The sequence below is a fragment of the Rattus rattus genome, chromosome 6 (assembly GCF_011064425.1).
Source record: "Rattus rattus isolate New Zealand chromosome 6, Rrattus_CSIRO_v1, whole genome shotgun sequence".
In the NCBI taxonomy this organism is placed as follows: Eukaryota; Metazoa; Chordata; class Mammalia; order Rodentia; family Muridae; genus Rattus; species Rattus rattus.
In genome coordinates this window covers 86,567,557-86,629,699 of record NC_046159.1, presented here as the reverse complement: position 1 = coordinate 86,629,699, position 62,143 = coordinate 86,567,557, and the positions used below count along the sequence as shown (strand labels likewise).

Sequence of the window (62,143 nt, the reverse complement as noted above, 5' to 3'; positions counted from 1 at the left end):
TATAAAAGCTTTCGGATATCTGGCTTTTTAAATATCTTAAGCATTTTGAATAAACTTCAGAACAAAATAAAAAAAAAAACCTGTTTAATGGTTGAAGAGAGCAAAAAGCATCAGAGAGCTTGTTGGTGCAGCCCGTGACGTCCTGGGGCTCGGTATTCTTAACTGTCAGGCTCTAAAAAGTACCTCTCTGGAAAGTCATTTAATGATTATATCTGTCAAGGGGGGAGAAAAGCTTCCACAGCCCTAAAGCATACACACAAAAATATCCTTTAATCCCAAACTTTGGAAAATTATGCCCTGTGATTTCAGCAAGGCTGAATCCCAGGGGTACCTAATTGCTCCCCAGTTCCTTGGGACAAAGCCAGGTAAAAAAAAACAAGGGCACGAGGGAGAGACAAAAGAATTATTCTTGCCCTGTGGGCTCTCATTCCTTTCATGGCCTGAAAAGCATTTTTAAATCTTTGCAAACCAAGCAACACGAGCTGGTTGGTTAATGAAAGATGTGGTACAGCTGAGCTGACGGTGTGAACCCCCTTTACGGAGACCTCCTGCCAAGATCAGCTAAATCAGCCTCGGCGTTCAGCTGTATGCAATAGCCTGTCTCCTCATTCTGCGATCGATAATAAATGCCGAGTTTCCCGGCTGCTGGCGGGACACTTCCATCGGAGCAGACAGGACACCCGATCCCAGCTTTTCTGTGCTTGTGTCTGTGTCCTTATTTTATCTCCTCATCACAGTCAGACCAAGTCTGAAGCTGTAACAATTGTGGCCTATACCAATGTAAGCCAGGGCAGCCCTGCTCTTTGTGAAGGATTGTTATGGGAACTGTGACTAGCTTGTCTCAAAGTCTGCACCATGTAAAGAGAAATACCAGTGTTCGCTGTGTTACAGTATCATGTTGCTTGTTGGTTTTGCCTCTGTAGCAGTGAAGAAGTATATATGTGCAGGCACACACACACACACACACACACACACACACACACACACACACGGGGTGGGGGGGTGTGTGCAAAGAAATAAAGCCATTAGAAACAGAACTGTATTTGTAGAACCTTGCCAGAAGCTCTGTGTATCACAAACACCAGGTAGAAAGTCTATTCAGGAAGACTGCCCTGAAGACAGCTATGCAGAAATGCAATAAGGGAAAAGCGAGGAAAGGGATAGCTGACATATTAGAAAGACACGGGAAGATGAGAGCGCCCTCGTAAGCCTTGCTTAAGGCTGGCTCCTGTGTGAGGCTGAGCGTGCCACATTAAGCGGTCGGATGTCATTCTGTGTATGAAGATGGTGTTTGTTCAGAACACATTAAAACTGATAAAACCGAAGGTTAGTGATGAAGGAGTCATTGGGAAATTGCTTTAGAATGAGGGAGGTGTGGGGGGGTGGTGTGAGAGAGACTGTGCAAGTACTTAAATATTCCCTTTCTGTGGAGAGTGGAGAGTAAATTCCATCAGTCTTATCACCAAATTAGAATCTCTCTGCTTCTCTCACTGCCTGCACTAGCCCAGGCTCGCCTCCTGTGAGCGCTCAGTGGCTGACTGGACAATCAGATGAGCTGAGGAAGTAGGGAAAGACTGGAGATGTCTACAAACGCAGGTGTCAACAAGACCTGCATCAGCTGTGTACAAAACACATCCATGTTAACAACAATCCCTTTTCTCTTTTGCAGACCAGAAACTATTCTCTTGGAGCCATTCGTAAGCAAGAGGCGCCAACACTGTGTGACATATGCCGGTGCCACCACTGCCACCCCCACCTCTTCCTCCACCCCCTCCACCTCTGGGGGCTCCTCCCCCTCCACCCCCACCAGGGCCCCCGGTAAGGCCAGTTTGTTTTGTCTCTCTGTTTGGCTGTGCTTTGTGCACAGGCCTTTGAATGGTCTTGAAAAGGAGCTTGATGTTTGGTGCAGCTGCCACAGGTGCCCAGGTGACAGGCACCCCTTGGGATGTTGTCTCCAGGTTTGGGCTCTGATTCCTAACCAGTCTGGACTAAATGTTCCTCTCCCCTACCCCTGTGCATATCATTGCACCTTACTTCAGTCTCCGTGAGGTCCCTGTCAAGTGCCACCGCACGGCGCAGGCTTTCCCAGTCTCCCTGAGTGACTTTCCATCTCACTGGGCAGTCTAGTGAGAGGCCCGTGCTGAAGCCAGGCCTGTGAGACACTGAGAAGTCAAGTTGCATGTGGGTTATGAATCAGAAGATGATGGTACCCTGGCCTCAGCCCCAGTCGTATGTCCAGCAAGTTCCATGTTAGGTGAAAGCCCCGTGGAAATGGGATTCACTGATAGAAGCTTCCAGTGTCTTACAGACCTTTTGCTTATCTATTATGGCTTCTGAATTTGTTTTGTATGGATTTTCTGTGTTGCAGATGTGTGTGTGTGTGTGTGTGTGTGTGTGTGTGTGTGTGTGTGTGTGTGTCAGCGTCTCCGTGAGTGTTTCATGTGTTTTTGGCTCTTCTTCTATTATTTGTTTGTTTGCTTGTTTTTCCATTCTGCTTCTTAAATCCTATTATTATTTAGATGCCTGTTTGTATTTAATGAGAGAAAGGGAAGAAAGAGAGGAGGGGGGAGAGGGAGGGAAAGAGAGAGAGGGAGGAAGGGTGTGGATTTGAGTGGGTGAAATGCAAAGGATCTGGAAGGAGTTTGAGAAGGGGAAACCATAATCAGAATGCATTATATGGGAAAAATCTATTTTGAATTTAAAAAAATAAAATAATGCAATTGTAAAAATAGTAAATGTTTCTGTTATTCTGGAAAAAGAATATACAGCTATATGATATGAATAAATGGATTGCTTATAATGGTAACTAAAAAACAGAAACAAAAACAAAAACAAAAACAAAAAAAACCCCCCAAAAACCTAAATTCTAATCACAAGAGAGTCAAAACGTAAACTGTTTCCCAGTGTACAAAGCAGCATGCTAGGTCATCATTAAAAACCAGACTTCGATTTGCATCTGATTTCCAATGTACACCTGACTCAGAAAGATCACTCAGGAAAGCTGCAGGCACCAGGTAAAGAGTTGAGGGGGTCAACAAGATGGTCCAGTGGGTAAAGGGATCCTTGGACCCACAGAACTGACTCCCCAAAGTTGTTCTGTCACACACACACACACACACACACACACACACACACACACACACAATGGTAAGTAATTTGCAAGTTGTGTATGAATCACACAGCGATTATTTTTTTCTTCCAGGTCGGGGATTGACGTATGGCCCCACCCATTGTAAACAATGTCTCTGTCCCTGAGCAGCACCCCCACAGAACCCTTTCTTATGTGCACTTAATTACTCAGGGAACTGTGCCTCTAAAACGGATCCTCTCGCTAGGATGACCTTATATCACAAGCCATCTGCTGCCGCGCAGCGAGAGACACACTCAAGAGCCGCCTAAGCCAGCGCTCACACACGGAGAACATGGGCAGAGCCGCTGGGAGCTTAGCATGCTACAGCCTGCAGCCCAAACACAATCTGTGACCAGATAGCTAGGGCAAAGGATCGAAGGGAAAATAGTTCCTGAGACGCGAAAATGCTCGCTTGTCATCAGTGGCTGTGTCTCTGCTATAGAGCTGCCATACCGACCAAGGAAAATGTTATTCTACCAAAAAGAACTCCCTTCCCACTTGTGGACCTGTGTTCTAATAATTGGTTTCATTCTTACTACTACAGTTTTAGTTCGGGCGATAACTATCTTGTGGAAATCATTTCCCATTTTCTACAGACCACCTTTGCTACACACGCTATCTCTCACTTGTCCCTGTGGCCCACCATCCCTGAAATATTTACTTGCTGGCCCTTTCCAGGGACAAGTCACCAATCTCTGCCTCCCGTGTATCGCCAGTGATCTCCGAACACTCACAGAATGTCACTCTCCTCTCCTTCCCCTCTTAGGGACTTCCCTTGACCTCAATAGGGCTCACCCCAGCTTTCACAATTTGGAGTCTGCCTCCCTCTCCAACTCCTCCTGATCCCCTCTCCCAGGGAATGCTCCACCATGGCTTTTATATATCTGTTCCTTCTGTCTGGAAGGAACGTTCTACTAAAATCAAAGTAGAGGCCCTGTCCACTGACCCAACAGCTTTTTAAAGCCCTCCTTCAATGCAGCCATTGCTTCTAACTATGGTTTTGTTTTATTAGTGTCTGCATTTAATCTTATATTTTTTGTGTGTGTCTGGTTTGAAATAGACATTCATCTTATGAAGGAAGGAGGAGAGAGGGACGGAGAGAAAGAGGTGGAGAAGAGGGAAGGAGACAGGAAGGAAAGAAGGAAGTGAATGAATGAATGAATGAATGAATGAGGCAGGAAATTAATGACTGTGTAAACAGGGTTGAGAAACAGATTTTTTTTTTCATAAGTAGTGGTCATGGCTCTAAGCACTTGTTAAAGTCCAATAAACAAAATATTATTCAGGACCCTAGGGATGGTGGGCAGTGAGAGACCAGACTCACCTCTGAATACAGCATGGGGAATGGGAACCTGGAAAGATGGGTGGTAGATGAAGAATTCCTAAGAGAAAACATAGTGGCTGGGGATGGGGTGGGGTGCTCCAGAACACTCTGGATAAATCTCTCTGCTGTTGTTTATCTGTTGTAGTAACCTGGAACCCTATGCATGCTTGGCAAGCACTTTACTAGTTAGCCACATCTCTAGCTGACCAACCCTGATCTGGTATGGTAGAGTTTCACCTTGATCAAAATCCTGACAATCAGATATCTAGAGTTCAGGCCCGTTTTTGTTGTTGTTGTTGTTGTTGTGGTGGTGGTGGTGGTTTGGTTTGGTTTGGTTTGGTTGTTGTTGTTGGTGGTGGTAGTTTTGTTGGTGGTGGTGGTGGTGGTGATGGTGGTGGTGGTTTGGTGGTTGTTGTTGTTGGTGGTGGTTTGGTGGTTGTTATTGGTGGTGGTGGTGGTTTGGTTGTTAATTTTTGAGACATGGTTTCTCCATATAGCCTTGGCAATCCTAGAACTAGCTCTCTAGACCAAGCTTGCCTCGGACTCACGGAGATCTGCCTGCCTCTTCAGTGCTGAGATTAAAGACTTGCTGCCACCACCCAGCCGAGTTCAGGGTTCTTAATAAACTTATTCAACAAGGTTCTTTTTCAAAACTGGATTCTTTTATAAGAAAGTGCACATATGGGCCTAGATGTTTCTGATGCCTAACCAGAATTTGATTGATTGCAAAGGCTTTCCCCTCTCTTCTTTCACCCCCAACACCTGAAACTCCAACCCCATCCCCAACTCTAGACACGTGCATCTCTGATGTGGCTGAAGGGTGGAGGACACTTCAGGGGCTTCTGCTCAGCCAGGGAGCTCTGCCTCTCACCTTTTCCTGAAACCCCTCCCTCCATCTTTTTGGCTATCCTCCTTTCTCTCCCTCCCTCTAACATCCATAAGCCATGTACCCTACCTGTGGCATGCGTGTGTTGGCTCACTTATAGGTAAATTATTATTGTTTGGTTCATGGAATGTGATTTTTGGATATCTGTGGGTTTTTTTTAATCTACAATGGGTTTGGGTTGGAGCAGCAGAATTGTGCTGAGCTTTGGTACTGTATCTTTGTATCTAACTATATCAGATATAACGAGAGAGGAAACTTCCTGAAGGGGCATGGATTTCATCTGACTGCCATGGTCCCTCACAGAGTGAAATGTGGGCATCACTGACCAGCTGGGAACAGTCATGGTTGTCCTCTGTGTTCATTCATCAAATAGATCTAAGGGCTTTCTGGACATTCATAAATGTTGCCATTCAAACTAAAACATCCTCCAAGGAAACAGTTGCTCCAGAGCTGGCTGTGCCTTGTTATTTAATATCAAGGAGGAACCGACTTGGCTGTCATTGTCGTACAATGAGAGGCGACAGACGGATGCAGAAGATGCCACGGTGCCAGGCATTTCGCCTACCTGTTCTGAAGACTGTTTATTAACTCCTGCAGAACGGAAAGTAGAGTGCGCCCTCGCTCTTCTGTTCCCGCCTTTCTGTTTGTCAAGCCATTTCCTTGGGGAACTCAGTGCTATCGGTTTTCTCCTGTGGACTGAGGAGTGCATGACTCATGGGCCAAGTACTCATCCTTGTCAGCATGGCCCTGTCAGCTGTGACTTACCTGGGGCGAGTTTCTCATCGTCTCTGGCCTGCAAAGGCTTCTGATAAGAAAAGAAGAGCAGAAAATGCAGTGCTCTCTGAAGTCCCGTGAGATGTTTTGAGTCTTAGGCTTGATGTGATTTGGGAAGCGGTGGGGGTGGGGAGAACTGGGTGAAAGGATGCTTGGTAGAACCGAGTATTGTATACGCTCTGGAGAGACTAATTTGCATGTTCACTAGTGCACAGCGATAATGAAAGGCTTACAGATTCCTAAATACTAAATGTCACTCATGTGTGTTCTCCTGACAAGCTAGTGCTTTGATTGGTGCTGCTGACGGGGACTGGGGTGTCCCCGGGTCCCAGTGATCCTGAAGGAGGCTTTTGCACTGCACCATTCTATGCTGATTTTACTAAGCTGGCATTCTTCCTGCTTAGCAATCCACAAAATGTCACCTTTGCCCGCTAGTGATTTTAAATCTCATTCCCCTTCTTTGAGGATTTGCACAGAGAGCAGAAACTACAGGTCTGTGAAAACCAAGCTGGTTTTGATTGGGGGCGGGGGGTGTTTTGTTTCTTGGTTTTTGTTTGTTTGTTTGTTTGTTGTGGGGATTTTTTGGCATCAGATTTCCTGTCTGCACCAGAGAGGTGTGTCTGGTCCTGCCACTCACACTTGCAAAGGGCCATTCAGGATGACATTCAAATGTGTTTGTTCTGTCGCCGCCGTGAGGTGGGTGGGTGGCAGGCACAGAAAGAAGCCTGCACAGTACACAGTTATGCACACATGATGCCCAGGAGCCACCACAAACCAGAAAGGCCTTCATCATATGGACCTGTCCTGAGTAGGAGCCACCCTGTGAAATATCTAAGGGAATGTAAAGGGAAATTGCACTATGCCAAGATTCAATGCCTGATCTAGCCAGGGACTGAAGCCAGAGCCTCCTTGCCTGAGCCTTAGCCACACTGCGGACTGCTGGCTTTGGCCTTGGGAAGCCTGAAATCCCACCATCACTATCCATTCCTAGAAAACCACAAGCCAGCCATTTCTCCCTCCCAGGTCTGTCTTCATCTAAGCCAGGTGACTAGAAGGGACACCTGGCTGACATCCTAGAGCCTTTGTGGCCACCTATCCCTTGTCCCAACTGCTGTCATAAAAGAAAAAAAGGAAATCTTTCCAAGTTCATGTGAGAGACACCCAGCCTGACCAAATGTGAAAGCCTGAAGCACGGTTCCAGCTCTGCGAAGAAGACTCAGGGGCAAGCCTTCTGGGGACTCCCACAGACAGTCTTTAATAAAAGGCTGAGCATGAAGTAACGCCTCGGCAGAGTGGACCCTGTTTATGTAAATGAAAGCATGCTGGCCCATGAGCACACAGACAAAGCATGAGGAGAGCCACCAGTGTCACCTGTCATTGCTGGGTTTTCAGGCAGGGCAGGAACAGGCCTTGATAGTTTCTACCTAGTTTTGAATGGTTCCCCACCCTCTCACACATCCACATGAGGTGTTTCTTATTTCCTTGCAGTATTACAGATGGACCTGTAGAGCATCTGGCAAGAGATTGATCTGTATTCCCAGCCCCATTCTTATGGTTATAATTCCAAGAAATGTGCCTTTAAAATGTAAAGGATGACCAATGGCTTACCAGTGGGCTGAGGGAAACTGTTTAAAGATGACGGTGTGAGACCGTAGTGCCAGGCACCTCCTGAGCAGCTGCCAGGCCTGGGAACTATGCCAAGCACCCAATGTGGGTGACTTGCAGTTACAGTTAGAATTCAGTAGGGGCAGCGCTGGTTGGGCCAGGTGAGGAAGCTGGGGCTCAGAGAGAAGTGCTGACAGATCCAGTGTCCCAAACCCACTTAGTGCTGGAGGCTTCTTCTACAGCAACGGGGTGTGTACTAGTACATTCTGCCTTGCACACTCAAATACCAGTTATGGGGCCACTGCCAAGAAGCTGCGAGTGATGCTCTGCTCTGCCTCATACTCATCCGGTATCATGATACTCATCTTCATGATAGCTCCACCGTGGCGGAAATATTCTTTTCCAAAGATTTATTTCTTTGTGAGTATAAGTGTTTGGTCTGCATGTATGTCTCCGGAGCACATATGTGTGCAGCAACATAGGAGACCAGAAGAGTTACAGACTGTTGTTAGCCACCGAGGGGGTGCTGGGAATCAAACCCAGCTCTTCAAAAGCAACAAGTGCTATTAACCAATAAGCCTTCTTTTCAGTTCCAGGTGATATTAGTCTTAGTTTTACGAAGCACAGAGAAGGTCAGAACTTATGCAGGGGTGCACAGCTACCAATCTGATAGGGTTGAACTCTGACAGAATGACCACCAGCCCTCATCTCTAGTGTGAAACCAGTTGCCATTTGCAAGCGATCAGGAAGCTACTTATCCTTTGCCATCTGCAAGCTAGAAATTGATCCATCACCTTCTCCAAGACAGAGCATCCAAGGCTCCTCTCCATCCCACACTGCTTCCAGAGTTACTCATTTTCTCCCATTCTTCTTTTCTTTGTGGTGCAATTGTTTCTCCACTGCTCTGTTAGTTTCTTCCTTTAAATAGAAAACAAAGTATCAGTTGAGCCTCCGAACAAAACCACATGTAGCAGCAGAGAGTCCCACGGAGGAGGGGGGTGGGCAAGGCAGAGGAACTGAGCTCTGCCTATAGGGGACTGCCTCCTGGGGATGAGCTCACATGGGGGGGGGTGTCTCTGCTGCCAGCAATGATTGGCACACACTAGGGACAGTAAGTGCCTGATAAGCTCAGTTCCTACCCATGACCATCTTGTGAAGAATTAAGTTCAGGCTGACAGAGCTGCTAGGTCTCTGCCTTAGAGGACTGTAGATTACTGAATCCAGAGCATAGCACATCCCCGCTCAGACAGAAATGGGGAGTGTTGAACTGGCTTCCTATTCCCAGATCAACGGTGTGATGGTAGGACAGCAGGGATCATGGCTCCCTTCCTATTCCCAGATCAGAAGTTTGAGTAATATGTTGCTTCTTCATCATTTCCTACCTTCCGACTCCTTAAAGTGTCACTTTCAAAGAGCCCTCTTGCTCCCTAAGAGTCGCTCTCTCCTTCCCCACCTTCTTCCTCCCTTCATTTGAGCATTTTCCTGATCAGAATGGGCTGAGGAATGAGAGGGTCTCAGGGCCAGTGAGCATGCAGCAGTAGTGAGTGACTCGGAGACAGACGCCTATGCCAAGGCCAAGGCTGGAAACCCCGCAGACAGCTAGCTCCTAGCTTTATTTTCTGAGTTGGCACTGAGGTCACAGGCAAGGATGCTGCGAGCTGGCTAGTCACTGCCTCGCACTTTCCATCTGCCTTTGCCCTGAGAGCCAAGAGCAGGTTCTCTGCCACAGCGTTTAAGAACACCACCAATACCTCCAGACTGATAAGAACATTCTATAAAGCCAATTCGATTCTACCAGAAACAACAAACAGGAGCAGCAGCAATTAACATTTGGGAAATTATTTAAAACCCCAACTAGTCCTTCCGCACCCCCTTCCCTGTTCTAATTTGTTATTGTTTTCTCAGAGAATAGACCAGGCACCTTTGCTCTCCACAGAGATATTTTAAAGCTCACAGAAAGCACACGGTGCACCTGCTTGATAGATGGTAGCAAGGATTACCATGTTAATAAGATCCGTTCACAGCGGAGGAGTTGACTGTGTTTCAGGATGCTGCCAGCGGGACTCCACCTGCACCACATGGAGTGTTAGAACGCAAAGGTGTGAGAACGTGTTCCTGTCCTTTAGCCCTCTCTTCAGAAGGCATTGTGGGAAGCTGTGTGCTTCCGCAGGGATCCTGCAATGGCACAGCTTGCTGTGTAAAAGAGCCAAAAAGGGAGTTAGGCAGATTGAAAGATTGAAAACTGAATCTCAGGAGCCTGTGTGGTAGGGGAATTACTTGGCAACTCTGAGGCTCAGTTTCCCCATGTATTTTATTGGGATAATAACGGCCACTTTCTGAGGCTCGATGCCCCTAGCATGGAAGCTTCAAGAAGGGAGGAGTTGGTCTGTTTTGTGTTGTTTTCCTAAAGTGTGTCCCTAGCACTTTATGGATGGCCATGCACATAGTGAAACTTGTAAACACATATTGAATGAATGAATGAATGATCGATCACAAGGCTTGTAGTGAGGATCCAATGAGAGGATGACAATGGTTTGCCAAGTGCATTCTTATGAATAGCTGCAACAACTGTTTAGGGAACAAAAGGTCGGTGCTAGTACAAAGTCATCAGGACAGGCAGCAGGAGTTAGCATCAAGGTTGGAACTCCCAAATGAGAGTCACCAATTTGGGGGTGCTGGAAGGAATCCAAAAACAGGGAACAAAGAGTGTTCCTTGAGATTGTCTGTAGTTCCTGACTCACTCTGCCAGGTTTCCCTGTTCATGGGTTCTGTGGAACCAATGAGTAGCCTTCCCTTTCGGTCATACTGAGTTGAGTGGGTCTGAGTCTATGTTACAGCAGAAAGAGCCTAGAACAGCAGATCAGAGCCATACGACCTTCGCTAGGTGTCTCTGCTATGGTGGCTCCTCAGGGAGTATCTCACCCATTGCAGGGAAATTGGAGCACGGTCTAAATACTTTGAACATTTGAAGAGGTTTGTTGTTGGACGACAGCAGTGACAGCAGTGACAGACCAACAGTCTAGCTGAAGGGAAGCCCCTGTCTCTCTGTATGAATAACCAGCTGTACCAGTGTGGGGATTCTAGACAGCCTGGCTGTAAGCCCTCTCTACAACAACAACAACAACAGTAACAGCAACAACAACAACAACAACAACAAAAATAGCTCCTTGGATTCTGTAGCAGATCCAGGAAGCGGAGATCAAATGCTGTGACCTGGTCTTTCTCTGTCTGAGCTGAAAATGTAGTCTCATTCTACTGTCAGGGAAATTGGAATACAGGTAGAATGTGTTCTTTGTATTGATTATTATCAAAGAAAATGAGAGTTGATATTGTAATTAGTTCTGGCTTAGCTTACTTTTTAACATATATATATATATGTATATATATATATGTTAATGAAGGATTTGGAGGTGAAGAGCTTAATGAAGTGGAGATGAGATCGGTGGTATAGTAGCTCCTGGGTACATTAGTCTTCCCGTGACTTTCGAGTGGAGTGTCCAAATAGCAGTAGGCTCACCATCGTTATCTCCCTGGCTGCCTCTCAGTCACGTGAACACGGAACAAGAGGACACCAGATAAGCAGTGTGCTTTGATAAATTTGTACATGCTAATTTATCTCTGTCCTGGTCCAAAGGCATCTGGTTGGTTTTTTCTCCTCAGACAAAGCACAGAAGGCATTGTGGTAATTACTGCAACAAGATCCTCCCAGTCTGACCATCTTCAGGAGGACAAGTCACTGAATATGAACGAATTCTCTCAGCATTTTCTGTATCCAAAGAGAGGTTGCCTCCAGGAGTTTAGGCCTCTGACTCTAATGACACAAATGCTGGAGATGCTTCAGCAGTAATGTATTTCAGAATCAATGGGCAGAGACCTGCTATTTCTGAAAGCTTATACAGAGAATCCAATCAATTCCTGGCAACCTTGGATGTCTTAGCATCCATTATAGATGATCTCTGAGTAAGTGCAGGGCACTTTGCCCTGCCCACCTGTGGGGCAGTAGGTGCTGACTTCCCTCTTCCATATCTCCCAGTTCCTGAAGCTGGTTTCTGAACTACTGAGTCTTGATGTAGTTGGAGCTCATAGACTGACCAACCCTCAGCACAGGCCCTAGTGTAGAACTGGGGTGGGAAAGTACACGTGGATCTCACAAGTCATCAGATGAGGACCTGCTTTTTTTTTCTTAATTTTTTATTAGATATATTTCTTTACTTATATTTCAAAGGTTATTCCCCTTCCAAGTTTCCTGTCCATAAGCCCCCCATTCCCTCCCCTTCCCCTCCCCCATACGGGTATTCCCCCTACACATCCCCCTTATTGCCCCCCCCATATTCCCCTGCACTGGGGGGGGGAGGACCTGCTTTTTAATAAATGATCTTACTTCTTTTATTTTGAGTTTTGCACTTTTTCCTTGTTTCTCACTCCACCTAGGCTCCTTTTATTGCTTCGTTTATGCTGCCAGAGTTAGAAAATAAAAATAGAAAGCACACAGTTAAATTCAAATGAAAAACAAAAACATCAATGAAACAGTGAGGTGCAAAGGCACACACCTTACTTAAGCCCAGGAAGCAGAGGCAGGTGGATCTCCTGGGAGTTCTCTGCCAGCCAGAGCTACATAGTGAGACACTATCTGAAAAAGTAAAATAAAAAAATTCAACTAATAAGTAGTTGCTTTAGAACAAGAATGGAGCAAATGTGGCCATACTTACACATAAAATAATCATTGAGTTTAATTCAAACTTGAGGGTCTTATTTTATCTTAATCTTAGGCCATTTTTATATTTCTTGGATATGTATGTTTATAGACAGACACACAGACAGACAGACAGATGGCGGATAGATAGATAACTATCTCCCTTTAAAGACTTACCTTTCTCCCTAATAAATCCAGGACTTATCTCTTATCGGTATGTTCTGAGGAGGTTATAAATGTTTCTCCTGTCTCCTTTATTTAAGCTTATGCATTTTTTAACTATCATGGATTATCATACTTTATACTTATACAGAGAGTCTGATCAATTCCTGGCAACTTCGGCTGTCTTAGCATCCATTATAGATGATCTCTGAGCAAGTGCATATACTTGGTCATCCTTGATCAGGTTTGGTTCCCAATACCCCACATAGGGGCTCACAACCATCTGTAACTCCAGTTCCAGGGGAATCCCATGCCCTTTCCTGACCTTATATAAACATGCAGGCAAAACTCTTATGCACATAAAACAGAATAAATAAATCTTTAAAAATGCAAGAAAGAAAAACATCAATCAAACAGATACAAACCTACTTTCACAAAGCTTTCCTAACTCCCTTTCATACTTGGCTTTTATAAGTTTTGTTGTTTTGGCTGTGGTTTTTTGCTGTTTTGTTTGTTTGTTTGTTTGTTTGAGACAAAGTTTCACTCCCTATATAGCCCTGTCTTACCTGGACCTATCTTCGTAGACTAGGCTGATTTGAACTCTCAGAGATTTGTCTTTGTCTCCCAGTTGCCAGAATCCACCACACTGTGCATGCAATTTTATTCCCAGTAGCCTTTATTTTTTACGACAGCTTTAGTACTTAGCAAAACTTAATAGCAAGTAATGTTCCCCTTACTCCCTGTCCCCCTACAAGCATATTCCCCCACAATAAAAAGCAAAATTTTCATCAATGCTTCAAGATTCTTCACTTTTCAAATCACTCTCTTGATGGTGTCATTACTCAGAATGAAAAAAAATTAGTAAAAATTATGCTTCTTAAAGATATTTACATGATGGGTTTCTACAATGAGTGTCTGACATTTATATTAAGGCAAGGCCTTATTTCTTGCCACTACCGTGTGGTTATTAGAATGAAATTAACTGTCCTACAGATCAGAGGACTAGCAGGCAGGCAAGGGCATCCGATACCTAACAGAATTGATGTACTAGTGCTTAATGTGTCTGGGGCATCTGGATGTTTCTTGGTCTTTGCAGGGAAGCAGGGCTGCATTTGCTTCCACTGGGCTGGCTCACAAGGAAGCAGAGACCTCTCTGCCTAAAGAAAGGACAGCACAGCGGTGGATCTGAGGTTACGGAAGTGATGGTTGCATCAGCCCACACCATGCCAGTTCCATGGAGCCTCAGTCAGCAGACCTAATTTTAGGAGGTGCAAGACAGAAATACAGTGGAGAGGAATGAACTAAAAATAAGTCCTGTCTATTCCTTGCCCTTCACATTCTCAGAGAGTCTGAATGTGTTCCGTTCAAGCACATGAGGTCCTTGTCATGGCTGGCATGATGACTTCATGGGGAACAGAGGGGCGAGTTCTGTTGTGGGCCACTGCAGCTGTTGTGACTTTCCTCTTGTGTCCTCTGGAAGTGCTGAGTCCAGAGGAACTCACGCTGTTGTGTTTTCAGGAGGGTGTGCAGTGACTCTGTTTCGTTAAAAGAAATATTCAAGGAGCAGCATGGACGAGAGCATGTTCTGTGAGACACACCTCTGGCTACACAGGCCTCTTCTGCCATTACCATGACGGAATATTTATTTTTCTATTTATTCACCCCATGTTTCTCACACTGAAGAACAAGTTAGGCTTTAGTGACTTTTTAGAATGTAACATGTATAGGGCCTCGTGCTAAGTACTGGAAGAGTGGATTCACACACGCTTTCTATCTTACACATGTAAAATGACAGAAGCGTGTCAAATGGGTAAGGTATTGAAACACTGGCTTCAAGACATGGGTAGGATTGGTCCGGATATCTGTATTGTGTTGGAGTGGTCAAAGACCACTTGAGGCCAGGGAAGCCCAGTGAGCTGTGTGAAGTTGTGGATGTCTTTCAGGTTTTCTGCCACAGCTTGGCAAAGCTGCTGTGCTTATGAATGCTGTGTGCGTGTGCGCGTGTGTGTGTGTGTGTGGTGTGTGTGTGTGTGTGTACCACACAGGCAGTGAAGACATGAGACCCCCTGAGGTTGCAGAAATCTTCAGGAGGCAGTGGGCTCTTGTGGGTCACAGTAGACCATCTGACTAAGATTCTTCTTACCTCAGGCTCAGGAAAAGTGAGCCTCACCGGACCAAGGTCTTTAAGTGTAAGGCTATTATATAATTAACATTCACGAGGAAAGAACTGTTAATTCCAACATTTGAGTAGGTTCCTCGAGAAAGCCTGCCAGCCGGGCGTGGGGAGAGGATTGGGTTTCAATAGGAAGAGGCAGAGCATGGGCAGGGGCGAGGCAGAGCAGGAGACCGAGTGGGCGGGGGGGGGGGAGGGGGAGTCAGAGCAGGAGACCTGAGTGGGCAGGGGCAAGGCAGAGCAGGAGACTGAGGGGGGGGGGAGAGCAGGAGACCAGTGGGGGGGGGGTGGGGTGGGGGAGGCAGAGCAGGAGACCCAGTGGGCAGGGGGGAGGCAGAGCAGGAGACCCAGTGGGGCCAAGGGGCAGGGGAGGGGGGAGGCAGAGCAGGAGACCCAGTGGGCAGGGGCAGGAGACCCAGTGGGGGGGTGAGGCAGCAGGAGACCCAGTGGGCAGGAGACAGGAGACCAGTGGGGGGGGGGGCAGAGCAGGAGACCCAGTGGGCAGGGGAGGCAGGGGGAGAGTGGGGGGGGGAAGGCAGAGCAGGAGACCGAGTGGGGGGGGGGGAGGCAGGGCAGGAGACCCAGTGGGCAGGGGGAGGCAGGGCAGGAGACCCAGTGGGAGGGGGAGGCAGAGCGGGGGGGGGGGGGCAGAGCAGGAGACCCAGTGGGCAGGGGGAGGCAGGGCAGGAGACCCAGTGGGCAGGGGAAGGCAGAGCAGGAGACAGCATGGGCAGAGGGGACAACATTAGAACAAGGAGCTTGTCAAGTGCAGCTGAGATAGTGAAGGTTGACAGTAGCAGGCTCCATGGTCACATCTGGAAGCCCCTCAACACTATGCTTGTGAAGATTTGTCCCAATCCATGTGTAGGTCACCTTCAGCTTAAGAAGAGTATAGGAAAAATGACACAAGCACTTAACTGGAAAGGAAAGGTTTTAAAACAAGAGTTCTTTGGGAAACTGATCATCATAGTCAGGGTTTCTATTCCTGCATAAAACATCATGACTAAGAAGCAAGTTGGGGAGCAAAGGGTTTATTCAGCTTACCCTTCCACATGCTGTTCATCACCAAAGGAAGTCAGGACAGGAACTCAAACAGGGTAGGAACTCAAACAGGGTAGGAACTTGGAGGCAGGAGCCGATGCAGAGGCCATGGAGGGGTGCTGCTTACTGGCTTGCTTCCCCTGGCTTACTCAGCCTGCTTTCTTATAGAACCCAGGACCACCAGCCAGGGATGGCACCACCCACAATAGGCTGTCCCCACCCCCCTCGGTCACTAGTTGAGAAAATGCCTTACAGCTGGATCTCATGGAGGCATTTCCTGGAGGGAAGCTCCTGAAAGGAGTCCCGCTCCCGTTGCGAAGACCACAGAGCCCTGGTCTGAGTAGTCAAAGTCAGAAATAAAAAGACTGTGAAGTAACACAGCTAACTGTAGGGGAGAGAGGTTTTGTATTGAGTCTGGTTGACTTGAAGGATTACTAGTGAGATAAAGGTGTACAGAAGCTGTGTGTGCTCGTGTGTACACATGTATGAAGACGTGGGAAGGGCCTGGCATGGCTGCTGAAGGGGAGTGACGTCGTTCTGGAACTCCATGTCATCCATGGGTGCTTAGGGTTTGTGAAACTTCCAGTAGGCTTACTGTCACCACAACATGTCACATTGGCTTCTGGCATTGGACAAACAGCATTGTTAGACAACTAGAGCTGTTTTGAAGGTGGGGCTGCCAAGAATGCCACTCTTTCTCTTTAGGAAAATGCCATGCGTGGTTGCTCTGAGTGTTAGAACTCTCTTGAGTTACAGGTGCTACCATGAAGTGATAATGAGTCAGGGAGACCGAGGAACATCAAACCAAGATGTCACTGGGGCCAGGAAGAGTCTGATCTTTTGAGGATATAGGGTCACCAGAGGGCATCTCAAATATATACCAATGACTGAAAATTAAATAGTGCAGAAAGTTGGGTGTGTGTGTGTGTGTGTGTGTGTGTGTGTGTGTGTGTGTGTGTGTGTGTGTGTGTACACATGTGGAAGCGAGAGGAAAACTTTCGGGCAACAGTTTTTCCTGCCATGTGCATCCGGGAGCCTGAACTCTGGTCATCAGGCAAGCGGCTTTACGTGCCGAGCCATCTCACCAGCCTGGCTTTTACACTGAAGCATCGTCTATGGGTGGCCTGTTGACTTGCTGCTAGGAGAATCTCCAGCTCTTATACCACCCTCCCCTCTGTCCCTTTCACGTTCTTCCTCATGTAAGGTTCTTACTGCCCTGCTCTTTACTTCCTCTGTGGTACTCTAATGTTTAAGCAGTGTACCGTGTCAGCCATGGTTGCTATGGCATCATACCTAACTCACATGCTTTCAGAGGCTCTGGTCTGTGGCTGGCTTGCTCCCTTGCTGGAGTCTGAGGTCAGGAACAGCATCATGGTGAGAACAGGAACAGCATCATGGTGAGAAAAGTATATGGCCAAGCAAAGCAGCTCACACCATGGTGACCAGGAAGAAGAGGTGGAAATAGGAAGGAGTCAGGGACAACGTATTCCCTAAAGGCAAAACTCCCGGGAGCCTGCTTTCTGCAACCAGGACTGAGCTGCCAACACTTCCATCAACTCCCAAAGACACTAACAAACATAGAATCCGTCAGTAGATTAACCTGTTCATAAGGTCAGAGTGCTCAGGCCTGAGTTACTTCCCAAATTGCTTGCCAGAGAATATTGTTGGCACTGGGGACCCAGCTTCAGTAATAACCCTGAAGCCTGCGCTGTTCCCGGCTGGCATTTGACAGTGTGCCTTGACCCTCATGCAGAGCGCAGACACTGGAGCCTTCACCATTGTTCCCTCTCTCTTGTATCTTTCATTTGGGGGTTTGTCTCTGCTACATTTTTATTTCGTTTATACATTTCAAGTTTTAAGTAGCAAGACTGACCTTCACAGGGGCGGTGACAGCTCTGTGATGACGCATATTTGTGCGGTCAACACCGTCAGGGCAGTTTAGTTCCCGCCCCTGCCAGAGCTCCCCCATTTCCCCTTGGTAGTCACACCCTATGTCCATCAGTCCTTGGCAGCCTCTGACCCTCCTCTTCATGCCCCAATCCTACCTGGGTTTTTTGGCTCCAGCCCCCGCTGAAGGGTATTCTGGCAGTTTCCGGTTGTTTCTGCCACCCTAGTTCCTTTGCTTCTCTGTACAAACTTAAGACTCACCATGCCACTGTCTATTTTTAAATCTAACCCGGCTTTTGACTGGAATTGCACAAAATCTATACATTGACCTATTTTCTTCACTACACTGTGTCCTCCAATGGACACAGGGGACATCCTTATTGACTTAGAATAGGGGCAGGATATGTTGGCCAGGAGGACCCTCTTACAGGCAGGGTTCCCGAAGAATGCTCGATCTGAGGGCCAGACCTGAGTTCATCAGAATGCCATGTTCTGTAGACCCCATACCTGTGCACAGCTGTTGGATTTTGTGTAGTTCTTTTATACTTGGAAGTATTTTAAACGGTTTTTAAATATTTGGTTTTGAGTTGTTTATCCCCCATTTAAGGGGTTGAGCTTGGTTTCAGTGTGCTGACCCTGTAGACCATGACCTTCCTGACTCACTTTCTAGCTCTAGGTGGTTTTTGCATAGACTGTTTGCGGCCTGTGAGCAGGGAGTTTTATCTCTTTTTCTCCTACTGCACACTCTCACGGCTCTCCTAGGATGCTATTATGACGTTGAATAGATGAGAGGGAAGAGCCTAGCTTTGTTCCTGACAGCAGGAAGCTCCTTCACCACTGGGTTTATTGTTGGCAGGTGAGAATGAAGCTCCCTTCCATTCTGTCTGAAGAGCGCTCTTATTATGAAAGGACGTTGAAGTTTGTTTCGTTGCTTTGATGCCTTTTCTTAATCAATTGATTGATCATGTGATATTTCTTCATTTTTTACACTGTGTTAATATGATTTGATTGATTGGCAATGCACACACATAGATGTGTGTATATGTATATACACTCAGATAGATAGATAGATAGATAGATAGATAGATAGATAGATAGATGAAAAAAGAAATTAAAAAAGGAAAGGATATGACTGCTCTAAGGTGTGGTGGAGGAGAAGGTTTACTATAGATCAAAGGGAGAGGATAGCCAGAGGCAGGGACATCTGGGAGAGCCCAGAGCGAACATGGCCCTGAGGTGGATCATGTGAGGAGAAAGAGGGGAGGAGAGATGGGATGTGGGAGAGCTAGACCAAAATGCTAAAGGGTAGACAAAATGACCAGGTAAGCAAATAGATATAGGGACAGGCAGCTGAGGAAAGGGAAGCCCAGCCCAATCCCTGGGTTGGAGATGTTTAGGAAAGGGGAGGTTCATGTTGGCCAGGAGGACCCTGTAATGGGTGGGGTTACTGAGGGATGCTGGGAGAACCTGGAGGCCAGATTTGCTTTGATATGTTAAGTAGGCACCTCAGCCATTAATTGTGTGTGTGTGTGTGTGTGTGTGCGCGCGCGCGCGCGCACATGCATGTGTGGGTGTGTGTAGTATCTGTGTGTGTTCCAGAGTTAAGGATTAAAAATTCCAACTTCTGATGTGTGGTCATATTTGAGCGTTTCCTGCTTTGACACTCAAACTGTCTCGAGAGTTTGAAAATTCATGAAGTTCAGGATTATGAGATATAAACTTGATTCTTATGGAGCCGATTGGGATTGCATAATTGCATTTCTCTCATTTTGAGGTCAGCGTTTGTGTCACATATAATTCACCTTGGATCTCCTTCCTTCTTCTATTAAGTTGCTCAAAGTCAGTGCCGGTCTCACACGGTTTCCCCTTTTCCCGTAGTCTGGGGTTCTCTTTGGGTTTTTCAGAAGCAGAGAAGAGAGCAGGCATACTCTTTCTTTGTTGCTGGTCACCACTCGCCTTTTCACATGCTCCCTCGCTCAGGATGGCCCCATTCTTTTCTAGTTTGAACTGGTTGTTCCAGAGGCTACCACAGCTGTCTTCTGGGACCTTCTTTTTGATCTCTGGCTTCATGCCGGGAATCACAAGCTTTAAAACAGGAAAAGGTGGGAGTCTGCTGGAAACTATTAGAGAGTGCAGATATTAATAGCCAACATCTACTGAGTATTCATGAGTGCCACTCACTGTTTTTAAAATGCTTTTAAAAAAATGGAAATGATTGCTTGATTAAAACCCCACCACGGGGAATGTAGTGGTTGTTATTCGTTTCCCAAGTTTGCAGGTAAGAAAATGGAGAATTGAAGAAGTCAAGTAAGTTATCATCCGAATGCAAAGCAGATCTGGGTCCCATTGAGGAGGTTGGGACTCAGTAGGTACCAAACAAAACAAAAGCACGGGAATGTAGGAAATGCTTGCTGGGAAGAGGGGAGGTTGATGGCTAATGAAAGCCAAGAGAGGATGCTTTGGGTGCCACCTCATGAAGGAAGGCTCCATACGCCATTGGCAGGGTCCCCGAGACGCGACTGAGACCCAGGTGAGAGGTAAGGATGCCAGTGAACTTATGGGGCAGAGACCTCGTGGCCCACGAAGGTTCTGGAGTAGAGGAGAAGCATGTTGGTCTCTCTTGGAGCAAATCTCGGAGTCATTGCTTCTCAAGGACCCAGTGCAGGTCCAGATCTAGAAGCTTCTTTTAAAGAAAAAGTGATTAGGGTCGGGGTGGGTTTAAATCTATCTACATTATCATAATACTGCAGAATTATCTTGAACTTAAATGTTGTTATCCTCCTCCTCCCATGGCTTATTTTTTTTCCTCCTTGTGACTCTCTGCATGTGAGTGATATTCAAAACTCTTCTTGTTTCCCAATCTGAAGCCATATAAACACTGCATCTCATGCAAGGAGGCATGAGAGGAGAGCTAGAAAGAGGAAGGCCAGCAAGGCTGGCACTTAAGAGCTGAGGGTTACCTGACAAGGGAGTGTCAGGTGCAGGTAACTTACAGCACAGGGTATTGGCCATCTGCGGCCTGCACAGCATAGGGTTACACCTCTCTTTCCGTCCAGTGTTTACAGTCCTCCCACACCAAGGCATTGGATGCACTCACCGGGCAGCTCTCAGAGCCAGCGCTCAGCCTTGACTGTCTTTCTGGCACTGGCAGAGCCCTAGGACTTAGCTCCTGTGGCCCCAACCTTCTCTGAAGCTTTGCCCTCCTCCCTGGGCCTTCTCTTTTCCTTATGATACCTCTTACATCCCCCTCACGTTGCTTGGGGAGCAACATCCACCCCTTGGTCGAAGGTCAGAGGGTAATTGTCCCAACTGTAGGCCTGTCTTGCATTTCTTGGGTGACGTCATTATGAAAAGGCCGAACGGCTTGGTATTAAGGGAGTCAGGCTTCCCTGTCTTATCTCTCCGAAGGTTCTGTGCTTCTAGGAAGTAGAGCCTGTTTCATGTCGGGGCCTCACTCAAAAACTGGGCTTTGTGTCCACAATCTCTGTATTGCCAATTCAAGTCATTCAAAGAACCCTGAAATGGGTTGAGACACAGAGTCCTAGAGATAAGGAATTCATGAACAGAGAGAGGGAGCCAGGTCTTTGTTATATCACAAGAAAGAGAAAGGAGCCACAAATAGTCTTGAGCTTCAGTTTCGGACGAGTGGAGAAAGAAACACCCCTACCAGAAGGAGACATACGGGAGTGGTGAGCTAGGAGAAATGCTGGAGTTCACGGTGAGCTAGGGTTGAAGATCATAGAATTTGCAAAGTATTCATGGGTCCATGCTTCTCTTTGGCAGTATTTGTAACATGAAGCCCCCAGGTTTAAAAAAAAAAAAAAAAAAAGGCACGTCTGTACATTCTACCAGGCGGATGGGGGATGGGAGGATGGGAGGTGGCTGAGGTGTCTGTGACTGTGCAGAGCTAGAATGCTGTGGCTTGGAAAGCATCTCTGGCCACCTCTAGTCCCTTCAGGCCATTTCTCTGCCTCTGTGTTTGACCTAACATCCGTATGGCTATCAGGTAAGATGCCTTGGAGGGTTACACAAACAGATCCCTAGTTTCCACCAACTCAAAGGCTTAGCTAGAATGCCATCCATCAGACAGGTATCGGAAGCCGACTGCTGAGACTGCCCACCCTGCTATAACCCACTAATGCCCCCTCCCCCCACCATACCTTACCTTAGAATGCCTTACCTTACGGCTTTCTTAGTTCTGCTGTTATAAGAACATTGTGAAACTGTGGCCACTTTGGACTGTGGCATTTGGGGTGACCTTGTCTGTGTTCTAGAGCCATGGCCACTCATGCTTGGCTCCAGAATAAACTCCTGTTCTCTTTGAGGTAGGAGCTGGTTTTGCACTGGCATCCTTAGAGGAGACAGGAAACACTGCCCGGTGTACAGGTGCTGTTCACAGCACACCTTGTTCATTAGCTTTAGACACTCGGCCCAGGGAAGTCTGGTTCTCTTAATAGTTATTAAATTATCCTTCCAGATCTAAATTTTCTCAAAATTTAAATTTTATTCCTAAATCCCAAGAAAGTTGGCACATTGAAAAAGAGTGATTTCAAATTGTGTTTGAGTTTCTGGCAGCAAAAATAACAAACAACACACACACACACACACACACACACACACACACACACACCCCAAAACAACAGCGAACCAGAAAACAACAGTGTAGGGATATGTCAGTGTTCTACTGCTGTGAAGAGACAACATGACCCTGGCAACTCTTATGCAATCGAGCATTTAATCGGAGCTGGCTTGCAGTTTCAGAGGCTCAGTCCATTATCGCCATGGTGGGGAGCACGTGGTGTGCATGCAGACAGGCAATGGAGCAGTAGCCAGGAGCTACATCCTGGTCTGGAGGCAAAGAAGCAGAGAGAACCAGGGCCTGGCATTGGCTTTTGAAGCCTCCATCCCACCCCACCCCTACCCCTCACCCCTCAAATTCCCTCCAAGGCCACACCCCCTAACTTTTCTAATTCTTTCAAATAGTGCCATTCTTTGGTGATGAGCATTCAAAGATATGCGGCTGTGGAGGGCCATTCTCAGTCAACCCACCACAGAAGACGGGGAGAGGATGCTGTGGGGAGTCAGAGGCTTGAGCTCACTTTGGAGGTCCCACATTCCCGTGCTTTCTGAGAACAGGCAGGCTGGGGTCTGCGGAGTCAGGATCAGGGCTTTGGGATATTCAGAGGTCATTTCAAAATGACTACAGCTAAACAAGTAAAGAAACAAACAGAAAAACTGTATTCTCTGTTAACAAGTCTTGAAAACGTAAGTCCCTTCAATAGGAAACTGGAAAAGTAGGGAGATACATGAGTAGCAGTAAGTGACTGTGGAGAGAGATTTAAGTATAGACATAGAGAACCAGAAGTCCATCTGCCCCAGAGTCACAAGTTCAAAGGCACATGAGACGTGTAAAGAGTTTGGATTCCCAACCAAAACATACAGCCATTGTCACTGGTGAATGAATCTATAAATAGTTCCCAGGACTTGAGACTCAAGAGAAAAGCCCTCAGTTACTAACGTAATATCTAAACTAATGTGCTTTTTTGACCTTGTCTTGGAATGCTACTGTTGCTGCTGCTTATGGGTGAATGTGGGAGCTCAGGCAGGGGCATTAATGTTTTATTCTGTATGAGACGGGAGGCCATTGCAAGTATGGGTGGACCGACAGTCTGGGTGGCAGGAGCTCTGTTGAAGGTGGGAATGCTATTCTAGGAACACAGAGCCTTCCAGGATCCAGAGACTCCTTGGAAGAGTGCCAGAACGCAAGTATAAAAAGATCAAAGCAAAAGCTCAAGTCAGTGTCCGGAGGTAAGCTCTGGGGTGAAATGGAAAGTCTAGGCTGGTCCCTGAGGGCCTTGTGCTACAGGGAATTTTGCGCTGGATCCAGAAGAACAGATCAGAGACAGAAAGGAATTTTACGGAGGAAAGTGGCATGGTAAACAACATGTCCCTTGAAAAGGTCAAGCTAGCTGCTCTGTGGAGGAGGGCATGAGCGCTGCTTTATGACACAGCCCCAAGAGGACAATGCAGGAGTTTGTGAAGGAATGGGGCAGGGTAAGAAGCCGAGAGTGCCCCCATCTAAACATCAGAGTTGCACCATTGCATGAGATAACCTTTTATGGGGTAACAAATAGACCCGGCTTCACCCGCGTCCTACAGCACCAGCGGAGGGGCCGCACATCCTTTGTCTCCAAGCCGGAAGCGCGCGAATACGCTTCTGCGCATGTGCTCGTGCAGCCTTGGTATGGAAATCCGGCTTTGACAGAGGTTAGACAGGCCATTGATTATACTCCTGAATTTGCATTGCAATTTGGAATTCTAAAAATGAAACATAAGACTGTGCATGGTGAAAAACACCTCGTTCTTGAACAGCATGACTTAGGTACCATTTGGAGCACAGAGAACATTGTGTCAGGCCTGCTGGGGGAGAGTGGGTCCCCACCCCTCCTCCACAGGATATTTCAGTCTCTCTCCTGGATTCAAAGTTCCCTGTGTTCCTCTACACAAAAAGCACAGCAGCAGGTGGGAGGCTATTCTAGCCATTCTTGTGATCCAGCCTTGGCAATGAGCTACCAATGCTGCTGAGACCTGTCTGCCCACAAGTCTGAGGATGCTGGGGTAGCCTAGGGCTCGGGTACTGTGCAGGCCCCACATGCCAGGGAACCTGTGCACTTCTGTTCAGTTTAACAGCCACAAAGAAAAGAATACATCTGACATCTGCAGGAAGTCGAGTGGAACTGGAATCGTGCTAAGGGGGAAGCATGGGGGGAGGGTCAGATGCAGAAACACCAATACCGCACGATTTTTTCAGATGCAGAACCTAGACTTAAATATGCGTCTGCATGTGAGGGTGAGTCAAAAAACTACAAAGGGCTTCATCAGAAGGAGGTAGAAACTTTAAGGGGAGGGGAAGAGGGGAAAAAATAAGTGAATAAAATGCATGTGACCTGAAAGCAGAAAGGTGGCTGTGGGGTGTGGTGGAACCAGCGAGAGACAGGAGGGTGGGAGGAGAAATACGGGACGGGGTGAATAAGAAGAAAATGTGTACGGACATGTCAGAATTAAAACTATTACTTCATATGCTAGCTTCAAAAACCAACACATAGAGGGACTGGGTTTAGATCATCTTTGGAAGAAGTACCTGGCTTGGTTTGGGTCAACCACTGGCCCTTTTTTTACCTTCATGCATGAATACATATTATTTTTATGAAATTCATCCTTCACTCTCCTCCTAAGATTTTCTCTAGCTTGTCCTATCCCATCTTCCTTTATTCTATTATGTCCTTCCATACTCTATAGATGATAGGTGGATGGATGGATGGGTGGATGGATGGATGGATGGATGGATGGATGAATGGATAGATAGATAGACAGACAGATGATAGGTAGATGGATGGATGGATAGATAGATAGACAGACAGACAGACAGATGATAGGTGGATGGATGGATGGATAGACAGACAGACAAATGATAGGTGGATGGATAGATGGATGATAGGTAGATGGATACATGATAGGTGGATGGATGGATAGATAGATAGATGGACAGACAGATAGATGATAGGTGGATAGATAGACGATAGGTAGACGGATAGATAGATGATAGGTGGATGGATAGATAGATGATAGGTAGATAGATGATAGGTAGATAGATAGATAGATAGATAGATAGATAGATAGATAGATAGATAGATAACCTGTTGAGTCCAATTAGTGTAACCCAAATGTAAATGGGTGTAGAGCTATCCTTTATAGCTTGGACCTACCCCCACTTCTGAGAAATCTAACTTCTTCTGGTAGCCATGGACCACCTGTAGCTTCTCAACTAGAAATGGGGCTGTGCACAGATGCAAACACACACACACACACACACACACACACACACACACACACACCATGCATGCCAGGACATTAACAGACTGATCTTGAAAAGGCCTTGTGTAGCATCCACAGCCGTACAGCCGTAGATTGCTCATGAGTGCAGTGTCCCATCATGTCTGGAAGACAGTTTGACAGTGGGCCTCTGGGAGCTCTGGCCCTCAGGATTTCCCCATTCACTGTGAGACATTTGCTGAGCCTTGGAAGAAATGTATGATGCTGGCTCGCTACCCTTAGACCTCTGTTGTCCCTCAGTAAACCTCCATCCATTGCAGAAAGAAGCTCCTCTCGGGCACTGACGACACCTCCAGAGGATCCGGATTCAGTTCCCAGGATCTATGTAACCACTCACAGCCTCCGTAACTCCAGTTCCAGAGGACCTGACACGCTCTTCCGGCCTCCTCAGGCACTAGGCACATATTTGGTCTACAGATTTGCTGGCATGTACATAAAATACCCATGCACATAAAATAAAATTAAAAAGACATAAATTGGGAGCTAGAGAGATGGCTCAGCAGTTAAGAGCACTGACTGCTCTTCCAGAGGTCCTGAGTTCAAATTCCAGCAACCACATGGTGGCTCACAACCTTCTGTAATGAAAGCTGATGCCCTCTTCTGGTGTGTCTAAAGATAGCTACAGTGTACTCATACAAATAAATCTTTTTTAAAAAGAAGACATAAATTCATATTCCTTAAGAAGGAGCTTTTTCAGATGAGACGAGAGAGAACCAGCTACATTGGTTCAACCTTTCTCACAGAAGACAGTGTTACACAGAGGCCAGATGGCAGAGGGGAAGCAAGGAGGTGCAGCAGAGGAAACGTCAACATTCTGATCTAGACTGTCACCCCCTCCCCAGACAGCAGCCTGCAGCTCTGCTGCTTCATTTACTGGAACAACAAAGGGACACAAATGGCTTTTATAATGTGTCCAAATCAGAGCTCTACTGCTGGCCCTGGCTCTGCGTTGCTGTCATTTGATTTCGGTATTTCTAATCTGCTTATTGGCTTACCTCTGGCTTTCAGCCCCTTTATCCAAAGGGAAGGCTCATGTGCCCCGTCTTTTCTGTGACTTCTTGTCCTTTTCAGTTCCTGGATAACTTCTTTTGAGGCTTACAGTAGCCAACTGTGTGAAGCAGGACTTGGTGTGGAAGCACACAGATGCTTGTTCTCAGTCACACCGTTATCAGGAAGAAGCCAGCGTGCTCTTCCCAGTGATGTCACGACGGAGTTTCAGGGCTTATGATTTTAGGAAAGTTGCCAATGGCGAGGATTGGCACAGAGGAAAACACTCAGTGGATATTTAGGAACTCTTTCTTGCTGCTTCATTATCCTGTCACCATGGTAACGAGGATTCTTAGGGTTGTAGTTTTAAAATTAAAAAAAACCACTACAGTTGGAAGATTGACAAATATTGTAGCTTGAGTAGAAATGACTGTCTTTGTGTGTAATACAATCTTCAACATGAATGAATGGATGTGTCCTTTTGTCTGAAACAGACTAAGTCTAAATATATATGGCTTTCTTTTTTTTTTTTTTTTTTAGCAGAAGTTAGCAATCCTTCCCAGGCCTGCCTCTCAGAGAGAAGATTGGCAGATGCCTTAGGACGGCAGGTGCAGGAGAGCCCTCTAGTGGGAAATTGCCAGGGCAAACCCAGGAGCAGGAGAGAGTCAAGAGACAAGGAATGTTCGTTCACCCGTGTGCTGGAGAATGTGTTCATTTGTCAACCTGTCATGTAAAAATCACCAGGCACATACTGAGGCAAGTGCTAAAGAAGTAGCAAAAATTATGATAATGATCTCATTCTTCATGGCCCTCACCTGAAACATCTGGAATGGGCAAAATCAGAGAGTAGGGATGTCTTCAGGCAATAAAGAAATCGAGGGGCTGGAGAGAGATGGTTTAGCAGTTAAGAACACTGCCTCATATTCCAAAAGACCCTGGTTTGATTCCTAGCACCTACATGGTGGTTCACAACCCTTTGTAACTCCAGTTCCAAAGGATATAGCACTCTCTTCTGACTTCTGAGGGCACCAGGCAAGCATACGGTTCATAAACATAGATGCAGACAAAACACCCATGCACACAAAATATTAAAAACCTGAGTCTGAAGTGGGTGAGATGATCCTTCTCAGAGGAGGGGTGGGGGATAGGAACTCCTCACCAGCAAGAGGGCCTCTCAAACAGAACATTATCAACCTCTCCCTTCCTCAAAACCAACATCTGAACAGGATTTCCATTGCTGTTTGTCCTGCACTCAGAGGACTACAGAGCACTCCTTGCCCTCATCCCTAGCCGTAATGTGCACCTGAGATTGTAAGGCCAACATTACAAGAACAGCTGAACCCCTCTTGCCTAGGCTCCTGACGCTTTTACTCATTCGGTTTTTAATGACTTCGATTTTAAAGGCTTCTACAGAATATTTGAAAAGCTTGTTGCGTAAGAAATAACCCTGTTGTACATGTGTCATAAAAGCATTTGAGCTATGTCTAAATGAACTGGATGATTTAGGACCGGAGCCCCCAGTCCATACTATGTTACTGACCATCACCCAGAAGCCTCTCCTAAAGGCTCACAAAATGTGTTTCCAGGCAACACAAATCAGGCTTTAGAGTTTATGCCTTCGGGTCTCAGTCAAGCCAGAGCCACCAATGGAAATGTGGACTCCTTGCGTTTAGCCCAGAACACAGTGTCTCTGGTGCTGTGCAGCCCGGGAGTTTCTCTCAGGCAATCTAATCTTCTTTTCTGCATTGGATTAGATCCATTAGTTATAAACCCAGAATCATAATATGTGTCAGTGTTGAAGTAAGAAAAGAAATCTTGGAGTAATTTAACCAAGAGCAAGCCATAGTCTCTCTCCTGTCTCTAATCTGTCTGTGGGTATGAGGCTGTATCTGTGCCTGCCTGAATACTGTCTTGTAAATCTGTGTGTGTGTGTGTGTGTGTGTGGGTGTGTGTGTGTGTGTGTGTGTGTCCATCTGTCTGTCTGTCTTCATGTATGTTTGTGTGTATGTCCTTAATTAACCAAAGGGCTTTCGTTCTGTATTTATTGAACAGCACAAAAGTCTCGTGTGAAGAAGGAAAGGGAGAAATGCAGAAATCTTTAGCAAGTGTTACAAGGATGAAGCTTTATTTACTCTTATTGACCCAGCTAACAAACAGAAATGCCCATATGTTGCTCCCATTGCTAGTGACAGACGTTTATTGTATGACTTTAAAGCTACTTGCCATTTGGTAACATACATGCATGCATGACTTACTCGTGGTCAGGAGTACGGGAGACTACATAACAAGATTAAAGCTATGCCTCAGCTTAGGCCGTCAAAGTTCATCACATAGGGGCGGGCGGGCTGGAGGGATGGCTCAGTGGTTAGGAGCGCTGACTGCTCTTCCAGAGGGCCTGAGTTCAATTCCCAGCAGCCACATGGTGGCTCACAACCATCTCTAATGAGATCCAATGCCCTCTTCTGGTGTGTCTGAAGACAGCTACAGTGTATACTTACATAAATAAAATAAACAAATCTTTAAAAAAAATTATCACGTGGGAAACCCAAGGCCGGTGAGGTTGCTTGTTTGTTGCTCTCTTAAAGGTGCGTTAAAAAGACAGGCCGAGCGCACAGCAATAGTAGTGACCTCAGGGTGTATGATTAACTCAGCTGTGGGTCTGCAAAAGCTCGAGTCTCTTAGAATGTGTGAGAGAGTTTGTAATGTTCCATCACCCCACTTTTCTGACTAGAGCAAGGATTTTCAAAGTCCACTGACCCATCAGGAACTGTGTAAGGCTTCACATCTTCCCAGAAGCCTGATTTCCCTGGTCCCCATGGTCCTTTCTGGACATTCTGAGGTCCTCTCTGTGACTGTCAGTGGATACTCAGCCACGTGCTGTGATACAGAGGAATTAGCTCCTTGCAGGGTGTGCCTGTGTCCCTGGCACATGTGTCTGCTCAGGAGAATTCACACGGTGTCTTACAGCATTGCATCCAATCCAATCATTCACTCATTCACTAATCATTCACTCACCCAGTAAAAAAAGTATATAGTCACTAAAATGCATTGTGACCCCTGACCACCCCCCCATCTTCCTAATTCTCTGACCTTTGAGAACCCCATTTCTCTTGCACTTCCTAGTTCTCCACTGGGCTCCATATAAAGGTCATTATACCTCCCATAAAGCCAACTCGCAGAGCCTGAATCTGCTGCAGCAAAAAAGCACAGTGGCCTACAATAGGTCTGCTCAGAATCTGAGAGCCGTCAGGGATGCAGAAATGGAAGCCCAGGTGTGTGAAAGGGATCTGATTTGGTGCTCCTTGAGACCACCAGGACTTTATGCTCAAGACGGGCACCTGTATAGACCATCTAATACAGAGTCCATTTGATGTCCCAGCGAGAGAAGTGTGGGCATGACCTGAGATTATAGATAATGGTATAGTGTTCTTGTCCTTGGAAATGGGGCAGGAAAAGCAGAACTCCCATAGGAGAAAGGTGCAGCTGATGGGGCATTTTATTTCTCTGCAAATGCTATGGGGTTTTGTTTGTTTGTTTGTTTGTTTGTTCGTTTTTGTTTTTGTTTTTGTTTTGTAACAGTTAAATCCCAATTCCCTTGCAGATCAGCACAGACGCTCCCAGCTTAAAGAAGTCAGATCTGAAAGGTCGGAGTGCACTGTTGGCTGATATCCAGCAAGGAACACGCCTGCGAAAAGTCACCCAGATCAATGACCGCAGTGCCCCACAAATTGAGAGTAAGTGAGCAGCTCAGTGGAGCCTTGGGGGTGAGGGGAGCCCAGGATGGGGATGAATAGAGCATGGTCAGATGCAACACTAGCTGGTCTGCATCTGTGACCCATGGACTCTCAAACCACCTCAGGCTACCATGTGAGAGATTCAGACCTTCTTTTCTGAAAGGTCACAGGTGGTAGCATCTGCAGTATCTTTCATTACTTTTCAATGATGAAGAAATAACAAACCCCCTTCATAAGTATCATTTTAAAATTGTGATAAAATATACAATACACCTAACAAATTTCCCCATTTCAACTGTGCCACTGAGTGTCATCAGATACATTCACAAAACTACTGCAATGTGAATGCAATAGGAAAATTATGCAAATAAAAAAAACCTCTTTTTTTATTTGGTCAAGATTTCAAAATGCTAACATATTATATCCAGGAACGTTTTGTAATGCAAGGTATTATTATGATTTCATATATTTCAAAATGATGACAGTTCTCAAAAATAATCCAATAACTAGTATTGTACCTTAATAACCTATAACTTCACATTTAGGGCACAAACACACACATTTTAAAGAGTTATTTTTAATCTTTGTAATTATATGTAGGTATGTGTGTGTGCATATGTGTGCAACATGTGCATACCCGTGTGTGTGTGTGTGTGTGTGTGTGTGTGTACCCGTGAGTACAGGTGCCTGGAGAGGCCAGAGGCACCAGATCCTCTGAGACTGGTGTTGCTCAATGTAGGTCCTGAGAACTGAATTCAGGTCTTCTGGAAGAGCAGTATATGTTCTTAACAGCTGAGCCAACTCTCTAGTCCCAAAGAGACACATTTAAAAAATATATCAACAGTGATTATATAAGGATCCACTTCTGATTGGACTCATTATCCAATTGGTTAGGCTCAGTTAGCAGACTAATGCATAATATTGTCATACCTACTGCCAAATCACATCAAGAAGTACTGTATATAATATTCAGAGCAGTCTGATCATTCATCCAACAGTGGGCACCATGTGTTAGCCTTAGTTTGTGTCTTAGTTACTTCTCTATTGCTATTATAAAACACCATGACCAAGACAAGTTATAGAATAAAAGGTTTACTTGGGCTTACAGTTCCAGAGAGATGAGAGGCCAGGCTGGCAGAGTAGAGACAAGGCAGATGGAGCTGGAAGCTGGGTGTTGAGATCCTCCATCACAGTGAAAAAGCACCGGGCAGATTCTTAAACTCTCAAAGCCCACCTCCACTGACATGCTTCCTCCAACAAAGCCACGCCCCTCCTAAACCTCTCCAAACAGTGCCATCACCTGGGGACCAAGTGTTCAGACACCTGAGACCTCATTCAAACCAGGAATTCTTGTCTACACTGAGTGTCTTCTGAGTGTCTATGGTTGGTAACCACCGTATATGGAAGGCAGGGTTACTGATGCCACATGCCTGGGCATTCTGATCCATAAATAAAAAAATCGGAAGTTAAAATGTCTGAGTGAGTTAAGCTTGGATTCTGTGGGTTGAGGGGGGAGTCTAGATCTTTCTACATCAAGTTGAGTTTTCTAATTTGAGCCACAGATGGTCCTCACTTTGATGGGACTAGACTGGACAGAGAGGCATGGGCCTGAGAACACACACAGTGAAAATGGTGGCACTGGGCTAGAGTGGGAGAGACCTGCTGGCACTTCCTACTCCTTCCTCCTCTTCTCTCCAGGTCCAAAAGGAACCAGCAAAGAGGGAGGAGCTGCTGGCAGCAATGCCCGTGGAGGAAGCACGCCCCCTGCCCTGGGAGATCTCTTTGCTGGTGGCTTTCCTGTGTTGAGACCAGCAGGCCAGCGGGATGTGGCAGGTAAGGACGGCTCCAACCTGCTGGCCTGGTGGTCTTTCTTCATGCCCCCAACATGTGGGATATATGGTTTATGAGTAGTTATATGGCAAGAAGATGTGCATTTGAGAACTTTAATCCTGGAAACTCCAACCCCCAGACTTGTTCTCTCGGAATCTTTTTAAATCTCGTCTATTTAAATTGCACCATCGTAATTGAAGAGTGACTTGTTTAGCAAAGGTGTCATGATAGACAGAGTGCCGTTCATAACAGACGTGACAATGCCGTGGATCCATCCACCAGCTTGTGTTGAGTGGTAAGGAATCTCCGTCACCATACCAGTTAGACTGCTGTGTAGCCAAGTGTAAGAATGTAGGAGCTTTAAACAACCTCTTACTGTAATCCTGTCTGTTAGCCATCTAGGGTGGTCTTACCTAAGCTCCTTAGCATCTGCAGATAGCTGTAAATTGGAGAGTTGGCTTACTCCCCAGTCCTCAAAGCCACATGATCTGCAAATCTGCAGCAGGCCACCTCAGGCTTGTCACCCTGTTGGGTATCAAGAGAGAAGTAAGACTTGCAGAGTTCCTAAAGATGATTCTGGAAGCTTGTCAGGAGCTAACTTAGAAGTCTACCAAGTGTTACTTCCTGCTCCTTCCTCTAGGTCAGTCACAGCAAGAGACAAGCCCAGCCGAGACAGGGAGTGAACTTCACCTCTTGACAGATCACACAAAAATGACCCAGGAGGGTCTGATCTGGTCACTGAGACCATCAGCAGGCCATAGCACTGATTTATGCTTCAGTGAGCACTCAGTGTTTTTTTTTAATCGTTGTATTAAAAATTGGCAAAACACACTGCTGCTGTAAGCGGTAGAAAGGGGTGTTTTGTTACTGCCTCGGAGGAGGGCAGATCCAGCTGAGAGGGACCTTGTGGCTGCTGCACGTGTCTGCAGCCTCACAATGGGCCTGCACAGTCCACTACTCAGCTGCAGGGACATCAGGCTTGGGAGTTCTGTGTACTACCCAGTCACCTGGACTTTCTCCTTCTCACACTGCTGGTCTATCCTAAAATGTGTTTCACTTCCAGGTGGCAAGACCGGACAGGGCCCTGGCTCCCGAGCGCCTTCTCCCCGGCTCCCCACCAAAGCCATCAGCGGCCCCCTTCCCGCTCCTGCATCCCCCAGGCTAGGCAATGCCTCAGAGACACACAGCTCTGCCAGGCCAGTCCCTCCTCGCCCCAGTATACCTGCCCCACCGCCTCCCACTACACCCCCACCCCCGCCTCCACCTCCACCTCCACCTCCACCTCCACCTCCGCCCCTCCCCGCAGCCTCCCCCATCAAAGCCCCATCGGTGTCCCCACCTGTCCCTCCAACCAAGGGGAATCCGTCTGCGGTGCCAGCCCCTATACCCTGCGTACCTCCCCTTCCGCCCCCTCCCCCGACTCCGCCCCCTCTGCCCCCAGCCTCAGCACTCAGTGAGAAGGCAGTGAGGCCCCAACTAGCCCCGCTGCACCTGCCACCCATACCACCTCCGCTTCCTCTCCTGCCACCCTATGGGTACCCGGCGCTCCACTCAGAGCCCAGCAGCCCTGCCCAGGAGGTGAGAGAGCCTCTAGCTCCTCCTCCACCGCCGCCGCCACCACCACCACCTCCACCACCACCGCTCCCCACCTATGCCTCTTGCTCTCCAAGGGCCGCTGTGGCCCCGCCCCCGCCCCCGCCCCCTCCCCCGCCCCCTTTGCCAGGCTCCAGCAACAGCGGCAGCGAGACTCCTCCCCCGCTGCCCCCCAAGTCCCCCAGCTTCCAGACGCAGAAAGCCTTGCCCACACCTCCAGGTGCTCCCGGCCCTCAGATCATCCTGCAGAAGAAGCGTCGAGGCCCAGGTAAAGCAGCTTCTGAGGCTCCTCTGAGTCACGTGCACACCATGGCAAGGTTCAAAGCCAGTTTCCACTAAAACCTGGCCCTTTTGTGGGACTTCACTGTTTGTTTCAGAGGAAGGCACCATTGAGGGAGGCTGGTAAACCTAATCTTAGATCCCACAGACAGTACCAGAGAGTCTCATCTTGATCATTTGCCATTGCTAGCTGCATGTCACTTAGCCTCTCTGTGCCATCCTGTCTGTCACATAGGGTGACAGGCAGACGGTTCGCTCTCACAGTATGTAGGATGCTTGACGCTGGTCTGGATCTAGCAATGGTGAGGGCTACCGATGTGGTGTTCATTGAGTCTGGCTCCGGACCTCCTCCCTGGGTTAGGTACAGCCAGTTTCCAGAACTAGGTCTCTGGTTTAGTTGCTTCCGACTTGAAGCTCATCCCACTGGAACACAGTCTGCATTCTGCAGATTCTCCAGCCAACTCAAGAAGACAGGCTTGTGTACTGAGCCAAAATGAGAATAATTCCCTCACAGAGGATTGTGAATGAAGCACACAGTAGACAGGAGAGAGCATGCAAGAGCTACATGCAGCAGAAACCAGTACAGCCATGCTCCTGTGCATGCATGCATACATGCAGAAATGCTCCTGTGCATGCATGCATACATGCAGAAACACTCAGCACATGCCCAGGCTGATGAGCACACATCTGCACACATCTGTTCACACAAGTACACTGATACACATGTCACTCACACATACCAGTCCATCTTCACGCACATACTACTTATACCACATATACATACGTGCATGCATATTCAAGTCCATCCATCATACACACGCACACAATACCCACCACATCCATATACATGTACACACTCCACATAACAAATATATACATATGCACACTACATACACATGTACACACAAACTGTTAGACACATATACATATATCACATGGCCACCACACACGTCCACACACTACATACAAATATACAGGCACGTGTGCACTTTCTTGGTACCTTGAAGGTATCTTGGGATCTGTAGGTACCTGAATTCCCTCACTTCGTGCAGCAGACTTGTCAGGGGCCAGCATATTCCTAGTGTCTCCCTCTAATACCTAGGGAGGGGGAAGGAGGCAGGTTTGGAAGTCCCGAGGGTAGGGCAGAGGCTGGCTAGTATGGACAAGCACACATTTCACCTGGCACTCTGCTCCTCCTTCCAGACTCCAAGCCCCTAACAGCAGGTGCTTATGTGGCCTTTGTCTTTACGTCTTTGGATGTCTACAAAATGAGGGTACTCTTGCTTCAGTCCAACATGGGGTGAAAGAAGATGTTGTTTGTGATCCACCGACAGGATCTGCCTAGGCGATGTTTTCTGGGTGCGGGTTAGAGACACTGCAGGAATCAGCCAGCAAAACACCATAGAGGAAAGAGAGAGCCCAGAAGGTGTAAGGAAGGTGGTTTGTGTGAGATGGACCCTGGCAGGCAAAAAGGTTTTACCCAGGCTGGACAGAGAAGCAAGGTTTATAGTATGGGAAGAACTAGAGCAGGCAGAGTGCAGGACCGGAATGCCCTCCTCAGGTCCTCCTCTGACCTCCCTTGCCTGCAGGTCTTCCTTCCGGTTCCTGTCACTCTGCAGTGGGTCCCTTTCTAGGGCTGTGCCATCTGACCATGAGGCATATTACATCATTGATAGTATAGTGTCAGCTAAGGTTGGCACGTTTCCTGTATCGTGCATTGTAACTTATTTAATCTTTTTAATCTCTCCGGAAAACGCTTGATGCTATCATTCCCATTATGTAGACGATCCAATTGAGGTACAAAGAGGGTATGCAACTCGTGCCAGTTACAGAAACTATGGCTCAGTCCAAAACAGGTTGGCTCTGGTTTGCCCTCTTACTTATCCCGCATCATCGCAAGGGCTAACCACCTAACTGCTCACATAAAGTTAAAATCTGCTGTCCCACTTCCATCTCTCAATGGCGTCTGTATCTTCTGCCCTCTTCTCTGTTAAGGAGCTGGTGGAGGAAAGCTAAACCCACCTCCAGCCCCACCTGCAAGATCGCCCACCACCGAGCTCTCCAGCAAAAGCCAGCAGCTCGGAGGACAGCTGCGGAACGGAGGCCAGCACGTGATTGGTAAGGACCCTACTTGCAGTGCAGGCTTCCTGCCCCCCAAAGACAGGACAAGAGTTCCCTGCCCACCAAAGTGGGGTAGACAGTTGGCCAGCTTCCCCTTCTGTCACCGCGGTATCTGTTTCTCAGGAAGGAGTGAAGAGAGAAATACAGAACAACCTTCAGGATGTGTGACATGGGGATTTTTCCCTCCATGCTATCTGGATAGGTCTAGGCCACTCTAGCCATGTGACTCAAGACATCTAGAACTAAAACCGTGTGTGCATATTTATCTACACCACCATGGAGAGTAAATCTATAAGCCTATAAGACCAGAGTGGCTTGGAGAAAGGGAAGACAGTTGACTTCTTGATAGGCAGGAGGGAAACTAAAAAGACAGATTGAAAGAAAGGCATTTAGGGTCCTCAGACCCTCCACATCCCTTCTGTGTGCTCAACTACTGTCAGATCAGAAAGGGGACTGTCAGTCAAGAAAGGGGCAGGGACATTTCTCTCCTCACCAGAGTCCCAGGGCAGAGCCCATTTGCTTTGGGAAGCCCAGGCTTTACCCAGGACACAGCCAAGCTGATGTGTCTCCTTCCCCTCAAAGCCCTTCTTTAGAAATGCAATCGGTACTCTTAGAGAAAGCTAGTACTGGGTTCTTTGCTAGGTTCTTCCTCCTGCCTGGAGCCCTTTTCTGTTCCTTCAGTGGCTCCCTTAGGTGGGCGGAGGATCTTGGACATGGTGATGGGGAATTACTGCATTGGCCTCTGCTCCATCCCCTTGTCCAGCCAGGAACACTTGAAAAGCAGGTGGACTCTTGGAGAAATAACTCTGCCATCAAAACCCTTGCACAGTGCAGGCAAGCAGTGAGCAGGGTATCCGGCCAGAGGGACCGGTGTGCCTCTGCGAACAATCCCACTTGGGTCACAGTAGTAATCGAAGTAATTTCTCACATGTACAGATGACTTCGAGTCTAAATTCACGTTCCACTCCATGGAAGACTTTCCCCCTCCAGACGAATACAAACCAGGTCAGAAGATTTACCCCAGCAAGGTCCCCAGAAGTAAGTACTGCTTTATCAAGACCCTCCACAATACAAGGCAGGTAGCACTGTGCCTTTGCTGTCCCTTAGCAAAGATGCTGAGTGTGCAGACTTCCCTAAGCTTAAGGACATGTATTTGTCCTGAGGCCCAATGGTTCACTAAAAGGTTCCTATAGAACTCCAGAGTTCACTGGCACCACCTTGGAAATGCTGAAATGAGCCATGCATCCTTCCCTCCCCAGGGCCTTTGGCTGAAAGACTTGACACACAAACAACAGAGAAATGGGACCTGGGCTCTTTGCATTCATAGCTGGAGAAGAATCTCATCAGATTCTGGCAAATTGCAAAATGGAAAATGATCAGAGGCCAATGGTCCTCAACCTTGCCCGCACATGACAGTGACCCCGCAAGCCTTTTAACCTCCTGCATGCAGTCAAGAGTGAAACTCAGGTGTCAGAGTTTATGACCGCCATCTCAGATGCACAGCTAAAGCAGAAACACAGAGCCCGGGGGCTCTTCCTCAGAATTTCACTGTACAGGCAGGCTCCAAAAGGCACCTTCATTTACCTTGTCCACTCTAGAGAAGAGGAGGCTGGATGGATGGATGCCACCCAGGGCCAAAACAGCAGGAAGGCCAAAGAAAACAGGGTTGGCGTGATGACTGCACAGCTACTGGTCAGTCCTGTGCAGTCTTGTGCAGTACCAGGTCATTCAGTACAGCAGAAGGCAGGGGATGGCAGAAGCAGCAATGTGGGGTTGGAGGTGTTCTTATCCCACCACCGAAGTGGGGCCTTAGTCCCACTTGTCTGTGCACTCGAAGGAAAATTACATGTTTAAGGCTGGCCCCAAACCAGAGTATAGGAACAACAGACTCGTGTACCTGTCCCTGCAGAGGGTCTAGCACAGTCCCTTCCGTGGGGCTCAGTTCCCTGGGAGCAGAGTGGAGAATGTCTATTCTGTTCAAGCTGCCAGCATCCCAGCATCAGCATGGGCACAGCTCTCTCCGCTGGCTGTGGGACCTCACTTTAGACAGAGGAGCCTGGTGTACCCAATGATTAGGGATAAGAGAGCTGTAAATGCTCTGGAAGCCAAGTCTTCTCAAGGTTCTGAGGGATAGGGAAAGCCAGCTCTGGGTGGACCTGGACATGCGTCTGCCTAGCATTCCTTTGCAGGGCACAAGAACTGGCAGGTGGCAGCAGGTACAGCTGAGCGTCAGATGCCACAGGGAGAAGCCAGGTGCCCAGGCTCACCTCACACGCTGTAATGGATGGGTATCTTAGTTAGGGTCTCTATTGCTGATGGAACCCCAGGACTAAAACCAACTTGGAAAGAAAGGGTTTATTTCATTTACACTTCCAGGAAGCTGTCCATTGCTGAAGGAAGTCAGAGCAGAAACTCAGGCAGGCCAGGAGCCTGGAGGCAGGAGCTGATGCAGGTCACGGAGGAATGCTGCTTCCTGGCTTGCTCTTCCTGGCTTGCTCAGGCTGCTTTCTAGGAGAACTCAGAACCACCAGTCAAGGGGTAACACCATCCAGAATGGGCTGAGCCCTCCCTCATCAATCGCTAATTAAGGGAATACCATACAGGCTTGCCTAGAGCGCAGTTTTACAGAGGCATTTCCTCCATCGAGGCCCCTCCTCTCAGATGAGTCTAGCTTGTGTCACTTGACATAAAACTCGTCAGGACAGATGAGTGGAATTTTTCTTAATGCATAAGAGTGCTGATGGTTATTTACAGCACACCTCAGTTAACTGGTGTGAGGTTTGGGATTTGGCCACTGAGGGAGCCACATAGGTCACAGGCATGCATGGTGTTAGAGTCTGAGATCCCTAGGGAGAAAGCCGCATTATCACATGGGCAGGAAAACATCCAGGCCAGGGACAGCACAGACCAGGAGCACAGGATAGTTCAGGTGCATTTCACAACCATCAGGGCCTAATGTGCATGGCTCCAGTGAGGCCATGCAAGCGGCAGGCATAGGGCTCAAACTTGGAAATGTCAGTAGACAGCAGCTATGAGCCTGTACTCACAGAGCCACCTTGTAAAGTGTGCATGGATCTCCCATGGATGAAAATTTGAGTGTCTTCTTCTTAAAGAAAGACAGGGCAGGGCTCAGATGTCAATCTGTTTCAAGGACAAGTTCTCCAGTGACTTAAGACCTCCTAGGCCCCACCTCTAAAAGACTCCGCCACCTCCAATAAAGCCACAAAGCCTTTAACATATGGGCCCTTGGACACATTTCAAATCCAAAGTACAGGCCCATCATTTCCTTGCACTAGTTAGGTTCAGGTGAATTCTAAGTTAATGTTCAAATGAAACCATGGAAGTAAATATTTATAGCCTAATAACTGATAATAATCAAGAGTCATTAACAGCTAATGAATTGATCAACAAAGTTGGGTATGGACGCACAGTGAGATACAGTTCAACTCTTACAAGGAGTCAGTGCTGAAGCACACAACCTCGATGGACTTCAACTCACTGCGCTCAGTGAAAGGAACCATCCCAAGACCACGCTCCACTTATATGAAATGTCAAACCTGAGCAAGGCCACAGAGGTGGTTAGAACAGTGGCTATTAGGGACTGGGGCATGGGAAATGAGAGTGACAGGTGGTTGGTCTGGGGTTTCCTTTTAGGGTGATGAAAATATTCCGCAGCCAGCTACTGATGGTGGTTACACTTTATGAATGCACATGCAGTGGTCTTCGTATCCACTGAGAGAAGCCAGAGATGTAGACCCAATTCAAAGTTAGATTAAATAAATGTATTCTTTGTTGGGGTTTGGTCTATTGTATTGTGATGCTAAGTGCAGGCCCCCAAGATGTGGTTGCCCAGAGAAGTGATAGTCCACTCGTAGACACAAGTGACTATGTGACCTTGCTCCCAAGTTATTTCTGATTGGTGAATAAAAGTGCCTACAGCCAATAGCTGGACAGAATTGAGATAGGTGGGACTTGGTGTTCCAGGCCTTGGGATTGGAGGAAACCACTGAGAGAGAAAGGAGGTGGAGAGAAGAGAAAGATGTCATTGGTTAGGAGTCAAGAAAATATGGCCGCCAATTAGAGTCGAGAGCAGCCCAGATGAAACGTAGTAATAACTCCGGTTATGACAGGAAAGTAGATTCTAATAACACAGAGGGTAGATATTTGCTCAGTTCTAGTGCTGATGAAGGCTTACTGAAAACAATAAAAGTTATGTCTTTTATCTGGGAACTGAATGGTCAAAGGTGGGGAAGAAGCCCTGGATTGAGATTAAATATTTTTTACAAAAATTCTTACTGCTAGCAAAAGGACAGCAGCCTTAGAGCCAATACAGCAGGCTGTGTGGAAGGCGGGGTTAGGGCTGGGTTTTAAGGCGGACATCAGAAAGGTGTGTGTTACAGCTAGCCCTGGAATCCATGGCTGGAAGGTGAAATTGTTTTACTTCCTTCAGTTGTTTCTTACTTTCCCACTATAAAGTAATAAAAAGACCACCTCGTCCTTTCCCCACAGCAATAAAGCGGACGTGCATTCCGCAAAGGCAGTTGCTGATACCTCACAGTCCTGCAGGCCACTAGGATTGCCCAGGCATTCCAGGGTAAAGGTCAACGGCCCTGTAGGGAAGCCTGGCTCCATATTAAGTTTCTTTAGTCAACACAAGACCTGGGTAATTATCACTCAGATCTGAGCACTCTAGCAAGTGGGGTGGCGCAGTTCAATTGTAGGCACAGTGCGGTCAGGTTAGGACTGGCTGCCATGTGTCTCCTACACACACACACACACACACACACACACACACACACACACACACACACACACACACACACAATCTCACTAACAGCAAATTTTATTTTACTAATGATGTATTCAAGTGACAAAGCAAAAGCGAAACCAAAACCAAACAAAACCTTGTCAGTTAGAATGTCTTAGGAAAATACTTAGCTTACTGTCACTCTAGCAGGAAGAAAGGCCTTTGATATGTGGCCAAACACTTGCCCACTAAATGCTCTCACCCACCGGAGAGATGTAGACTGGAGAGTGCCGCTGTACCCACAAGAGCCACACCATGGTGGAGGTTGGGCTGGGACGTGCCACAGTGCCATCTCATTCCCATGATCCCAGTAACTCCACCAAGCAGTCAGCTCAGCGGAAACGTGGCCGATTTCTACCACCAGGACTGTGCTCACATTCCAACGTCTGCTTTTTAAAGGAATTTGCAATCTCGAGAAAAATAAAACGCATAGCATGAAAGTCCCCATCTACACCAAGTTTTTAACTGTTGGTCTGATCAGTGTGATCACACCGCTACACAACCAGACTTGAGGTTGAAGCTCGCCTGACAGAACCAAGACTCCACCTTAAGTCATGGCTTTAGGCCTCCTCCTACCCGAGCCCCTGACAGCCACCACTCATTTTTTTTTTCCCTATGATTTTGAACACTGTAAATAGCTGGTGTAGGTAGAAGCATGGGCTATTTGCTTTCGGTTGCTGATTTAGTTCACTTTGCAGACTAACCCAAGATTCCCCTGTGTTAGCATGTGCTCCCTTTAGTAGTCTTTGCTGATAGGCATTCCCGTGTATGCATGTATTACATAGCACATTCGTTTATCCATTCGTCCACTGGCAGACATTTGGATTGCTTCCGCATTTTAGCAATTGAGAATGATGCAACCGTGGTTGTTTAGAGGACTTTTCAAGGCTATGTCTTCAGTTGATTTCCATATACCTATCCCAAAGTCCAGTGTTAGGTCATAAGGAAGTTCTGTTTGTCATTGTTGGAGGAACCCCCATGCTGGGTTCTATCGCTGTCCAATCATTTTTCACCTTCACCATCTGTGCACAGTGGTTTCCATCTTTCCACGTCCTCACCACAACTGTCTTCAGATTTTAATTTAATATTCCCTTTTCTGTATTTTCATAGCCACTCCAGTGAGTACAGTGTGAAGACTCACCCTTGCCCAACTCTTATTTTAGAGGCTTTGTTGATACAAGCAGCCAATGACTTCCATAAGCCATAGAACGTTCCCACCACACTGCTATAACTAGAGCACCGAGGGGTTCATTTTACAGAAATTAAAGGGTTGGAAGTCCCAAGAGTGTTACCATAAGTAGAAAATGCACATGGCCACTGGTCACGCCTAGTTCCACCTTTGTGGTGACAATAGTTCAGGTCCCTTACCGATCCTTAGTGCAGTTGACCACACCCTTACTGGACTGACTTCCAGCAGTCCAAGGCTCACCCCAGGAGACTGCCTATCCTGTGTATGCCTTCCTCCTGAGAGGCCACAGAGATGCTGCTCTGCCTTTGCAGTTGTCTCACTTCCCTTCATCCCCTGAGTTCCCAACTCCATATGTAGCCTCTCTCCAGTTCTCCCCTTCTATGCAAGGATCTCCAGGTCACATTTTGTCTTGAGTAGTCTAGTGCCCGCTCCTTCCCATAGCCTCCTTCTGCACCCAGACTATTCCTCTATGTTCCGTTGTTCCATCAAAGGCATCAGTCATCTTGGACTTCCGTCTCTTTTCTGCTCCCCCACTCACCTTACTAGGGAGCTCTGTGTCACCTGCTTTGAGATGTCCCCGGGTATGAGCTTTTGCACTCCTCTCCTCTCCCATGCTGGCTACGCCACTTAGCTGTCTAGCAGGCTTCGCTGCCTCACACCACATCTGAGTCCTCTGGAGCCCAAGTCTGGCCCTGCTGACTCTGCTAAAAACAAACAAACAAACAAACAAACAAACAAACACCCAGGGCATCCCATCTTGTCCCAAATCGGTTGGAAATTTCCATCATAACCACAGGACCTGCATTACTGTCCCTCCCCTTCCATCTCTTTCCTCCACTTTAATTGGTTCAGCAACAACTTTCTAGAGGGTTCCAAGCCCACCCTTCCCTCTGTCCTTCGCCATTGTTGTTCCTTCTGTATGAGACTCTTTTCCAGGATGCCCACATCACTTCCTCACCATTTTCTCTGGATCCTCGAGCTTAACAGACATATCTTCTCAGAGTTATGACAGCTGAGAACTCCAAGGTTCAGGTGCTAGTCGGCTGACCCTGTTTCTAGGCAGGACTCTTTCTTCATTGCAGAGGGGGCCCTACCCTCATAACCATCACCTCAAGGGCACCCCTGCTGCCCTGCCCCAGGCTCCTTGTCCAAACACTGTCATGTTGAGTGTTAAGCCCTCAGCATGTGAGATTCGGAGTGATACAGTTCAGTCTATGAGTAGCTTATCAAAGAGGGCCCGGTCAAATAACAGCCTTTCTGCCCTGGTACTTAAAAGTTTCTTCATGTCATATTTTGTCCCCAAGTACCTTCCTGCTGACCCTTGCTTCCTGGCTCAGTAAACTATGACATCTGAATGGCAATTATCCAATGGCTTATGTCTGGCTCCCAGAATGGAGCCAACTACACAATCAGTAAATAATGGTTGAATTAAAAATTTTTTAAAAATATCCAGTCATATGTTCATTGCTAAACTACCTTCAGAGTGAAACATTTGGAAATGGCACCAAGTTCCATCAACGAGATTAGATTAATTATAAGAGAGTCACATGCTAGAACTCTTGTGGCCTTTAAGAGAGTATGTTGAATACTTAATAACTGTCATGCAATTCAGCATAACAGCAATAATTGCCATGCTGCTATGTCAGTAAAAACAGCCCAAGCAAGACTACACAAAAAGAACATGAAAATACTTTATAAAAATATATCTGATTTTGGATTATATAGTAAGGGAGAATTTGAGTGGAGGATGTACACAAAACTGTTAAATGTGGGGAAATTCTGTGTGACTTTCATTATCTTTCTTTACTATTCTGCCAGATTTTTATAGTAAATGTATATTGAATATATAAAAATGTATATTGTTCAATATACAAAATGCATATTGTATAAAATGTACATTGAACATAAAATGTCTGTTGTTTAATATACAATATGCATATGGTATAAAATGTATATTGAATGTATAAAACTGTATTGTCTGCTTTCCTGCCAAGGTTTAAACAGTGTTGGCCACTGACTGACAGGTCTGATCTGCATAGGAACCACCTTTTCCCAAATATAGTTATCACTTCACAGTAACTGCTCTCCAGGGCTGGTGTTAGCACATCTAAGACTCTGCCTTAATGGCCACCCAAGTTTGCAAACCCTTTCTGCACCCTGCCCAAGTCCTACCTAGCCATCCTTCTATTGGCTGTAAATGGATTTTGCTCCTAGTGTGAAAGTATAGCTGTGCTTAGAAAAGGTGACAAGGCAACCTTGGTTTCCACATGACAAAAAGTTAGGCTAGAAGCCATTGGGAGCTCGGTGACTCAAGCACAGCTAAGCCCGGTGGTCCCTTTGCCATTTATCCACAGCCACGTCCATACCTGAGACAGAAGATGGCAGTGTGTGAGTCTCTGTACAGCAGAGACATGGGACGAGGAAGAAAGGTCAAATGCATTTCATGTTATGAGCTACAGAAGCAAAAGTGGGAACTCTGTCATTCCACAGGATCCAAGTTTCTGCTCATCTGTGAGGAGACAGCAGGTAGCAAATGCTGCATTTACAGAGTGACACCAGAGAGGCTAGTGGCACTCAGGGGAAAAATGCCCCTAAGCTGCTCTGTCTATTCAGAGCAGCCTGACTATCCCCAAGGATGTCCCAGAGACTCATTTCCAACAGCAGTGAAGTTTTTCTTGCAACCAGACATGGAGTCGGCCCTCCTTTTTCAAAGAGAAACTAATTATCCTCCAGCCTATGTGTTCTGATCAGCTTATGGAAGCTGGTGGAAACTGCCTACCCATGAAGCCCATGTTACCACACATTAGTTTTCAGATGGGGGCAGAGGTTGTTCCCTGAGGCAGTTGTTCCCAGAGTCCTTTGTGGTGGTTTCCAGTAGGCCAGCGCTTAGGCAAGGCACTGAGTGAGTAGCTCTGACGGATGTGGCAAGTGTCCCACAGTATAAGGTCACACCCACAGGGAATACCAATGTCGGTAAGGCCCTGACCATGAAATCTATGCCCAGTGAGAGGTTTGTCTGAGGCAGACATGTCATCCATAAAACTAAGGACCACAGTCTGCAAGGCTTCTCTCCCATGCGGAAGTATACCAGGGCTACCTGTCAGTGTCTTGGTACAGTTTACTCAAACTAGCTGGAAACTAACATTCTCTCTGTGATTGGCTCCCAAACATCTTTACTCTTGAGCCAACTCAGTCCTCGGTTTGGACCTTGATTAGTGTCTTGTGGGCTTCAGAGCACTTTGTGATGGTTCATTGGAACGTGTGCCTTACCTGTGAGACTATTATGGTGCCAAGTATGTAAGACTGTAGAGTGCTTCAGAAGCGTTGGGGATTTTTTAAAATAGTAATTCTACCACCCAAGAGGAGAATCTGCTTCTTATGTTTCTTTTTATGGATTTTAAAAGCTTGGATTTTTCTTTCCGTACAATTTCACCCCCAGAATCATCTTCATGAGCATTCGAGGAGCTGCTCACTGCTCCATAACCTCACCCTAACGCTCCCAGCACCTGAACCTTTTGTCAGAGGCCGTCCTCAGTAACCAGTGGCTTTAGAAGTAGCTCAGAAATGTGGATGATGGGCTGGAGAGGTGGCTCAGTGGTTAAGAACACTTAATGCTCTTCCAGAGGTCCTGAGTTCAATTCCCGGCATCACATTGTGGCCCACAGCCATCTCTAAAGAAATGCGGATGATGGGGTGCATGTGAGACATGACTGTGTAATCCCTCGTCCCCAACAGCAGCAGGACAAGGGACAGGCGGCAGGGGTTTCCAGCCAAACGCCTCAGAGGAAAAGACACCAGGAGATGAGGTCCAGAAGCTCTGACTGAAGGGAAATTTGGGGAGCACCTGGAGATGTGACTTTAAAACTTGAGTAAATTGTCTGTGAAAACGAAGTTAGACTTTTTGCTGTGGTGACACTGGGGCAGGAAACTGGAATCGAATGTGGAACACGCAGGGTGAGAGGAACTTGGAGTCCCCTCCCCCCATCATCTTCTACATTCTTTCAGTTCCCAACTATGGCATTCTGTCCTGTGCAGCTTGTACAGCAGTGAAGCCAGGACATCTTGGAGACATATTGTTGGAGCTTCACTAAAAGGGATGGATCGTGTCAGCCGATAGTATCTTTCTCCATTTTAGCAGACCCTGCCCTGTACTCGGCTGGTCTCAATGGCAGACAGAGAAGTGTGCTGGAGGACTGGTACCTGCCAGGCAGGAAGGCCTTCTCACACATCACTGCCTGTGGCTCCCTGAGCCCACAGTATGTGACACAGAAGACGGGTGGAAACCCAGAGTCCAGGCCAGAAGGCAGAAGGTTTCAGGCTGGGCTCATGTTGCCCGGAGATTCTCTGCCGGTATTTTGAGCGCTGGTTTAGCAGAAGAGTCTCTCCACAGGGTACAGAGGCCCTGGGCCAATAGATGGTGAGATCACTCTCGTTTCTCTCAGGCCGCACACCTGGTTCCTGGCTCCAAGCTGAGGCAGCTGGGCAGAGCTCTGATGACATCAAAACCAGAAATTCTCAGGTAACACCTCCCTGGGCCCTGAATAAAGCCTGGAATTCTGTAGGGCTCTCTGCCTGTGGGTCGGGACCCCTTTGGGTCATGTCAGATATCCTGCAGATCAGATATTTCCATTATGATTAAAATTATGACGTAGCAACAAGATAGTTTTATGTTCAGGGGTGTGGCACCTCAGCGTGAGGAACTGTATTAAAGGCCTGAGCATCAGGAAGGTCAAGAACCACTGCTCTGCAGGGATTCTTCTCTGTAGAAGCTTTCCTCTCTGACTGCTCTTCTGTAAGAAGGCCACTTGTTGTGCCTTGTTAAAGGCCAGAATGAAACACCTTCAGTTTCACACTCTGCCCTGTGGTAGGGGCTTTCCACAGAGACGCGTCAGAACCCTGTAGTCTCATTCAGTCCTGACTCTGATCATTCCAGAAGCCTGAGGAAAACCCCATAACATCTGTGATGTGTACTTTTGTGTTCTCACTCACCTACAGAGTAGACAGTTCTTTGGGGCTTTCTGTTCCATCAATATTATCATTGATTTTGACCAAAATTTAATCACGATTTTAATGTTCTTGGCTACATGTAATTAATTGTCAAAGCTTCGAGGAAAAACCACATAAATACCCTTGTTCTCACCCAAAAGAACTCATATAGAATTATCTAACCTGGATAGAGGTGACATCTCTCACTGCTTGTGATATCAGTTCCTCTTTAGAAATACGTTGTTTCTACAAACATGTGAATTTACAATTTTTCCTGGCCTACTTCTGTTACCAAGTTCTGTGACACAGAGGGCAGGCTGGCTGCTGATGACAGCTGTTGAGTCATTCAGCAATTGTATGATACATTAAAGAAGTGGCTCCTGAAAGTTGGGGTTGCCCAAAGGCGAGAACTGTTTCTTCTACCTATTGGGCTACTCATCCCCTCCCCCACTTTCTAAACACATATAATACTCGAGTCACAATAACTGTTCTCCAATGGTCACGAATTCAAAAGTGAGTGTATAAGGGTAAAGGTGAGGGGGCAGAAAGGACGGAGTTATGCAAGATTATTGACTGGTGGAAGAGAGGATTCTGGGAAGGTGGCAAGGTAGAAGGCACCACAGTCTGCCACTCTGCCTGGATGGTGGTGACTCTGGCACTTGTCTGTTGCAATTGTCTTAGAATTTTGGTATCTGCTGAAGACTGACTATGTCCAGGAAAGACTTGAGCCATACACTACAGTCAATTTCGCTCAGTTTTATCTCACGAGACATCAGCATTTAGCCATTTCCTGCCCATATTCCCCTGACAAGCAGCCATGTGCATACTCATGGAACAACTACCCATTTGCTCAGATCTTAGGGATGCACGGCTCCAGTCTCTCCTCGCTATTTTAGATCACAGGGGTTCAGATACTGATTTTAGTGTCCATCATTTTTTCACCCCGCCCCTAGACTGTTGTAGGCCCCTCCCCTTCAGGCTGAAGTGCTTGCTGGGAGATTCTCTTACGATTTTTCTGTTTCTCATTTGGGGATTCAAACACTAATGACTAGGAGGGTCTCCATTAGGCACCTTTCCTTGTACAGTAATAAAAATAGCTTCCAAGAGCGACTTCAGGGAGGAAAGCTTGACACTTTCGGGGGGCAGGCGGTTGAGGTAACTGGGCATCTTGCATCGGTAGTGGGAAGCAGAATGGTGTGGATGCGTGTGCTCAGCCCGTTTCTCCCATTTAATGCATCCCTGGACCCAAGCCTGGGGACAGCACCACCCCCTTTTAGGGTGGCTCTTCTACCTCAATTTACTTGATTTAAAAAAAAAAATCTCTCATAAGAATGGCAAAGGTTAGATAACTAGGAATCTATTCAGTCTAGATAACTAGGAATGCCCAGAGACCTATTACCTAGGGGACTCTGGATCATGGCAAGTTGATAATGTCAACCATCTCAAGGAAACTCGAAGGTAAACTTATGTATGGAAAACAAAAAAGGAGAAGCACAGGAAGGCACCTGAGAATCTGCGTTTATGCCTTAGGGAGATTCTTGGCTTTGAGATAATTTACGAGCATAAAAAATTAAGATCAATAAAACAAGAACAGTACAGAAGCAAAGCCTGGAGAGAGTGGAGAATCTAATCTCCAATACTGCCGCTGCGTGGCTTCATCCAAACGTGTGGTTTCTGACAACAGCACTACACAGATCACACAGGAGGACAGGGAAACATAGTCCCTTCCAAGATGGCAGGGAGAGTAGAAATGTAAATTATCCCCGAAACAGAACTCATGGTAGGTTCACCTCAGACTTTATCAGAGGTGCCCTGGAGGTGTTCAGCTAAGTTCAAGAGAATTGCATGTGACCAGAATGGAAGGCTCTGTAAAGACCAACGCTGACAGACGAGATGAGGGGAAGTGGTGAAAATGCAAGGCACATCCCAACAGGCAGAAAAGAGTCAGTGAACTTGAAGACAAAACAATCGCTTAGTCTAGGAACGGCAAGAAACGGTGAACAGGGAGCAGAGCCCAAGAGAACTTGCTGGGGACCATTGGGTGGGCAAAGCTGTGCATTGCTGGACTTAGTGAAGGAGAGTGAGAGAAAGGAGTGGAAAGGCAATTTGAAGACATAATAAATAAAAACTCAAGTTGGATGAGAATCTTGAATGGAAGTACCTAAAAGTTTAGTAAACGTGAGGAAGATGAACCAAGAGAAACTCTTACCCCCACTCCCTGACCCCCAAAGCCACTGTGAGTACCACTGGAAGGACAGAGGAAACCTTGAGAGCAAAAAGAATAGCACAGCATCCTCAGTGGACCTAGCCACAGTCTTCTAGTAAGGAGGTGAGTCATGAGTGTCTGCAGCATTCAGAAGAAAGGAAAAATGCCCACCGAGAGACTCTACCCATCCTTCAAAGGTGAGAGAGAGAAACCACACACTTACAGGTGTGCTTTAGACCTGCCTGGCTGCCTCTGGTCTCAGGACTACGGTCCCTCCCTGAGTCACTTTCCTTTGATATATGACAAAAATCAAATAATGGCCTAGTTTAGATTTTTGACTCTAGAAAATTATCGCTGATTTTTACTTTCTTCAGAGTGTATCTCTGGGATTTCTTTGTTTTTTTTTTCCAAAATGAATGTTTTAAATTTATTTTTATTCTATGTGTATGGGTGTTTTTTCCTGCATGTATGTCTGTGTACCACATGTGTGCAGTGCCCTTAGAAGCCAGAGAGGGTGCCAGATCCCCTAGAACTGGAGTTATAGATACAATTATGGTTGTGAGCTGTTAGGTGGGTGCTGTGAACTGAGCCTTGGTCCTCTGGAAGAATAGTCAGGGCTCTTAACCTCTGAGCCATCTCTCCAGTTCTATATTTTCTACAATGAATAGATAGCATTTTATGATCAGAAAACTGAAAGACTCACCATGGTCCTAGTGCCTACATTTACAAAGCGTTTCCCAGTTTTCAGTTGGCTTGTATGGGTTCTCGAATTTGACCCTTCACAGTAGCCAGACGATCGAGCTGAAACAAGAAGCTCATCTGTTTCCACAAAGGAGAGCTTGTTACAGAAGGTCAAGGAGTTACCCAGGGTGCCTTTCTGACTTCTGTCTGGCGTTCCCACTGCTGCTCTAATCTGCTAGAATCCCGGGGCAGCAAGGTTCATCCTCCCCACCCCTGCGGCAAGCCTTCAGCAAGGCCCTTGGGCAGGTCCTAGTCCCGGCCTCAGGACAAGCATGTGTCAAAAGCATCCCCCAAGGATGGTTTTCATCTCTCTGGACCTAGATTCATCAGGCTTCTAGCTCAGGGCTCCCAGCCATGGGTTGGCCACGATGTCTGTAAAGAAGACCCCGGTTCAGTCAAGGAGAGGTTGTAACGTTGTCTTTAAGCATCCCAGAGTCAAGGTATTTTATGTCTCATTGGGAATCGTCTAATTGATTTGCACCACATGAGGGCACAAAGCAGCACACAGGAGAACCACTGGGCCCGAGACAGTGGACAGAGCCAGGGAGTGCTATGGCTATGGGTACAGTGGCCCAGGGCTGGAACTCTGAGGACTTTGGTCTCCTTCCCTCCTTTCTGTTGCCTTCATATGGCTTTTCCAACACACGGTTTGCTTTTCCTGAGCGCTGTACCTAGTGAATTGCATATGCTTCCTTCCATAAATGTTTATAAGACCGTATCAGGTATCCACATACCATCAACCTCAGGTCCCCTTTGCCACTTCCCATTCTCAATTTCTGGGGGGAAAGCCAAAAACAAACAAACAAACAAACAAACAAACAAACAAAGCCAGCTCCTTGTACGTGATGGAGTCATCTCGCCTAGAGGGAAAATCTGAAAGTTTGAGATCCTAGCCAAGGGATCTTCTGTAGGCAATGTGTCTTCATGAGAATGTTTTTGCAGTAATATTCTGTCACGTTTCTGCAGTTAACATTCTGTGATGTTTCTGCAGTTATCTCTAAAGGCACTCCGGTGAGAAGATGGTGACGTCAAGGTCCTGGGGTTCTGGACTGGACACCAGGACAACTCCTCGAGACTCTACTGTACTCAAGCTCTACTCATTTGAATGCAGGCTCTGAACTGAGCATTTTTTTTTTGTAAATAATAATTTGCACGAAGCCCTTAGGCACCATGTTAGTCAACTTTCATTTGAGTAACATTTTAATATTTTTAAAACAAGCACCCTGACATTTGTCCGTCTTGTACAGATGGCTCCCGATCCCGCCCTGTGGTGTCCACTGTGACTAGAACATATGCTTGCAGGCTGGTCCTTCGAGGATTCTGAAACCTTTTCCAGAGCATCCTTAGTTTTCGAGTAGTCCAACAGTCATAACCATCCACAACAGCTTCTTATTGGCATGACTCTCATCACTCCAACCGCAAAATCAAACCAAATAATGCCTTATAAACCACGCAGCTCAGAGGAAGCAGTGTGTCCCCAGGTCCTGGTGTTGCCACTCAGCTTCCAGTGAGCGAGAAGCCATGTCTCGCTTCCTTTTAGCAGTACAGGGACGTCATTTTGCTGCCTAATGTGTGTATATATATTTATATCCCAAGGTAAAGGCTAGAGTGGGCGTGGCCCCTCCCATGCCTTCCGCAGGCCCCTTTTGTAACTGAATTCTTTTACAGGTAGCCAATGCGCTTACTGTTTACAGCATCCCCAGCGCCCAGTCTTTACCGCTTTCCTTCAACACCTCCATGCTCCCAGCTCCATGCTGGTAGCCAGGGTAAAGTCAGCTTTATGAGATTTTGATATCCTCCCATCCCTGTAGACTACGGTTGTATATAGCTCATGATTATGATGTTTATTTTTACCTCAGAAGTCTCCCTCCCCAAACTCTACTCAGAGTGTAAGATTTACATGGAAAATACAACATATATTTAAAAAGAACAAGAACAAAAGGAGGCTGGAGAAATAGACCCACTGGTAACGTGCCTGCCCCATAAGCTAAGGACATACACACAGAGCTGGATGTGGTAACACACACGTGTTACTCCATTACTGGGGGAGCAGAGGCAGGCAGATCCCTGTGACTCACTGGCCAGCCAAGCTATTCAAGGAGCCTCGGGTTCCAGAAAGTGGCATTGTCTCAAAATACAAGGTGGCAACTCCTGAGGCCACAACACCCAAAGTTGACCTCTGGCCTCTTACAGGTTCACGCATGACATGTGTGCACACATCCCACATAGGGACACACACACCCATACAGAAACACATACAAAAGAGCAGAGCAGCTCTTGGAGCATATCTCAAATATCCCGCCCCGTTGGTAGGAGTCTCAGAACGCCCATCAGCCCAAAGGGCCTTCTCTCTGGGCTTCATCTGAGAGCACAGATGGCTCTGTTGCCTGGTGGTGGGTGCCTGGGATGCCCAGCAGAAATAGGCAGCGAGTCCAGCTGTCCTGAATAGACAGAGGGCCACGCCAGGCTGGGGCTGCTCTCTGCATCCTTCTTTGAATCTCAAGGGAGAAAAGTACACTTTTGCTTCTTGTCAGGCCCCAAATGCTCCCATCCACTGGAGAGGGGAGGCTGTAGCAGAGGAGGGGGAATTGGGAGGAAACAGTCCGATCCCTCACTGTATTCAGAACAGCTGCAGACAGAAGAGAGGGGTAATGAACAATGGTGTGCTTTGGAGCACTCCGACCACAAGAACATTAGCCCAGGCTGGGCCATCGGGGGCCAATGGATTAGGAGAGTGTTCAGCCGTGTGTCTGCTCACACCTGACTATTGTTTGGAGCAAATGTCCTGCATCAGTGTCGTGCTTTCTCCTGCCAGATAGGAGAAACTGAGCCAGGGTCAAGTTTCCAAAATTTCTGGGGCATTGACTCAAGCCATTGTTACAGCCACATCAGCAGACATGACGGTTCTACGTTGCTGGTTTGTTACGGTGGTTCTGGAAGTGTGCAGAAAGGTCAGAAGCCACGCTACTCTTCTCCTAGCCATGCAGAGTAATAATCATTAAAAAGCTTTCATAACTACGATAAGGGCCATCAGGAAGGCAGCCCTGCTTTTGGAATCAGTGAATTGTTCACATACGGTGTATGTTCACCATGTATTCACATGGTGTATGTTCTATACTGCTGGCACAGGAATTTAAACTATTCAAGAGTGAGGGAGATGTCTCTGTCTGTAGACATCCTGCTGCCCAAGCATGGGGACCGGAATTCATATCCCCAGGACCTATATAAAAGTCAGGCATGGGGGAAGCATGTCTGTAATCCTAGAAGTTGGGTAGAGGCATCTGACCCCAGGAAGGTCGGTGGCCAGCCAACCTAGCAAAATTTACAAGTTGCAAGTTGCAGGTTTAGTGAGAATAAGATAGAGATAGACCAAAAAAGATACCTGTAGATGGCCTTTGGGCCTTCACATGCATGTGCACACATGTGCCCTTGTTCATATGCACACACACACACACACACACACACACACACACACACACACACACACGTATATATAACACATAAATATTTTTTACAAACTTATTTAAGGGCATAAGGAAGGAACAAGCAGAAACCAAAAAAATAGCAAGCAAGGAGCAATCTCAGGGATCTGGCCTAGCATCTCTCCCCAAGACCTGTCACGGAGCCTACCACCTCCAAGTTCAAGTGGGTACGTTCGGTTCCCACCAGCAGTGTACAGGTTAGGCCCTTGACTGTGAACTCACGCATGGAGGCGTCCCTGCTATCCTTGCCCACCCCCACGTTGCAGACTGTGACCCCGCCCCATGTCTCCGCCTGTATTTTATATTTATTGGTGTCTCCTGCTGCAGATTCATTCCTTTGTACCTAATAAACTTTAATAAGTGAGAACAACGTGTGTGGCTATTTCCCTGTGAAGACGCACCTGTGATCTAAGCCTTTTGATTGGCATGTGATGAATACACACGTTTCTGGGATACAGTGTGAGGGTGTGGTGTGGGAATGCAATGGGTAACAGTCAGACTTAAGTACCGAGACACGTTTGTAAGGATCAAGAGGGCTAAACATAGAACAGTGATTTCTGGAATACCAGGAATAGCCACCTTTTAAAATACACTTATTTTCACTTGTGTGTATGAAATGTATTTATTTTTATTTATGTGTAAGTGTATATGTGTATGTGCCATGTGTGCAGGTGCCCATAGAGGCTAGAGGAGGGTGTCAGATCCCCTGGAGCTAGAGTGGTTGTGAGCCTCCCAGCACCAGTGTCAGGAACTGAGCTTGAGTCCTCTGTCCTAGCACTGTGTCCACTTTGCCAATGAAGAGAGGCCTTCCCTCAACATCAGAATTCTGTTTTGACATCGGTCTTTGTAAATGGCTGGAACTAAAACATGGCGCTGTGTTTCCTGGCCTGCATTTGCCTACCGTACTTGACTCATCACCGAGTACCCCAGGCACCAAGCTCAGCCTGGCTTTCCCTCCAGGTCCAGGTCCAAGTCTCCCATCTTCGTTGATGATATGAAATTTGTCCCCAAAGCATTAAAAAGTCAGCACTGTGACATCCCTCTAGTGCTGTATGAAAATCTGTTGTTGTTGTTGTTGTTAATACCAAAAATGCCCAGGGAGTGCCTTCCATACACATTTTGGAAATAGAAAACAACACACTTACCAGTTTTATTACTATAGTATGGGTCAAGAATGTTGCTTATAAATTCTGCCAATGTATTGGAATGATGAGAGTTTATTTTTTAACTGTTTTGCAGTCCTAAGGGATTGAATACAGGACCTTATAGGCAAGATGTCTGCCACCAAGGAAAGCCCCGACCTAAAACCCTCAGTCTCTCCCCTGCGGCTCAGCAGATCCTCTGAGAGCCGCCTCTGCCAAGCAGGGTCCTCTCCCCTCCACAGCTGTGTTTCTAGTGGACACTGAAGCCGGGAAAAAGGGAGCCGAAGTCCTTCTGCTGGGGGAACTGGCTGAGACCAGCGTTGGAAGGCAAACCAGGGTAGGAATCTCTTGAGTTTGGGGATTAAATTACTTAGGCGTGTCTCAGGTTCCTCAGCAGCCAAGTCTGGGGATAAACGCATAGCTAAGATGTAAAGTGATGAAGACGTTTGGGTCGAGAGCTAAGTAAGGGCACACTTCACACTCTGGAGAGCAAACAGGCTGTGTATTTGATCCCTCTAAATACATCATGCAAACAGCGATGCCTGTGTGTGTGTGTGTGTGTGTGTGTGTGTGTGTGTGTGTGTGTGTGTGTGTGTTTATAACATTCCTTTTGTCCAACCCAATGTTCATACATACTGCATGCAGCATGTGTCAGAATCGCCTTCTTTTAAAGGTGACTACTACTCCATGGCTTAGATTTACCACATTATGTATTCATCCTTTCTTCCATTTACCTATAGGTAAGTAATTAAATAAGCTAGGAAGCCTTGATTTCAATTCCTTTGGTACATACAAGGTATCTGGGTCATTATGGCAGTTTATGGGAAAATCTCCATCGTTCACAGTGAACAATCACCTTCATTTCTGCCAGCAATTCACAATGTTTCCAGGTCCCCACCCTGCGGCTGCTGTCCTCACAGCTGCTGCTCTGACAGAGCTGAGTGGTGTATGGTTATAGTTTGGGATGTTGTTGTTGTAGACAGGGTTTCTCTGGGTAGCCCTGGCTGTCTTGGGATTCTCGTTGTAGACCAGGCTGCCCTGGAACTCAGAGATCCGCCTGCTTCTCTGCCTCCCAAGTACTGGGATTAGAACGGTGCCCCACCATAACCAGCTGGAGTTCATTTTTTAAACAGTGAATCTGTCTTTGTAGAGAGACATAGTGCAGGGCCCTGATGAAGTTGATTGAGTTTTCGAAAGATTCCAATCAGAAAAATCACAGTCCTCTCACACATGTGTTCATGAAGCACAAGCAAGAAGAGGCTCCTGGGTATTGACTTCAATGCTTTTATTGTACACTTGGTGCATTTAAAGACACTCTGAGGGCAAGCACTGGATAGAGACATCATTTGATTTGAAGGTATTTGTACAAAAGGCTGTTAAGACCACATAGTCAGTCTCCCCCACCCCCAGGAACAAAGGTTTTCTGTTACACTGCTCCAGCTATGGCGTTTTGGTTCTCACAACATGGTTAGAGACAGAACTTATTGATTCCTGCAAGAATTCTCTGCATGACAGTTTAAGATGGTTGGCAGCAGTCCAATAAAACACATTTGACACATACCACAGGACAGGAGTTGGGGCTCAGCGCTGTGTGGAATGAAACACTACAGGAGAGCTGGGATGCTCGACCCACACCTGCCACACCTCTCCCTCCATGGTGTGTTTTCTCCCAAAGCTGAGCTCTCAGCTGAAGATGGTTGCAATACAAGAATGCAGCCAATAATTTGAAGGCATGCAGGCCTGGCTGCCCTGAGGACCTTCCAGAGTGGCATCACCTGTGTCAATGTGAGATGACAGTGCTTTGTGGTGACTATTATTTTTATAGCTACTGACTCACCAGAGAGTAAGGGAACGTTGCCACAGAGCTCTACTAGGCATACACCTGCTTCATTAGCTTGTGAGGCAGACTCTTACAAACACTGAATCTCGTGTTGGGCTAAGTCTCCACAGCGTTTATCAGACTCGTTTACCCTACCGCAGCTCCCAGACACTCCCAAGAGTGATAACATACTACTTCCGCTTTACTACCTTATGCAACTAAAGTGTCGGCCCCCAGCTACGCTGCCACTTTCACTTATGTAAATCCCATCTACACAACACTAGCTAGCTTATGTTAGAGTCCATGGGGCACGGGGGCAGGTGGGCAGGGGGCCAGGTGGGCAGGTGGGCAGGTGGGCAGGTGGGCAGGTGGGCAGGTGGGCAGGTGGGCAGGCATCCTGTCCTCAATGATCATGACTTATTTCTGCCCAAAGTGTGCTCAGGATCCCCCTCCTTCAGGCTTAATAGATATAGGGTGGTCTTCTGGGAAGGTATTTACAGAGCAATCTTTGACATTCTTGAATATCCATTTTCTGCATGTTGTTCATAAAAGTGACCCCTGATTGAGACATTATCCCATAAGAATGTTTCTTCAACAAGACATGTTAGCTGCGTTTTAAAACAAATATTCTCCTACGTCTGCTTGTTCAAAATCCAGTATCTTTTCTGTTGTTAATTTTGATAAACTCACTAAAGTACGTGCGGGCACCTCGCTAGATTCTCTTCTCTTGTTTGTTCCCATCCATTCCCAGAAAGCAAAGCTTTCATATCTCAGCTCTTATCCATTGCCTGAGGAGAAAACCTTTTAATGTGCCAGGCGGCCCACAGAGGGCTACTGCGCCCTCTGGTGGTACGATGACAGCATGGGTTGAGCTGTACAATGCTCCAAAGAACTAGCCTTTGTCTGATGCTGGACTAAAGTCAATAATAAAGACAGCCCCTGTGTTTTCAGTGCACACCTGAGTAATGACATCAAGTTGTCACAGCCATCTGTGACCTTGGCCAAAGTAATGAGAGAAGGTGTCTGTGGCCTTTGCTATCACTAGACTTCTGATCAAACCCTGAATCACTGTCCCAGGCAGGTCAGACCTGCTAAGCTGGCCTCAGAGGCAGGGGGAGACCACACAGGGAAACCACAGGACGGCCTTCTGCAATCACCTTCCTTAAATAGCTCAGCAGGTGAGGTTGGACAGGCAACCGCTTCCTCCTCAAACCTCACCCTCTTCCCCTTTGCACCTACAGGGCACTTTCAGCTTAGCTGCTCTGCCTGAGACCCTCTAGTCATCAGCAAGAGACACCATGTTAACGTGAATTTGTCCCATCTCTCATGCTTTGCCATTTGCTTATGTGTGGAACCCACAAAAAGGTTCAGAGAAGGGCTCACAGCACACCTCCCCAACCCCTCTCAAATGAGGGTTGGAAGAGAAACAAGATTTGTCCCAATAAAACCTGTAGCCAGCATCACACTGTGAAATGAGGGCTCAGTTCCCTGCCAGTTCTCTCAGCCCAGGACACTGCAGCCAAGAAGGCAATGAAGCCATGCCTGAGATCACTGATAGACAGTTTCTCTTTGCTCAGCCCTGACAAGAATGAGGACCTATAATTAGGTCCCCACAGCACACACTCACTAGCTGCTCCTCTAATCTATACCTCTGCCAGTCATCTTTACACCCCTGGCCCCTTCAGTCATGGACAGTGGCAATGCATAGGCCCCTGGAACTCTCTCTCCCATTCTAGACATTGTCCAAAGGCATCTGTCAGGCAGCGGGGCGTGAGAACAAATAGAGGAGATCCTGGAGGTCAGGTGCCCAGCACACAGATTTGTGGGACCTAGTTAACTAGGCAGTGGGTGGGTTAACTGTTCAGTGGATAAATGTCTCACTGCCTCTGCCCTCGGCCCACCCTGTCTTCCTCACACACTCCTGTGGCGTCAAATCCTTTGTGCAAACACACCGATGCTGGAAACAAATTAGGTTAATTTTGGGCTCTGCTGAGACTGTGGCTGCTCAGATCCCAGGCCCAATAGCTCTCAGGAGACAAGATCGACCCTTTTCTTTCCCTCACTGGCCAAGATTTGCAGCTGGGTGTGGCTGCTCTGCCAGGGCCACTTAATGAATCGCATACAAGTTGCTGGCCATCAAATCCCAGTTAATTTCTACACAGGACCATGTCCTCAGGTGGGTGCAGTGCTGGATGGGGAGGTGCGGCTAATGTGGATGCCCAGCTCTCCTGCAGGTGGAAGCATGTCTGGTCCACTGCATATGATCACAGTTCACAGAACAAAGGTCTTTCAAAAGTCACATAGACTAGAGCAGAGCTGGGACTGTACCCATGGGTCCTCTGCTCCTTCCCGTTGGCTTTGTTTCCCAGGACATGCTTGTGGGGACTGTGAGCTACACACAGGCCTGTGCTCAGTGGAAGGAAGCTGGGGGACCGTTCCCCCATCTGCACACACAAGAGCCTTTGGTATGGACAAAAGCCTTTTGCTAACCTTAAAGAAACCACTATCTAGAGAGGGGCCAGGCCCTTCACAGCTCTTGTCTTTCCCACCAGTGTGTCCCCACAGCCCTGTCCAAGGCGGAGGGAACCCTAGTTCCTCCTAAGAAGCTAAGGTGTCCATTGTCACTGAAATACAAGAACATCTTCAAGCCCATAGCTTATCACACAATGGAGCAAGAGGCAAGTGGGATCGCGTTACATAGCAAAGGGGGGGGGTGCTAAGCTGAACAGAGGGAACATTTAGACACAAGGAGGCCACATGGTAACTCTCGTTTTACTCAAACAGAAGAGTGTTTATCTGCTGGTAATTTAGTCGGGTGGGAAGTTTTAAGTAAGGGCGAGGGTGCTTACATCACTTAAAGAATTTCATCTCGGTGTCCACACAGTCATAGAAAAGGTCCCCCACCTCAGCGGGGTCTGGGGGCTCAGGGCTGCTCAGAATCTCTTCCATGGCCTCCAAGCCTTGCTTCTCCAACTCCAGCATGGTCTTCCTCAGTGTGCGGCCTTGCTCCTGAGGGAAGAACACAGCCATGCAGAACAGAGTGCGTCATGGCAGTAGACACTGACAGCCCAGGGTCCAGCTGGCTTCCTGCCCTCGCTCCCATTCCCCCATCTACTGATCCAAACCACCACCGCCACGGGGACTGCTTTAGCATATGGTTACGTCACTGGCCTACTCAGAACACTTGCACGGCCACCAGCTGTCCGAATTTGGAATAAATCCTGACTAATGAGTGTTTGTCAAAATGCACTGGCCTCTTCCTTGTGTATCCATCCCCTTCAGCCATATTTGTGGCTATCCTCCATGATATTCTCTGCCCATCGCTCAGGTGACTCTGTCCCCTAGAGTCCCTTCCCTCCCTCAGCAACCTGTGCCCATCCTCAGAGCTCTGCGAGAGACCTTTCCTCCAGAACGCAATAGCTTCTTCTTGCCATAACCACCATCATCATGCTGTTCTAACTGGTCAACGTGGCTGTACTTCCCATCACACCATGACCTCCTGGAGAGGAAGAGCTAGGCTTGTGTCAGCCTTCCAATGACTGGAGCACAGTAGGCGTCCTCAAAAGGGTAGTCTATTGAAGGGATAAATGGCTCAATTCATAAATAAACGCCACATATATCCCCTAGTCACTCCTTTTCTGTGATGGTGGTTTACAGGGGGTCAAGGCTGCATCTCAAGCCGGCAGCCAAACTTGGTAATATCTAAGAGTCTCCCGTGGGACGCTGGCTTAGGCAGCATGGAAGCCGGAGGACGGAAGGGGTCAGGGAGAGTGGCTGAGGCTTAGCGCTGTGAAAGGCCCTTGGTGACCGTTCAACCTCAGTTGCAGTGGAGAGTGGAGACTGGAGACACTGGGATCAGCGTGTAGCCACCAACGACAGCAGCGGATGCAGATTGGAGTTGGTCTGAGCCTGTGACAAGCTGGGTGTGTTAAAGAGGGGACAGCCTGAGAAATGGAGTCGCCCATCTCTTTGGAGTTCAGAAAACTGTGGGTTTCAGATGCCACACCGAGTTTAATTTACACAGCTGGATGTCAATGTTGCTTCCATTTGATTGTAACTATACCCTGGTTCTTCACCTTTTAAATATAAGACATAACTTAGTCTTCATTGTATGGACCCTAAGTTAAGAAATGCAGAATTTTTAAAGAGAACTTGTACTTTTAAAGTATTGAAAAAATTCTGAATCAGGGTCTCTCCAGTCCTAGTCTTAGCTGTCTTGGAACTTGCTAGGTAGAGAAGGCTGGCCTTTAACTCGGAGACCCACCTGCCTCTGTCTTCTGAGTGCTGGAATTGGAAGGTGTGCACCACCACATTTGGCTGAAGTATTGAAATGTATAAAGACTTAGTATTTGTGAAGGTGAACTGTGTTTCATACCGTGACATTTACGTGAAATCTTAAGACTCAGCCAACCCGGAAGGTGGGAAGTCTGTGGGGGATTCTCTTGATTAACAGTTGACCTTGGAAGGCCTGACTTACTATGAACGAGTCCACACCACCCTTGGGCAAGTGGTCATAGGATATATTAAAAAGCAGGCTGAGGAAGCATGAGGCACAAGCCAGTTAGCACCAATTCCTTCATGGCCTCTGGTCCAGTCTCTGCCTCCCAGCTCTTCCTGTGCACTCCTGCCTGGCTTCCTTCAGTGATGGATTGTGACCCAAATAAAAGCTTTCCTCTAAAGCTGTTTCTGATCATGGTATCTTCCACAGCAGCAGAAAACAAATTACAACGGTGTGGTTTAAGTGTGTACAGTACACATGTACAAATGTACATACCTGTACATATGCATGTTCTATGCACTCAAGCAGAGGCCAGAAGAGGATGTCAGGTGTCCCGCTCCACCTTAGGACCTCAAATCATGGCCTCTCACCGAGGCTGGAGCTAAGCTGGTGACCCAGAAGCCCAAACAATCCTCTTTTTCTCCGATCCCACAGCACTATCTGTGGCTCTGGCTACAGGCTCATACAGTTAGGCCCAGCCTTTTACGTAGGGGCTGAGGATCCCAGTGTAGATCCCAGCCCATGCTGGCACAGCAAGCCTACCTAGCCATTCCTCTAGCCCAAGTCATTACCTCTAAAATCCTTTTCAGATAACCATAGTGCTAAATGTAAGGAAATCGGGGCACAGAGATGGCTCAGCACTTAGGGGTGCATAGTGCTCTGCAGAAGACCTGAGTTCAAATCCCAACATTCATGTTGAGCTTCTTACAACTGTGGATAGGTACAAATCTTAAAGAGAAAATGAAGCGTGTGCACCAACTTATCTGGAGACGGTTCTTTCCCTCAGGACAGCTTAGGCCTGTGAAGAGTGGTGATGCGAGTGGGGGAACATCTGACAGCCACATTCTGTGAAGATTCACCACTGATGGCTCCTGGGGGCATTTACTGGGTGCTAGGGAACACTAAGGGTTTTTCTTCATTGAGTTGATGTCTCATAACTTTATTAACCAAAGCTTTTCAGGTACAACAGTTGTACTCTGTGAGATTATTTAAAAAAAAAAAAAAAAAGTACTGGAACTTGAAAATCTTGTTATTGGATAATAATAGAATACCCGTGGCATAGAAGCTACTTTTTAAGCACATTTGAGAGTGGAGCTGTTTTGCCCACTCAGACAGTGAGACCCCAAAGTTCACACCACTTTGGAGCCGTTAACTGTTTAG

At 47.1% G+C, this 62,143-nt stretch overlaps 2 protein-coding genes across 3 annotated transcripts in view; one reads left to right on the top strand and one right to left on the bottom strand.

The window, feature by feature from the left end:
* Positions 1-1,688: 1,688 nt before the first annotated feature.
* On the top strand, positions 1,689-52,014 carry Wipf3 (WAS/WASL interacting protein family member 3). Its single transcript, XM_032906463.1, has 8 exons — positions 1,689-1,818; positions 30,157-30,289; positions 31,988-32,122; positions 33,183-33,980; positions 35,987-36,109; positions 37,049-37,150; positions 46,551-46,627; positions 51,033-52,014. The coding sequence occupies exons 1-8, from the start codon at positions 1,729-1,731 to the stop codon at positions 51,054-51,056; spliced, it is 1,482 nt and encodes a 493-aa protein (XP_032762354.1). The 5' UTR covers positions 1,689-1,728; the 3' UTR covers positions 51,057-52,014.
* A 3,919-nt stretch (positions 52,015-55,933) lies between these two features.
* Scrn1 (secernin 1) overlaps positions 55,934-62,143 on the bottom strand; it is a 63,177-nt gene continuing 56,967 nt past the window's right edge. For both annotated transcript variants that reach the window (XM_032906461.1, XM_032906462.1), the window contains exon 8: positions 55,934-59,493. In XM_032906461.1, coding sequence (XP_032762352.1) covers positions 59,335-59,493 — 159 coding nt within the window. In that variant the 3' untranslated portion in view covers positions 55,934-59,334. The remainder of the gene's footprint in view (positions 59,494-62,143) is intronic.

Bases quoted from the DNA above. Each gene is read 5' to 3' on its own strand.
- Wipf3 (XM_032906463.1), top strand. From the start codon at position 1,729: ATGCCGGTGCCACCACTGCCACCCCCACCTCTTCCTCCACCCCCTCCA. The intron at 1,819-30,156 runs GTAAGGCCAGTT...ATTCCCTTGCAG, and splicing joins CACCCCCACCAGGGCCCCCG to ATCAGCACAGACGCTCCCAG. The intron at 30,290-31,987 runs GTAAGTGAGCAG...TCTTCTCTCCAG, and splicing joins CAGTGCCCCACAAATTGAGA to GTCCAAAAGGAACCAGCAAA.